This window comes from Dermacentor andersoni, chromosome 7 (assembly GCF_023375885.2).
Source record: "Dermacentor andersoni chromosome 7, qqDerAnde1_hic_scaffold, whole genome shotgun sequence".
Taxonomy (NCBI): domain Eukaryota; kingdom Metazoa; phylum Arthropoda; class Arachnida; order Ixodida; family Ixodidae; genus Dermacentor; species Dermacentor andersoni.
This window is the reverse complement of record NC_092820.1, coordinates 104,415,241-104,487,329: the sequence shown is the minus strand read 5'-3', so window position 1 is coordinate 104,487,329 and position 72,089 is coordinate 104,415,241. Positions and strand designations below refer to the sequence as shown.

The 72,089-nt window shown below is 46.6% G+C and overlaps 1 protein-coding gene and 1 pseudogene across 1 annotated transcript; one reads left to right on the top strand and one right to left on the bottom strand.

Moving 5' to 3' along the window:
• Window positions 1–24,277: 24,277 nt before the first annotated feature.
• On the bottom strand, window positions 24,278–26,098 carry LOC140219590 (uncharacterized; annotated as a pseudogene).
• Window positions 26,099–32,088: 5,990 nt separating this feature from the next.
• On the top strand, window positions 32,089–36,830 carry LOC126534734 (tigger transposable element-derived protein 6-like). The gene has a single exon (XM_072289088.1). The coding sequence runs from the start codon at window positions 35,269–35,271 to the stop codon at window positions 36,526–36,528; it is 1,260 nt and encodes a 419-aa protein (XP_072145189.1). The 5' UTR covers window positions 32,089–35,268; the 3' UTR covers window positions 36,529–36,830.
• Window positions 36,831–72,089: the final 35,259 nt, after the last annotated feature.

Sequence of the window (72,089 nt, the reverse complement as noted above, 5' to 3'; positions counted from 1 at the left end):
ATAGAGCACGGAATTCGCCTCGGCGCGCGCACTACTTGTCTGCTTCTTGCCCTCTCCAACCACCGCACCGTGTCGTGCACTACACACATCACAACATTCTAGTAACCATCAAACTACGCAAGTCTTTAGGCTCTGTAGTAACCTTGTGGCAAAATTTTATTTGCATGTGTTTATGTACTTCCTACCAACGTTTTACTAGCCCCCTAATAACATTTGTCCTACATACGCCTTAGTAGCTTAGTGCAAACATTTATCATTATGTGTGAATATATTGGTAGAAGGCAATTTGCAACCTAGTAGACGCGTGAACATGGAAAACAGATGCAAGTGTGCACCAAAAAAAGTTTATTTGTACAAAACTAACAAAAACTATTACGAATGAAATTAATTGAGAAATGAATAAAGCTAGCAAATTAAAATGAGTTACTGCATGGCAGGTGCAGCGTAATTTTGCCAGCATAGATGACAGTGTGTCTTTGATGTTCAAAGCTGAGGTGTTTGTGAAAGTTTGCAGAGTGAACCCTGCAGAGAAGCAAGATGGTTATTCTTAATTAACATCATCGTCAGGTTAGCACATCACATATATAGAACACTTTTAACGAGGTTCACATGCAAGTTCACATAAATAATTCTAGCCATCATCCCTGTATGCTTGAAGAGAAAATGACAAGGATGGGGCACCTTTTACAATGCATATGCGTTGCTGTGTTGTTTTTACTACACATTATTAAAGTTATGAAATGGTGCAAATAGTTTCCACAAAATGAGGCACAGCCTAAAGCTCCTAAATTTAAACCCCCCAAATCTTTTCTTAACCAATTTACTGCATATAATTTACTCACTCAAAAATTCACTTACATGATTTAGCCCTAATACTTAATGCAAACATATGCCAAGAACAAGTGTTGCCTAAAGTACAATAATATTCTCTGTACTCATGGCAGCAAATAGAATGGCAAGCTACAAATTGATATGCTCGAGTACTTGAGCTGACATGCATGACTCATTACTACTAGTAAAGGAGAAAGCAGCATGGACAAGCGGAATTAATTGTTGGCAAAATCGGTACAAACAGGCAAGACCGATATAGCTCGAGCTTGTGAATAAAACGTATGTCCATCGAAGCACAGAAAGGTTTTGTATATATACCCAATGCCTTCCTAGTGTGGCATTGGCGACCATAACGCCTCTACCAATATTTCGGTGCTATAATAAGAAAGAACACGATATGCAAGTTCACAAAATATGACTGCATAGTTGAAGTACAGAAAAACCATGAAATCTAACAGCAAACTGCCTTAAGAAGATCCTGAAATGACTTATTTCAGTTTCAGGACAGTGATGGCAGGAAGTATTGGGGTAAAGTAACATTTCTGCAATACAATTTTCTTAATGCATTGAATATTAAGGTAGCCACACATGAGTAGACATTGCCCTCTTGCTCAGCCGTGTCAGGCTGTGTTGTTCCTCTTCAACTCGTGTGCCGCTCAGCTTGCGACTAAGCCCGAGCTTCTGGAGGCATGCATCATCCTGCGACGTTATTCTCGTCTACTTCTGGTTGTGAGGGCAAAGAGTTTCAGTTGTGTGGTCAAGCTGGTTGAGCCATCAAGCACCTAGTATTTTTTTTTTTTTTGCTTTTTCACCGAGCAGAAATGGACCCTGAACTGAGGGCCAGCTGAGATTAAATGGAGAAATGAGATTTGATCCTTGCAGCAACAGGCTGCTAACATAAAAAATTTTTCCAGAAATGTTTTTCTGTTCACGTGTTCATTTTATATCTGCTTTTTTTTTTATCTCTGTTGAACATTTCTTTTTGCAAAGCAAACATAATAACCGACATCTTTTCAACTTTAGATAAATTCTGCCAAGTTTAATATGTACAAACACACTTTAGTAGTAAAATACAGAAATTTTAGTCAATCAAAACAGCACTCCAGCTATCGTACAAATAATAATTTGGAGGGGTTGCCTTTGAAAAATGCTTGTGTATGACTAGCAGAATATATAGTTGCCCACTTGAAGCCTCTTATCTATCAACCTAGAGCCAGTGCACTCAAACTATCCCTCATGAGAAACTCGCAACCTCCAAACATGTCACTGAGACTTATACTGCCATGTAGGTTCGGATGTATCATTCAAAATAGGAAGTAATGTACTGTGTTCAGATTTGCATATAGTTATATAATCGCTTGCTAAGAGCGGAGAATTCTTATTCCATTTCACTTTGAATTCTCGATCACTATTGCAGCCAAACAGGTCTGATAAAACTGTCACAGCTGCATTCCTGTAGGGTGTTATATTTGAAAGAAACATTCCATAATTGAACAAGACTATTTGATGTACACTTAATTCTCCACCATCTTCTTGGCTCTGCCAGAAAGGATGGCCTGGTTTCTCTGCAGAACCTGGAAGAAGCAGACAAGTAACAATTAAATTCCATTTCAAGCATTTGACAAAGCTTTAAGCTTTGTCAAATGTTTACTCAAAGAAAACAATTGCACATACGCTTTTAGTCCTTCTTTGCAGTAGCTGTACCTTTCTTTGGCTCTGTGCAGCCACTTCTTTACTTGGTAGACCACATCAACTATCATGCACTCTTCGCAATGGTGTGTCCACCAAGAGAGCGAAATATAAGGAACGCAGGGATATTAACCCTTTGATTCCCAAAAGTTGATTTCAATATGGAGCATCACAGAAACTTTAGCATGCATAAAGGATAGACAAAATATGCCAATTATGCTGTCAGAAAAAAAAAAATTACCTTTATTCATGGCTGCATAATGAGGTGTTGCTACAGAGCAACATTGGGCATCTGTGGTCCTACTTCACACGGAATGCCTTGAAGCTGTTGCGGCTTGGAAGGAGACATAGGTGCATGTTACACTTTGCACAGTATAGAAAAGTGTAGCCGGATTTGCAGTACTTACACCGGTTCTTTTCACAGTACTGAAGCCAGTGATTCACGTCATCAAACCTCACATCCACTGTGGGCCTTGGTGTCACCGGACAATGGATCATCTGTTTTGCAGGCAGAATTCCAAGCTTGGTGGCGGCACATGGCCTTTTCAATGGGTTCGACTTCACGAGTGTGAGGGCCTGGGCAATTTGAGCTCGAAAGGTCAGGAGTGACAACTTTCTTTTGATGGGCAGCTGATCACAGCAACATTTGTAGAGCAGCCACCCATTGACAACTGAAACATCAATCATCCAAAAAGATATCTGCCTGTGCCATCTTTTGGACTTGTGGTCCGTGCGATACAGCTCGATGAGCATATCAGCGAGATCAACACCTCCCATGAAGGCATTATACTCCCTTACGGCAAAAGGGCGTGGAACACCGACAATGTGCTTTTCCGTGCTGTTCCAACGCTTACATATGTTGGTTGATCGGATGCCAGCGTAGCTAGACACAAAGTGGACGGAGCTGTTATCAGACCATCTGATGATTTCAATATTAGACTCCTCATCCAAGCAAAAATCCACAGAGCCTCTTCCTTGCGCCTTGAGAGCTGCATCAACAGCCAGTGGGCACTTCTGTGTCCTGTTGACCCTGACGGTGCCAACACACAGGAATCCTTTGCACCTCAGCTCCTCCACAAGGCGCAGGCAAGCTGGTAAACCAGTTATCAAAAAATAACTTGTGCCTTTTGTGCTCCGGAACATCTGCTCTAGATCGATGACTATACCGCCGGAGATGCCGAACTCATGGTCGTGCGCAGTGCCTTTACCTTCATAGATGATGGAGTCGTGCATAATGCCGGAAGAATCTGCCCTCGTGAAAGCTTTATAACCCCACTTGTGAGTCCTCGATTTCATGTGCTGCTTTAGGGGTGACCTCTCCTTCAATGGAATAAATTGTTTGTCAATGCTTTGCCACTCCCCTGGGGCCACAGCCTTCATGTTCTTCTTCAGTCGGTCCACAAGTGGGTGCACCTTGAAAAAGCGGTCGTGGCCCTCAGAGTATCATGGTACTGCCTGCAAATTGTCATTCATGTGCAGGCATTGATGTATGGCCTCGAAGTGATTCCTCGACATGAGGTCCGCCACAGGCGCAAATCTTGTGCCGCACTGCCAAAACAACTGGAAATGAGGTACTCTGACTGGCAAGCTGTAAAACAGAATCAAATTTTCAAACTCTTTCGCTTTCCACCATATTTTCTTTAATTGGCCTTGGCAACCGCCGGACTTCCCTTGGTGGCGCAAGTGCTGCTAGCCTTGCATCGAGCACCTCTCGTTGCTTTCGGATGTAGAAATCGCAGTGTGTGTCACCCAGCCACATTTCTAAAAACTGTCTGGCCACTCCCAACAAAATACAATGCATATAGCAAGGGACAAAACCCCAAACTATATGAAATTGTGGTAGGTTAAGGAGCGGAGAGACAGTTTTTATGCCTCTTTCAGAATTACCTTGAGTTACTGCAATTTCTGCATTCTCCAAAATTTCGTTTTCTGTGCGTTCTGGTGGCTTATTCTTTTCAACTGGATACCCCCTAGTAGCCTCTGCAAGTCTTTCACCTTCCTGCAGACACCAGTTGCAGCCATAGTATGTGTTGAATTGCATGACGCCTTGCATTGCGGCTCTTGCAACTGAATCGATTGCACAACAAATGCAGTATGCTCTGAATAGGTTTGCTTGCCCTTCATGCTTCAGCATAAATCCATTCTCAGACAAATCATCAATTGCTTCCACAAATGCATCAAGGAATAGGTCCATATCAGGTTTCTTCTTTCTGAACCATAGGGCAGCCAACACAAGTTTGTCTGCTCTCTGCATGACCGGCACCTCATTAACCAATAATTGTATGGGCCAAATTGAGGTATTGCTGGAAGAGAAGAGTGGTGTGCCATCTGTGTTTAATGTGAGGCTAATTCTATGCCCATAGTCTGCTGTAGCAGAAATGAAGCCGCGATACAATTCACCATCACAAATGTCGGAAAAATTACTGCTTGTGCTTAGAGGCCTTGTTAAATCATGAATTGTGCAATTCTTTAAAACCTTTCTCAGCTGAGAGGGTACATTTAATTGCACAAAAAATTATGCACTATTTACTGAGGTAGCCACAGTGCACTCACATTTTGTACACTGCAAGGAATGATTTGACTCAGTGTAACAGGACACTTTCTGACAGTTTTCACAAATCTAATTAAAACTCAAGCTGGTGCCAGACTCTGCAAAGAGCTTACCAAGCTTATACTTACACTGAGGCAGAACAGGTCTTTCAAAGAACAAGTTGATCATCTCTATAAGGCTTGTCGGTGCTGTCAATGTGAAATTGTTCTTTAAGGCATGCTTTAGAATCATTAAGAGCATGTCTCCTTTAGAAACAAGTTTTTCATTTAGTGCCTCCCAAAACAATTCACCAAGCTGTGTTCCATTTGTGTCAGTATTGCTGAACTAGTGTTGGTCAGCTTCCAATTCCTCGTGGTTGTCAATCACGTGTTCCGGTTCACTGTGACTTAAGTCTTGCACAGTGTTGCCAAGTTCATGTTGAGTGCCCTGCAGATGAGACTTCTTTTGTTAGGTCCATGCACTTAAATATGTATTGGCTAAGTTCATGCATACCGATGTAATCAAGGTAAAGCCAATTGTCTCATCATCACTGTCGAGATCTGTTGGATAACAGCACCCTTCACCATCACTTCATGTGATAGATTGATGTCATGCACATCTTCGACAGTGGCTGCATGGTCTTGATCGCAACCACCTCCTAGTGGCCCACTTTCTTTCTCGTACAGATTTCTCGCGCGTCCAATTGGACTGGGCCGTGGAGATGTCTGCATAACAAATATTTCATTTTATATGCATTGCAGCACATGTGAATGCATTATTTAGCAAACGTTTTTGCATGTGAATGAAGAATTTCTCTTTATATACTACATGTACACGTATTGACACGTGTACTTGTCTTTATCGGGCGACACATTTCACCGCCTAACAAATGTTATCGCACGGTGCAGGACGCGCCTGCATGTATTGGAAGTTTCTGGAATGTTACCGATGGTTCCATCCGCTGTCTGTGACCGAACCTTGTGAAAACTGATTGCATGAGTGCGCGACGCGAATAATGTAGAACTTTGTGGAAGACACGCGGGTCCCAGTGATTAGTCTGGAACATTTGACGATTTATGTATAAAAGCCGACGCGCTTGACCCGTTGATAAGATTTTCGACGATCGCCGACCATGTTCGCCGCTATCGTTGTGCTATAAGTGTAGCCTATTTTTGTGGGCACAGGTTCGCCCAATAAAAGTAAGTTTTGCCTTTCACAGTATTGCTACTGTGTTCTTCAACGTCACCACCACGTGACATCTGGTGGAGTTGCTTTTCGTTCATGTACCGGGCGCCCCCGACAAGCCGTGATCCAAGCCCGGACCGCAAAGAGAACACCAACGTAGTCCTGGACCATCGAGCAAGCCGTCGTCTTCAACAGCTGTCCCCGGAACACAGTCTTCTACCAGATACGACCAATAAGACAGTTCAAGAAGATCGTCCAGAAACGACCATCTCCAATGGCAGCCGCAGCGGCCCCAATAATTCTTCAGCAGCCCAGGGAACCACTGACGTTCCACGGTTCCACATTTGAGGACCCGGAAAGCTGGCTGGAGACATGTGAGAGGATCGCTATGTTTAACAGCTGGGAGAGCGACGACAAGCTTCGACATGTCTATTTCACATTGGAGGACGCCGCCAAGACGTGGTTCGAGAATCGAGAAGCCACCTTGACGACGTGGGACCTGTTCCGAAGCGGCTTCCTACAAACATTTACAAGCGTCCTGCAAAAAGAGCGAGCCCAAGCTCTACTGGAGACCAGAGCGCAGCTGCCGAATGAGACGATCGCGATCTTCACTGAGGAAATGAGCCGTCTGTTCCGTCACGCCGACCCGGAAATGTCCAAGGAGAAGAAAGTCTGCCTACTGATGCGTGGTGTAAAGGAGGAACTTTTCGCCGGAAAGGTAAGAAGCCCACCGAAGACCGTGGACAAATTTCTTCGTGAGGCGACAACATTGAGAAGACACTGGAAATGCGGAACCGGCAATTCGACCACCGCACCAAGCCAACAAGCTACGCCGTAGTTCAGTCACTGGCCACCGTCGACCTGCGCGAGACCATCAGGGCAGTCGTACGAGAGGAGCTTCAGAAGATCTTCCCTTTATCGCAACCTCAAGTGGCCTCAATCGCCAAAATTGTCAAAGTCCAGCGATCGCTCGGAGTCCCCGAGGTGCAACCACAATCATCGTAGCCCCAGCCAGAAGCGATGACCTACGCCGCCGTCGCCCGCCATCAAGGTTCCCCTCCACAACCGCGCCAGGGCCCTGTAACGCCGCAATTCCGTCGACCACCGCCGCCGCCAGCACGTCCACCCGTCGCCCAGCGCAGCTACCCGAGGAAAACAGACGTTTGGCGTGCTCCTGACCACCGCCCACTCTGCTACCACTGCGGAGAAGTGGGTCACGTCTACCAACAATGCCCACACCGGGAGATGGGACTGCGAGGGTTCGCTGTCAACGCTCCGCGCCTGCAGCAAGGTGAACGCCCTCGCGATATCGCCGACTACCTCGCCGCTATTCAGAGAATCTTGACGTTGCTACCTATCTCCAGCGCGCCGAAGAAGCCCGACAGCTCACCCACCTATGGATCAAGGACCAGCAGCTTACCGACAGCCGACGCTACAACCTCCGACGACGCTTCGTCGAGTATCAGCGTGGTGACCGTGTTTGGACCCCAATATGTCGACGAGGACTCAGTGAGAAACTATTGCGATGCTATTTCGGACCCTACAAGATCATTCGATGTGTTGGCGAACTGGACTGTGAGGTCGTGCCAGACGGCATTTCGCAGTCACAGCGGTGCCGGACACGATCTGAAGTGGTCCACGTAGTGCGTCTGAAGCCCTTTTACGCACGCTGATGAACTTCCTTATTTTGTTGTTTTCTTTGCTACGAGCGCTTTTTTTTATTACATTCGTTTGTTTGCAACATCGGGTCGATGCTTCTTAAGACGGGGGTTATGACACGTGTACTTGTCTTTATCCGGCGACACGTATCACCGCCTAACAAATATTATCGCACGGCACAGGACGCGCCTGCAGGTATCGAAAGTTTCTGGAATGTTATTGATGGTTCCATCTGCTGTCTGTGACCGAACCTTGTGAAAACTGATTGCATGAGTGCGCGACGCGAATAATGTAGTACTTTGTGGAAGGCACGCGGGTCCCAGTGATTAGTCTGGATCATTCGACGATTGATGTATAAAAGCTGACGCGCTTGACCCGTTGATCAGATTTTCGACGATCGCCGACCGTGTTCGCCGCTATCATTGTGCTATAAGTGTAGCCTGTTTTTGTGGGCACAGGTTCGCCCAATAAAAGTAAGTTTTGTCTTTCACAGTATTGCTACTGTGTTCTTCAATGTGACAATATATATATATATATATATACAGATACATATACAGGGTGTCCCAGCTAACTTTAGAGTTTAAAAATATGCAAATATCACGTAGCTGGACAGAACAAAGGTAATGTTTGCATTTGCTTGATGATACTCAAACTATTTTTCCAGTCCGGCTAATTAGATAATTAGTCTTAATTAATTAACTTCTCAAACATATTTGAATGAAAAATGTCGATGAGAAAATTGCAGAGCGACATGAAAAACTCTCGACACAGCTTCCTGTTCCTCAATAAGTGCTATATAAGAGTGTTTTTCTGAGCGTGAACGAGGCCCGCAAATACGCGCAAAGTGCCTTGAGCGCGGCCAGTCGCGCGGCAATTTTGCGTACATTTGGGGCTTCTTTCACACTCGGAAAAACACTTATGTGGCACCTATTTAGCGCGTGCGATTCATTAACAATCATTAATTCATTCTGACAATGGCTTTCCAGCAATGTACTCTGCTAAATGTGGGCATATATATGCGGCAGTAGTCTCGTAACAAAATTTCCTCTGTTGATGCATAATGTACAGGCATGAAATACATGCTGGTAGGCTTAATCACGTACTAGTGCTGTGGAACATAAGCTGCTTGGACCCGCCGTGGTTGCTCAGTGGCTATGGTGTTGGGCTGCTGAGCACGAGGTCGCAGGATCGAATCCCGGCCACGGCGGCCGTATTTCGATGGGGGCGAAATGCGAAAACACCCGTGTACTTAGATTTAGGTGCACATTAAAGAACTCCAGGTGGTCGAAATTTCTGGAGTCCTCCACTACGGCGTGCCTCATAATCAGAAAGAGTGTTTTGGCACGTAGAACCCCATAATTTAATTATTTTTCTTAATAAGCTGCTTGTGCCATTAGAATCACTGTTGGGAGTTGTCGGATCGTCTCTCTCTCCTGTTGACACAACCTTTACCTCTTCGGCACTTCGTAGGGCTGTGTACTCGTCCTCGATAGCTGGCCGCGGTTCCACGGTACTTCACTTGAGCTTGGATGGTATGAACCATTACTTTTTAAGGATTCCTGCATAACAATTACGCTTCCATTGTTACGCGAAACATGCATATTCTGCCAAAGCAAAAAGTTGATCGAACAAGCAAAATTTACTTACAGCTTTAGCGAGCCGCAACCGGGCTGATGAATCTGTTGATCTGGGCACATGGAAGACACTGCTTGGATTTAGGTACCTTTTGTATCTTTCCGCGCTTCCTTCGTTTTCTCTGCGGTTCCATTTAGCCAATTCACAAGTGAACACTAAGCTATAGTGCCTAGAATATACTCGCTAGTGTGCCGAAGGCACGTGCTCGCGTGGTCACCGCGGTGATGCCTTCCCCCAGCCGCAGCGCGGCGGCGCTGCCCATCGCAAAAGTGCAACCACGAGCGTTCTTGGCGTAGACCTGCGTTGGTAGTACAGGTGCGCTGCGCTTTTTGCCACGAAAACGGTCTTTCTCCATGCCTTGACAGCCCTTCGCCTAAAAGCTTTACTGATGAGAAGGATAAACTTACCTTCCTAGCATGATCCGAAAAAAAAAAAAAAAAAAGCCTCAACCCAATAGTGCGACGAGGCCGACAAAATTTGAACACCTACCACCACCGGGCTAGCAGGCCGATTTTTATTATGTTGTAAATCAGACTGAATTTGGAGCATCCAATGAAGGACACCACTTGAAACAAATACTGAAGGTTAGTTTACACGTTGATCACAAAAAGTCATTGTGGATTAATTTGCCTCGCGGGATTTCGGATCGCGATCCAGTGGACTGCAATCGCGCTCCTCTATCGCGGATGTAGCATGCAGAGTCCTGTTGAGTGAGCTGAATAAACTATGCTGGCAACCATACTTAACGGCCAGTAAAGAAAAATTATCTAGGTCAGCTCTATTGCAGTAGCCATTGGGCGAGTGACACTGGTATAGAAAAGCAGGTTAATTATTTTTTATTTTGCTAAGTCATGACATCAGCCTCGCGTTTTGTTTGTTTTCTTATTAAACCTCAATGGATCTCAGCGTTGCAGTCCAGGGATGAAGATATCAATACGGGTCCCATATTTTGGATAAGGTATATCGACGTTTTTTATAGATATCACTGTGCTTGCTGAAATGTTCATATGTCAGTTAGTGGATGTTAACTATACGGTACTGTCTGCAGTAAAACATATAAAGAAACTGAAACTTGACAGAGCAATCATATTCACAGATTTGTTAAGTCTTGTAAAAGCACTCATTTCTTTACAAAAGCATACAAATCCTGTCTTCAATGAACTCTACTCACTCTTATGTAACATCTTATCACATAGACATGTACTAATATGCTGGGTTCCTGGCCATACAGGAATCTAGGGAAATGTGCTTGCCGACGAGATGGCCAAATCAATAGCGTCGCAGGGTATTCGTTCTGCTGTAGTCCCTGTCACGGACATGAATCCTTTCCTAAGAAACAAACTGCGAAGCCACTGGCAACGCTTGTGGGGCGCACAAACGAGTAATAAGCTTCACCTAATTAAGCCTAAGTTACGTCTCTGGCACCCAACTACAATAACACGAAGAACAGACGTCCTATTCACTAGACTAAGAATAGGACACACATTCGGCACTCATAACTTTCTCCTTACTGGTAACGTGCCTTCAATCTGTGGTAGCTGTGACAACAGGCTAACTGTCCTCCATGTCTTGCTGGAGTGTCGGGAAGCTGAAAGAGACAGAAGGAAATATTTTCCTTTTGCATACCGCCATTGCATTCCCCTGCATCCGGTTATGTTTCTTGGTGAAGAACCGCTTTTCAAGACCAAAGCAGTCCTTGCTTTCTTCTTGAAAGATGTTGTTCTACATGTTACAAGCCCATTAATTTTGTAGTGCGTCCTCTTTCCAGAGGATATTGCTAGGATAGTTTTCTTTGTATAGCACATGCCTCTGGGCCCTTGGGTTTCAAGGGCTCTAGTGAAGCAGTAGTGCTCTAGACAACTTCGGCATCTCACGTATTTTATATATTGCATCATTCTTTCTCAATGCATTCTAATGTTCATAGTACACGTCAATAGTCATTCCCATAATTTTATTACTCGTACATTTTATGGAATTCGCATCAACTCTTTTAGGCCCCTTCACAGCCACGGCACATTAAGATCACAGAACCCATCAGTCCACTACCAACTCATTAACACTAGCATGGTGCTCTTTGGCCACACCTGGCCCTTGCGCCAATAAACATCAATTATTCATTCATAGTGGATGTTAAATATATTCGCATATATGCAAAAAGAAAGCAGGGGACATCTTTACGCTTTCCCATCATGTCGCTTTTTGAGGATCGTATGTGGTAATCAATACAAGCAGTCAGAATAAAACTCACTATTCATGCATCTTATTTAGAAGACAACTCACTTTTGCACAGTGCACAAAATCCAAATCCAAACATGACAGATGCATACACAACAAACTATACAGACAAATAGCAAGAACACAGATTCTAAGGTAGTAGAAATTCACAAAGTGTTTGCACTTATGTACAACACGAATTCTAAGTAATTGAATATTCCTGATGTATCCAGGCTGTCAAACGGTTCATAACCGTAAATAAACCAATATTCACACAGACATGTTAAAACAAACACCACTGGTTTCTTTGGAAAAAATGGGAAAAGACATTGAAAGTGCATATGTGTACAGTGACAGTAAGAACAGTACTGGATACAAACTGGCAAAACTGTGCGCCCAGCCTCACCATTTTAGCAAAACCTCTTAATGTGTAACAATGTCTCAAATTCTGTTTTGCAGACATAAGTTCTTGCAAAAATAAGTGTTTTGCAGAAATTAACGCTAGCAACCTAGTTGCAGTGTCTCAACTTCAACAACTTTTTTCGTTTGCTTTGTGCATCTCTGTCATTGTTGAGCTCTTTAACATACAACCTAAGCTTTAACAAAACATAAAACTTCACAACTGAGAGCCTTGTTGCTGATTCATGTTCTGGACAACCAAGTTTTGGCAAAGTGACTGAACGAAGCTCACGGCCAAAGTCAGCTAAGCTCTCTTCATGCAAGGTACACTTACTGAAAAAAAAAAGGGAATGCATCCTCCATGCACATTACCGCTTGTGAAAGGGCATGGCTAGGGTACACTAGACCACCATTGTCGAAATGCGCCGTGAACCAATAGTTGATATCCACGGTCGCCTCATCTTGTGTTGTACAGAGACAAGCCGAACAGCTAGGGCAACAATTCTTGGTCACAGTCTTGCTATTGACATAGCCAGCAACGTAGTATGTCAAAGCACTGCGACTTTTTTGTGTAGCTAGACTGGTCCCCTTGAGCCACAACAGAATCGATCACTTTCTCGGCTTCATCGACCTTTCCCTTATCAAAAAGATAATCAATAGATGCCAAGAGAGTTTTTTGAGTCATGCTCTTAGATGAGGTTGGGCTCAGCAGTGCTTGTAGAACATCTGGTGCACGGTTTCTGCCCCTCGGGGATTTGGCTAGTGTTGTATTTCCGTGGAAGCCGTAGAGGAACCACAAAGACAGTCACGGTCGCAACAGAACTAGCCCCTCTTTATTTCAGAGGCATGTATATATACAGGTGACGACACTGGTGCCCCTGGTGGCGTGTAAGGGCAAATAGAAACTGATATACTACATATTCCCCTCCTAATCTACTAATAATTAGTAGATTAGTATTGTTATACAGTATATACAGAAAATTACAAATATCTTCAACCATACATGGCATGTGCTCATCACCATAATTATACAGCATGGCCCAGGACAAGCAATGCAAAAAAAAAATAACAACAAATAAATGTCCGCAGAGACACGCAACCGCCTGGACACAGCTCATGCAGCACTCAAGTTCTCTGGCACTGCACCCATCTGCACGTAGCGCACAAGCAACATGTGGCCCCGGTATCGATCTGGAGGCCTTCTGTTCCTCGGTCGTTGGACCCGACGTTGAAGCACACGGTCATCCGACACAACTGGTGCTGGTGCTCGTAGCGTGGGCGTAGCTGGTGAAGCTTCGGGTTGAGCTGTTAAGGCGTAATCGTTGGGCTGCTGAGATGCCAACGACAGAGTCACGGGTTCGGAAACATTATGCTGCAGATTCCATGTGGTCGAAGCTGTAGGTACCCTCGATAGCTTCGACGCGTTCCAGGTTCGTCCATCATTAAGCCGAAACTTTGATGTACCTTGCTGACGGATTACCTTCCTCAGGTGGCTAAACACGAAGTCTCCCTTAACCGATATTCCTGGTTTTTTTAATTCTTACATAATCACCACCAGACACTGTTGTCTTCTTCGCGGCCCTGCAATGGTCTGTGTACTCTTTGCTGTAGTCTTGCTTGCTCTTAACTCGTTGGAGCAGACGATGAAGTTTGGAAACAGGATTGCTGATGAAAGCTGATGACGGGTGACCCACAACGTCAAGGCGTGTTCTCGGTCGCCGTCCATGTGGGAGAACAGACAGTGTAACTCCCGTAGTGGCATGTGGCATGCAGCGATATATGCCCAAATATTTGGTTACTGCTTGGCGAAGCGGACGCTGTTCCAGCATGGTGACCTGCACAAAATTCTTGAAGACCCAGTTAAACCGCTCGACAAGTCCGTTCGCTTGGGGGTAGCAAACGGAAGAGCCCACAAGGCGGATGGCGCGATCTTTGAGGAACTCGATGAACTCCATAGATGAGAACTGGGGCCCATTGTCGCAGACCACCACGTCCGGATAGCCTTCACGGTAGAACACGTGAAACAAAAAGTTTGTGACGGTGCAAGATGAAACTTCACTGCAGAATTGAACATCTGGCTATTTGGAAAAATAGTCGATGAGCGTAATGGCGTATCTGCAGTCATGTGGGGCTCTCTCTATAGGGCCGACGATGTCAACAGCAAGCTTCTTCCACGGATGCTCTGGCAGGGGTACTGGCTGCAAGGGGGTAGCAGCAGTCTTGGTACTTTTGTCAGCCATCTGGCTTATGCTGCAGTTCTGGATGGAAAGCTCCACTTGCTTGTCCATGCCTGGCCACCAGAACCGTTCTCGTAGCCGAGCTTTTGTTCGAACTGTACCAGGGTGAGCTTCATGGGCAGCAACGATTATTTGCGGTGTGAGAGACAAGGGAACGACGATACATTCGCCGCACAGGAGCAGGTTGTCAACGACTGACAATTCTTCACGTACAAAGAAGAAAGGCTGAAAGTCGCCCGAGAGCATCTTATGTGCAGGTGAAAATGTGGCAACATAGATCTTGACTTGTTCTAACATGCAGTCTTCACGAAAGGCCTGTTGAAACTGCTCTTTGGTGGGGCACGGTAACTTAACAAAGGACACAACCTCATCAAATGAGACATTTTCTTGCGGAGACGGAACTGGAAGGCGAAAATGGGCATCCGCCACCTGGTTTTCAGACCGCTTCCGATACTCTACTCAGGCACGTACCCAAGGGGGGGGCCCGGGGGGGCCCGCCTTCCCCCCCCTGAAATTAAGATGCATGCCCCCCCCTCCCCGCCCATGCCACCATTTCTCACACACATTCTCAAAGCGCCACCAAATCAAACTTGAGGTTTGACAGCTATTCGGCGGTCAACATTTTGCTGTCTCTCACTCCTTTTGGATGGCGACAGTTATCGGCGTCTCCTGGGATGTGATGGCCAGTTTCCTTATCAATTCGGTGCCCGCGCGATTAACTCGAGATGCATTTAGTTGTCACCATCTATTCAAAGGTCGCGCCCGTCGTTGTTGCTTCATAAGTTCAACCTTCTTCGTTCAGACTGATCCAGGGGCCAGGAAAGGGATACAGTTCATGGTCAGCTAGTCTGTATGCACGTGGAACGGGTTGTGGCCAGAGAAAATGCCAATTGCCTTTAACTTTTCTTTTTGTTTTATTTCCTCTAGTGACGGCTCGCCGCGACGCTGACAGATCCTCGGAAACATATACCCGTGATATGGGTTAGGTAAGGTGGAAAATAAAATGATGCGAGACAGCATCCATCAGTAATCCTTGCAATAATGCTTAAACTCATAGGCAATATGACTGTCACCCGTTAACTCGTCTGGTTTCTCCCTAATTCTACAGCTCTTTTCATGCAAAATTGCCAACTGGAAACAATAGTCACAAGGATTTGAGAAATTAAGCGATCTACTAAGGGAGAGAGCCAAGGCAACAGCCAAACAGGAAGGAAAAGCAAAAATTAACAAATGTAACTGTTGTTTATGAAAATATTTATGGATCGACATCTTTTTATTTAAAAAGGAAGTTGTGAAAACGCCGCCGGAAGTGGAGGACAATTCCGTGTGTTCTGAATGACTCTTCTACAGTTATCATTCGAGCCGCTTAACGTTTCCACTTCTCTGCTGTGCTTATGTAGATGTTTTTCTAACCTTCCGCGGTGGGCGCAGTACGTGTAGATTCGCAGCTTCCTGCGCCATACGCGGTTGTACGCGACTGGCGGGCACGCTTCGTTACGTAGCTTCCCAAATAACAATACGAGTCGGTTGTGGCACTTGCTAGAGCAGTAAACGAGGGATCCAAAACAACTGTGATTGTTCCGCAAATATATACTTCTGTATATTTCTTCCAGAGCTAATTAAAAAGAAACGCTACTATAGTCTGGTACAACTTAAGAGGAAGCTTTAGCTCTATCGGGCCCAAATCCGACGCAGCCTTTTCAAATACATGTAAAACGCAAGAATGTTCTTCTGAGGTAAGCCCTGGATCAATTTTAATGAAGTTTGTTGCATTTGAGAGAGACCGTTAAATTACAGTGACTGTTGAAAGCGGAATTTTGATTAAGGGCCTGAATTTTGTTAAAAGGATTTTCAAATATTCGACAGTCTGAAAAAAATAGCACGAAGTTTACAAATTCATAGCTGTGCACCAAGAACAGATATCGCAGTTCTGTAAACGGCATCGATTAGACCGTTCAAAGCGGACAAATTTTATATGTCATTTTACATTTTATGTGAATTCGTTACGTTGTTTACAAGGGTTCTGCAAAAGCTGTATTTCCATATTACTAAATTTTTTTTTTTAGATTCATGTGTAACATATCAATTTTGTGCACTTTAGATGTACTATTAGGTGCAATTCACAGAATTGTGATATCATTTCTCGTTGCCGAAAGACAGAGTTCCAAACTTGATAGTCTCGTTTTCTGAAAATTTTCGATTTCTGCCAATTTTTAATAATACATTGACAATCTAAAGGAAAAATTCGAAGCCAACGGTCACTAGAGCTTAAGTTTTTCTTTTAAATGCAACAAACCTTGACAAATTTGGTGCAGTGGTTGCTGAGAAAAACGAATTCTCCTTTTACATTACATGTATTTAGATAGCAGCACCAGAGCTAAAGCTTCCACTTAAGTCTGCAATGAAGCCCCGCCCACGCCTTCATGACCGCCACTGCTCCTCAGCGAGGCTGCAAATAATTCGTACTTCAACCTTTTTCTGTTACCCGAATAAGGCGGTAACCACAAAAATAAAATTATTAGCGCGTAATTTTATACCGCTCCCCTCGCCTATTGGAATCGCGAATGCCTAATTCATTATTGAACTGAAATAACATGTGCGCTTCGCTAAAACTATTCGTTGTGGAGTTTCACTTCAGTTGGCAGTGAAGTTTCATGAGTAAAACAGGTTCAGCAGTGAAATTAACTGCGCAGCAGATTTTGAAGAGTGAAATGCTCAGGCTCCATACATTTTGTCCATGTCTGTTGCACACCCCATTGCTTCCACCGATGAAAAGACTCTTGAAGAACAGCAGATGCTCCGGAGCTATCAAGTACGACGCCATTTTGGAAAGGCCGCATGACGACGATTTTGTTTGCTTCTGTGATTGGCTGGCGGAGTAACACAACTCCGCGCGGTCCGTGTGCCTTTGTTGTCAACTGCTGTTTTTTAAAGTTCTATTCTACTAAAGTACTCTTTATGTTACACGTTCGCTTCTGTACTTGTTCTTGGCAGTGTTATTCCTGCGCTTCTTTCCTGTGCGAGTCCATTTGACGTGGTTCTTTGTTTGCCAAGGGAGAGGTGTATCGCACAGACGCACGTGTAAAATACACCTTATTTCATTTCTCTTTTGTGGGTTTACGCGTTTTTATGGCGAATGGTGGGCATTATTCACATTTGTACTAGTAAAGGTACCCCCCCCCTCATTTGCACAGAAATGTTACCTTGGGTTGCCCCCCCCCCCCCCCCCCCCCCCCTGAAAGAAAATCTTCGGTACGTGCCTGACTCTACTGTATATTTGTAGCAAAGCAGCCGTTCCGACGAAGGGGGCAGTGCCCAGTGTCTTGAGAAGAGAGCAGCGTGACCAAAGCTTGGTGGTCTGTGCGCAATGTGAAATGCTGTCCCCACAAGTATGTATGCCAATGCTCACAGGCCCAAACACATGCCAGCTTCAAGCTCTTCAACTCCGTATTTCTTCTCTGCCGGTAAAAGTGTGCGTGAAGCAAAGGCAACAGTCCGGCTCAGTCGCATACCCGGGTGCCAGCTTCGATATATTCTTGCAGCCTGCCGTCTCTGTCCGCTTGCAGCTCCCATAAAACAAGCATCATGTCTGCCTTTTCATCGTTGGAAAAAGGCATCACGAAATTGCTCGCGCTCTAACAGCCGATGCACGATAGTCTGTTTATCGCTGTCTGGAACTACCACCGCCACGACGTCTGTCAGTCGCTTTATGCAGCGGAAGCGATTAAGGTTGCTAGATTAAATTGAATAGCCAACGCTTGTGTCACCGCCCTGTTGCTTTTTAGGCGGCAGCGCACCTATGGCTGTTTTGTGCGCAGAACGCTTGGGAGAAGTGCAATCATGACGCGCAAGCGGGCATGTCACGTTCTGTTTTTTTTTGTTTTTTTTTCGCGGGCATCTGCAGCAAGCTGAAAAACACTAATACCTAATAGATAGAAAGACACAAAGTGTTTATTCGAACATTTTGCAAACCGCTCTCCAACTGTCTAATTGGAATTTTTTTCCTAGCTTCGTTGCTTCAGAAATTGGTCAACTAATCTTGACTAATTATCTAATAAACAAAATACAAAAATAGCATGACACACTGCATACAAAAGGTAGAAACATGCATTTGGTCGCGTCGTCTTAAAGTGCATCGGCATATCTTTAAATTCTTGCTAAAATTCGCTGAAACACCCTGTATGGTGTGTCAAACGAGGCAAATAAACACGTTGCACAATCACAGATCCACAGATCACAGAATCCTAAGGCCCGCAGTGATGGCGGCAAGCGACCATTGCTTCTTTTTCTCATCAGCTAGCCAGAAAGCGTCCAAAACTCTGAGGCCAAAATTCACTCGGCCAGAGAAAAACGAACGTGCCCCAGAGTGTGCCACGCAATTGTCAGGGCAACATGTGAAAAACGCATGACCTTTCGTTGGCTGTGGCAGCCCGCGGCTAGTGAGAACAAGAAAATTGAAGAGGCTCATTGTGGTCCTACCAAATAAAAGTCAAAGTAGAAAAAATAAGAACGAAGATACCTTTGCTGGCTTTATATAGTGCCTCGATGTGGATACTTTGGCGCAGGTGAAAAAAAAATTTCTTTCTGTGACATGACGGCACAAATGAACCATCACAACGCTTAGTCTCATCGGACCTTGCTGCATGCTTTGTCAACTTGACTGAGCTGTTGATTCGGCTTGTCTCGTTGTAGGGGTCGACTTTAGAAAAGTCAATGCACCTTTGGCGTCAAGTGTTTATGAGAACATTATAGCCACAAAGATTCGGAATTGAAAATCTAAAGCATGACTTTGAAAATGTCAATGCACCTTTCGCATCAAAAGTTTATGTGATCTTTATACCCATAAATTTTCAGGATTGAAATCCATGCTCCGTAGATTCTGATGCATCCGCGAGATGCCGCGATGAGCCCGCTCGCCATCAAAACGGCCTTGGAGCTTTGTGCTCGGATGGGGCTCTTTGCGTTACGTGACTCCAGGTGCATGGGCATTACCATGAAATCCAGCCCGAGTTCACAGTCTTCGCACCGAAAGGACTTTTCGAGGGGGAAAAATACATTCTAGACAAAATCCAGAATGATTTCCGGCGCCGGGGGTTGTTTTGGTCGGCGGTGCATGACAGCACGAAAAAATGTTGGGGGGGGGGGGAATGGGGGCTGAAGCCCCATAGCCCCCCCCCCCCCCCCCGCACCCCTCTGGCTACGCCCCTGTGAAGGACCTCCTCGTGGCGGTCTGGGACCCAGCACAGTTGCAAGGCCAATCTTTGCTGGGTAGCTATAACTTACTTTTCACAGCCTTAAATGTCATCATCATCAGCCTGGTTACGCCCACTGCAGGGCAAAGGCCTCTCCCATACTTCTCCAACAACCCCGGTCATGTACTAATTGTGGCCATGCCGTCCCTGCAAACTTCTTGATCTCATCCACCCACCTAACTTTCTGCCGTCCCCTGCTACGCTTCCTTTCCCTTGGGATCCAGTCCGTAACCCTTAATGACCATCGGTTATCTTCCCTCCTCATTACATGTCCTGCCCATGCCCATTTCTTTTTCTTGATTTCAACTAAGATGTCATTAACTTGCGTTTGTTCCCTCACCCAATCTGCTCTTTTCTTATCCTTTAACGTTACGCCTATCATTCTTCTTTCCATAGCTCGTTGTGTCGTCCTCAATTTGAGTAGAACCCTTTTCGTAAGCCTCTAGGTTTCTGCCCCGTAGGAGAGTACTGGTAAGACACAGCTATTATATACTTTTCTCTTAACGGATAATGGCAACCTGGTGTTCATGATCTGAGAATGCCTGCCAAACGCACCCCAGCCCATTCTTATTCTTCTGATTATTTCTGTCTCATGATCCGGATTCGCCGTCACTACCTGCCCTACCTGCCTTAAATGTACTGTTGGAATTTTCTCAATCCATGCTACTTTCTACAGGAAAGCATTGCCCTCGTTTCCCAGACCGGCCAAGGAAGGTGCCCTTGACACCGTGGAAGGTGTCTGTCATGCAAGGTGACTACACATTTTTTAACATATACCCCATTTCTTCAGTGCCTGCATGTGTGGTGCTCTGATAGCAGCAATTTTAACCACCCTATGTAATGCCCGGAATGGGCCTTTAGGCTATGGTAATAAAACAAATAACCAAGTTGCCACACTTATCAGTCTACAAGGTGCACTCCCTCTTTTCTACATGTTGCCCCGTTCCTGAAAAATTTAAGTAGACCAGTCGCACTTATACAGTTGGCGAGGCAAAATTCCTTTCATAAATGGTAAATTTTGGAACTTTGTAGCAGATGTGTTTAATTATGCATTGACAGAACAGCGAACAGGTATACTGATTAGAACAATTTTCTTGCATTTGCTGCTTGAACCTTAGCTACATAAACTGCAAATTTAATTGTGACTCTCTTAAGCCTGGGAACATGTAACGATGTGGTTCCTTATTGCTGTGCTAATTTGCCAGATTTGCACAGTGCAGGCTGTGCACAGTCAAAACCATTTGGGCCATTTGGTTCCATGCCAATTAGCCCAATTGGTTATATGCCAACTGCACCATGTGACCGAATTGGCAACAACCAATTGGCCCAATTGGTTCTATGCCAACTGCACCATTTGATCTGAATGGTATACAACAAATCGTTCCAAGTGGCCCAATTGTGTACTAATACACAAATGGGACCAATTGAAAACAAGTGGAAATTTTCCAATTGGGTCCAATTGTTTTTTTCAACTGGGAAGCGCAAGTATTTTGCTTGAGTATTTTTCTCATTGGCATTTTCCTGGCCACATACCAGCTAACATAGTAGGTTATGCGAGAGTCTGTATTTGATCCCACCATTTCATGATGATCTGGCATGGCATCACATGCCTTTACCATCTCGTGAACTTCATTTAGGTGGCCCACATCCAGGAGATCATCCAGCTTACTCTGCATATAGACAAAATTTTTGCAGTGGCGTGGGTCAACAAGGCTACTCCGTGCAACGTATTGCCGCTGGTAGGTGACCGGGCCAAGCTATAAAAACTTGGGCAGTTAACAGAAATGAAGAATTGCACTGGGGTGGGGTGGTCATTGCAGCCTGACGTTTGCCTTAATATACCAAATAGGTTTTCAAGTGCGTCCTGGCACAAGTGTGAGGTCATCATATAATTGAAGCCTAATGTCTCTGTGACGTAAGTCAACAAGGAGAGTGTGCTGGAAAGAGTGACACAGGGGCTTTCAGCTGTTCCTTGACTCAGGAACCAACCCTGCTTTCCTATTGCTTGCTCCCACACATCAAGAACACCGAAAAACTTTTTGATATGTTTTGCTTGTTCACTGCCTCGTCTCAAACCCTTCCAGCTGTACCTATACGTCATAGCGTCAATGAGGTCCCTCGTCATAGATACAATGAGGTTGCCATTGTACTGCCAGGAGCATAGCGGGTCTCCACTTCATTCTTGTATATAAAGGCGCCTCAATACCTCATCGTTGAAGAACCTAAACGCCAGGTTCACTCACATCTTTTCAAATCCATTTGGCTGGCAAACAGCCATGGTTACATGTGACATTGCTCTCAGCCGTACTGTATTCGCAGAGTCAAGCATCCAGGCTTCTTTCATGTACTCGTTGCCCACTCTTCTATTAGGTGTCAAGACCCCTTTCGATGCTATGGAATTACGCACACATTTGACAAGATGAGGGAAGTCCGAAATGAAATATAGGTATTGGCTTGTATCCACTGGGTGCTGGACTTCAGACACCATAATTTTTAGATTTCCGTTAATGCCAAAAATTTTCTACATGCTTTTATTCCAAGAAGCGCCATCGCGTGTGACAAAATCAACAAAGAGTCCAGATTTCTCAGAGCAGATCACAGTATAGACTACTCTGGACAGTAGATCTACTTTCACATTACCTCGCGAGCCAATAACCCCGAGAATTTGTTGCCACTTGCCGGTGAATGACTGAAACAAAATCACCAGCCCATGGTCACAATGGACCCTTGCTTGCTCTCCAGAGCTGTAGCTGCCGAGGTCAACGAATCCTTCAATCAGTCCATTTCTGTTGACGCTCAAGTTTTCTGAGAGCTTTATCTCATCAGTGAGGATGCCTCCATGTCTGTCGAACATCAATGCCCTTTGCCTTCTTGACCACTGCCGCGAGCACCTTTTCATTTATTCCAAACCCACTTTTGTACCTGCGGACGTAAGACTGCAGACATGAAGGACTCGAAACGACCATTACTTTGTGCTTTCGAATGTGTTCGTAAAGTCCTGGGCTCTTCATAGGCATAACAATGCATTCCAAGATCCACTCTTGGTCAAATTTCATACCATTTGTGCCTTTCCTCATTGAAGCTTTGCAGCATGTTCTAACCTGCATTTGCTGCTTTCTTGACAGGCTTGCGAATTTTGTTTCACAATGAGCAGTAAACGTAGGTTCATTGTCCTGTTTCATTTTTTTGACCGTGTCACTCAGCTTGCCAATGCTCAGCCTCTGTCGACGAAGCTGCTCATTTTTTCTTACTAGCTTGCGTGACAAGTTAGCCTGTTTTCCTCGTGTGCATTTGTAGGAGGCTTGATTCAGCAGCAACTTCTGAAGCTACTTGCATTGCAAGCACCTCGTCTCATTTTGGGATATTCCGCAGCATCTGATGCTGTAACACTTCCCTCCATAAACTTTGTGTTTTGTTTTCGTATTCTCAGTTCTTAGCATTTCTAACCCTTCACAAGGACTCGTAGCATCCATCTCAAACAGCAGCTCCTTCACAGCAATAACACTGCTAACATTAATGCTTTTCACCAATGATCCCTGCACATACGCACTGCGGTGGAAATTTACATCAGTACTAGAGCACAGAAGTAACTGCTGAAAGCATAATGTTTCGCCGCTCGACGCACACACAGAAAATGCCACAACTTTTGGAGCACTTTAGATGAGGTGCCTTGCCCACAACTTACTTGGGAGGCCTACTTCTATAACACTGTCCAAGCCTCCGTTGCTGCTGTCACGATGCGAAGTTAATGGGGCGTCGCTGACTACGCTGTATGACGCTCATCAGAATGGTCGTCCTTTCGCTTGTGCGGCACACATCCAGTCGAAATAGCTGTCTTTCTTTTCGATAGCAGTTTCTTGAAAAGGTACGCAGGTGTTCTGCACAGGAGCTGAGGGACGAGGCAGACTACCGGCAAGGCAGAAACCAACACAATCTTTATTCACACTCCCTGATGCCTTTCGTGTAATAGGGCAAGAATGTCCTGGTGCAAGGATGAAGGAATGACAAGTCGTCGGTCCAGCAGAAGGATGCCGTCGTATATGCTCAATCTGCCCCTGTCCTTCCAAAATGGAGCGATCTGCAGCAGCACCTTGTTTTTGTCTGGCCATCCTTTCGTGCAATACATCGCGACCGCAGAGCAGACTCCATCTTAGGCTTGGGGTAAGGGACATCTTCTAGCCGTCTTGCTACAAGAGGCGGTAATTCCTTGAACACTTCACTGACAAACAACTCCAGGGTGTCTACCATGTGAGTAACTGGCAAATTAGAGGGAGCTTGTGACAAAGTGTCCGCTGTGGCTAAGTGCTTTCCAGGCACATATTTCACCTTGTACTGATATCGCATCAGTTTTATCCACATTCGTTGTGTGCGAGGCGGCATGAGTTCTAGGCAGGGTTCGTACAGGCTTTGAAGGCACAACTTCGAGGGCTTTTAAGGACTTTCAAGGCCCCCAAAAGTTTTTTTCAAGGACTCATTTCAATACTCAATTTAGTACCCTTTATAGTAAAACAACTTTTTTAAAACACGTTGCAACAAACTTATTGAACGCTAAGAAAAAGACGCGCTTACAGACTAGACTAGTTTAATACTAAACTAAGACAGGTCGTAACAAGCGTTCATGAAAGCTCCTAAAGCTTTGTGATTATTTATTGCTTGATGTTTAGAAGTTCTTCCGTCTTGCTTATTGCCGTTTTCCTAAGGCAGTTTGACTTCACAATGTGTGCGATGTCGCCTGTCTCTTCTGCTTTCTCAGCCAAGTTGTCTGCTGAACCTGTCAGATCAGCAACAGTTGCTTCAAGTCTTGCTTTCTTTTGCTTTGAGGTACCAATTTCTTCCTCAACAAGGCGCCTCTTTGACTCCTTTGCTTCTTCAAGTTGCTCCTTCTTCTGCGCCTCCAGATATGCATGTTAACGATGCCTTGCAGCTGAAACGGAGGTCCTCAACTCCTTTGTTATAGGAATGTTAAGGATGCCACCTGCCTTATCAACGGCGTCACATATAACACGTTGTGAGACATACGACAGACTTTTCAGGTTTTCCACACAGACCTGCCGGTTGACACTAAATCCTCTTTCCACAGTCGCCTGGCCATGGCTGAGCACAAGAAAAAGTTGGACTACTGTGCAGAGCTCAGCGTAGGATGAATTGAACTTTAGGAGTTCTAAGAAAAACATATCTAGCCTGTCAGAGCTCTTTTCAAACAATCGCAGCTTGTGCTTCTCCATGTGCATCACTTCAGCGTACTCCAAAAGAACACAATCCCGTTGGTGATTGCTCAACCTTTTTGCAGCGATGAGGGCATTCAAAACCTTCTTGAGGCCTGCTAGGCACTGGTCTGGCTTGGTGCACATTTGATGGGGATCCAGTGAGGAAAGGCCTCTAACCAAAGGGAATCCTAAAGGACTCTTCTCAAGAACCTTTTTACACACACTAACAAGGAACTGCTTCCATTCCATTTTAAATGCAAACTCATCTTTTGCACTGGCCTTGGAATTCTTCAAAATTTGTTCAGCTGCATAACCAATGTCCACTTTCTCAAGTGCTATGTGATTGTTCACGTGTTCAATGTAGATTTTCAATAGGCCTGTAGTCCCAACTGATGCAAGAGAGAACTGAACACTTCACAAACTTTGTGAGAAGCTTCCTGATAATTGTTTCGAGGTCCCTTGCCAGAAAAAACTCAAGTGGTTGGTCTGCTTGATAGTCCGTCAGGAAGGTTTCAGAATTAGTGCAATCCCAAGGGCAAAGTTAAGTTTTGCTGGGACTAGTGGGTCACTGGAGAAACTGAGCAAGTTTTGAAAGGAGGCACATTTCGGCTGGTTCACTTCTTTCTTTCTTGCAGACTCGATGTAAATTCTTACACCAGGCCACAGTGAAAGGGAATTACCGGAATGTTTTCAACCCAGCGATGGGCGACATACTTAAGAAGAAATGTAGCCTGACCAATCACCACTACAAAGCCTTCTTGCCTCTCCGGGGAATCTTGAAACAATGCACTTAGACTAGACAACAGAATGTCCACTCCCCACTTTCTGGTAGTTACACCCGCCCTGTAGGCGTTGTGCACAATGTGCAGACCGCAAGTGCCTAAATCTAGGCATTGTACTTGTTAGTTTTTTTGCAGGTGCTCCTGAAAGCTTCTGAAAAATTTCAAGCTGACATTCGGTCCGTCCATAGACACTTGTAGGATCTTAACAAGTGGTAATGGCTCCAGTGCTTACAACAATTTATCCTCGATGTGATCTGCCGTCGCGTGGCCCATAAAAACGGAGGTGAAGTACCTTGTTGTTATTTTTTGAGATGCATCCCAATACCTGACGTGTATATTCATCTGCTTCTGATGGAGGTAATCATTTGCGGATTCATCAAACAGAATGACCTAATAGTCGCACTTATCTATCGCCCGATGAATGGATGATAGAAAGAATGGTCCGACCACGACACGCCAGGTCCGCGCACTTTTTTTCTCCACATGTGAAGACCTTCGCCACTTCACTATCGGGAAACATTCTCTTGAACAGATCGCTTGTGTGGGCGGATGAGCTGTACGAGTAATGACATGTGACAACTTTCAAAGCCCACAATATTTCTGCTTCTGTCACTAAATCGTGAGCCTTGCTTGCGGCATTCAAATTCGAGGACTGCGTTTCGACTACACGAACGGATTCGCCACACTCGCGTGATGTCACGTAGTTCAACATGGAGCTACCTGCTGCGTTCTTCATGCTCGCGCTGTTTCAAACTCCTCTTGTGGCTCTTCATTGCAGACTCTCCCATCGATGCATGTCAAACACTTTTCCGCACGGTCTGCATCTAGCACGATGCGAACTCGTGGTGTCCAGCGCAATCCAGTCTCTGTACTCATCATGGCTAAGCCATGATCGCTGGAAATTGCACTTCCTGGGCATTGCGTGCACACGCAATTACGTCCACGTCCAGTGTGTGCCGCAATACACGTGCTCTGAATAAGCCAACGGGAGATGATTAACAATCAGTATGAGGATGGCAACTATAAAAAGTGCGCGACCGCAGCGAACAAAAAAAAACACAACCCGACAATATGACAACATGGAGGACAAACGCCCGAACCGGACTGGATTTTCTTGGCTTGAATGGGGAGGCAACCCTCGCTTTCAATGTGGCCAGTTGATCAACGGGCAATCGCTGACTATCATCACGGAATTCAAGGGTTTTTCAGGCACCACTAAATATTTCAAGGTTTTCAAGGCCTTGAAAATCACATTTTCAAATTCAAGAATTTTCAAGGTTTCCAAGGACCCGTGCGAACCCGGACTAGGCTTCATGCGTAATCATGCAATGATGGTATGACATTCTTTGTAGCCGTGTAATTACCTGGATGTAAACATGAGAACCACTAGCTCCGACGCCGTATTGGAGCTGGTGCATCAAAATAAAGTCGACGCAGTAGTTGGGCGCTGCGGTATGTATACTAACTCACAGCCCCCTTTAAATACACAAGCACACGTTTGGCTCAATACACTTTTGTTTGAACATGCCGATATTCATGGGCACTGGAATCCTTTTATTCGCCCTCAAAGCCAAGAGCGCGGCTTAGAAGTCTAATTTTTTTCTGCGTGTTTCGCTTCTCTTGTCGAATACATCCCTTGTATTGCCTTTTTTGGTGGCGCGCTTCTCTCTTTCCTATTCCCGTGCACCTCGTTTTCTTTTTCTTGTTGATTTTTGTTCATTTCATCAAAGAAAACCTTCATCTCTAGCATTCTGGAACCTGAGGGCTTAGGCTTTTTGGGCCCAGGCTCCTTTATCAACACTTGGCTCGGCGCTAGGCTTGCAGACTTCTGGCTGTCTGATGCCTGGCTGGCTGGCCTCTTGACAGCAACAGCGCCAGAGCTGTCCCTCAGCTCTTCGAGCTCGAGGCTGTCATCTAGCCAGCGTATTCTGGCTATTTCGTCTTCAAAAGGCACTTCACACGGGAAATTCCCGGATTTGTTATTGTGTGCTGTAGCGCTTCTTTTTCTTCGCATGACAGTTTTATAGCGGCTGCAGCACTGCTCACTGGTTTTGGAAATTCCGAGTGCCTCTGATATATTGGCTGCAATTCGGGCAAACATTAGCTTTTTATTTTTTAATTCTTTCATTGGTCCAATCTCAGCAAAGTACTGCTCGTAATAATCTAATAGCAGCTTAGTTTCCCCGGCTGTCCACTCAGAGCCTGTACCTGCAAACAAAAAGTACATGAGGTAGTTGTAGAGGTGTTACAGCTGCATGTCATCATAAATGGACTCGCTGCATTGCTCATTCTTTCGGCTGTGTTGCGGCACTGTTGATGGAAAAACCAAATGCGCTGGATTCATTGCACTGGATTCGTAAAGGTGGCACATATGAAGCGACATAACCACAAACAAGTTGTGTTCTGTGACATGTTGCAGTACGTTGAACCACCACATGCATTTCATGCAACTACATAAGCAATTTATTAAGGCATGTCAGACTTCCTAACACAGCTGAACAAAACAACCCGATGTTTGCTGCGCTACCTCATCGCTACACGAAATTTCGGATAATTTAATATAAACATGCACGGTGGCGTGCAAGTTCTATAGAGAGTTTCAGTAGGGCCCCAAAGAAAAGGCATCGAAGCCACTGTGCATGTGCGAGACGCAAATTGCGTCTCACGCATGGCGGCACCCAATAGAGTCGTCCACTGTATACAATACAGTCGACACAATGGTACGCCAAGTACACAGAGGTGGCTACAACACAGGCTCTCAGCCAGACCATGTTACATGCTCGCAGAATGCCTTCTAGTCGCACTCAAGACAGATTCGTGGGTGCCAATCCTGTTTTCAATCGCTCAGAAGACAGAAATGAGCTCCTCGGTGTTATCTTTTACGCGTCCTGCCGGTGCAAGCAATACACTCCTGTGTTATCACTCTTGACAATCGCTCATCGTGTTTTCGACAAGCGTGAGTACCGAAATAAGGTACATGTTGTTGCAGGGCCATAAAAAGCGTCACAAGCTTGCCCCACTAAAAGAGTGTTTTAGTTGAGCCTCCTTGCAGTACGCTCCATTCCGGGTAGCCCCGCTAAGCCAAAGCGGAGCGGCGGGCGATTTTCATGTTTTAGTTATATGTTTAGCGTAGCTTTAGTGGCTGATTTCTTCAGCCACTAATGCTGGGCTTGCACACATTGAGAGCATGTTCAGCCACCTTCTGCGAGATGTGAACAGTCATTTCTTGCTCGACCTTGCTCAACTGGAAGCTTTTGCCCAGGTATGCAATCAGCTACTTGCCAGGGTGTGCTTGTACTCGGCTGTATCACATTTACTCGCAGGCCATGAATTCCAAAGGGGCGCCGCTCCACAATTGCTGGGGCTTCATCGACGGGACAGCGCGGGCCATTTGCCGTCCATCAAATGATCAGGTCTTCTTTTCGGGGCACAAACGTTTTCATGCCCTTAAATACCAGTCCATCACGTGCCCCAATGGGATTATCTGCCAATTGAACGGCCCATACGTGGGCAGTCGACATGATGCAGGCAAGTTAAGCATTTTGATTATTTGTATTATGCACAGCTACATGCTGTGACTCAAACACATGCATAATGCAGTCACACCCGTGCGAGACAAGGCACAGACTTGCTGACTAGTTCCTTTGTTGAAACTGCTTCAGCGGCACTTGTTCAACTGCTACTCATCTTACGAGTGACTTCCAGCAGAGCTGGGAATTTTATGCTGAAGCTTTGTGGACGTTCATGCTTTGGTAGGTCAGTGAGTCCACTGTCATCATCACATACTTGTGCGCCTAGCAGAAGTTAATTTCTACTAAGCGCACAAGTATTCTTCTGCACTCAAAAGAGCGATTTAGCACACATTGAAGAAAGTATTCTGTACAAAACCCACAAGATGGGTGAAGTAAGAAATGGAAAATGTGGCATCCATACATTTGCAGCAAATTCCTACAATGAAAACCCGTACATTCTTGACCAAACAGGTTTCCTTCGTAGCAATCTGTTGCGATTGGGTGGATGCTGCATTTTCCACTTCCTAATTACAGCAACTTTATTTGGAACTTCTTTCTGAATATTTTGACATTGAATTAAAAACCTTTTCTTGCATTTGCATGTGTCTCTCTCTTTGCTCGTACTCTCTCTGACGGCTCGCCACCAGCTGCTCCCTCAGCAGTATGTGTTCAGCCAGTATCTGCTGCTTGAAGTCATCACCCGTCTTCCTCTTTGGACCCCGGCTTGTTGTAGCCACACTAGCAGGGGTGACACTGCTGATGGCAGGGCTGGAGAAGGCCGGGCTGGAGGAGGCCGGACTGGGAGAGGCCGGACTGGGAGAGGCCGGACTGGGAGAGGCCGGGCCGCTGGAGGCCGGGCTGCACGTGGACGGGGAGTTCTGTCCTGGGCTGTCCAGAGGTCTGATGGGCGCACTCTCCTCCCATTGCAGCCTGTTCTCATTGTCAACGACAGCATTTTCGCTGCCGTTTATCATCTCCATGATGACCTGCACAATGATTTAATGTTACTTGCATCTTTAATAACTTCACAATGTTTTGAAAGATGACATTCCGTCATGGGTCTCAACACTCTGATGCAATAATACGCACACCAATGCATACTCTACTGTAAGTTCTGTAGTTGAACAGAGAACGCCAACAAAATGGGAACGCACCTGGTCTCTCTTTTACGTGATTGCAATGACTGGGTGCCAGTAAACAGCTGTTATTTTTATGCGCTTATACAATCCTGAGGACTGTACATGCATGGAAAAGTAGTACCTGCAACCAGCAGTATGAGCCACAATTTACGACAATGCTGCACTTTCATCCTACAAAGTAGCATGTAATAGAACGATTTGTGCACATTCAGTTACGTCATTGAGCAAGTGAATGGCTTCACAGATTATTCTGCACTTACTGGAGGTTTTTAAAAAATGCTGTACCTCTTCAACAGTACCTTGGCTCTCTTGAGCCCTTGATGGGTCGTTGGCCGGGAGTGTCCCTAAAAAACTATGTATTCGCCAGAAATGCGTCCAAGGTATGGCGCCAGCACCGGTCTTTTGATTTTTCAGCCAAAAACTGAAATGTTATAAAAGAGAAGGTTTGGTTAACTATAAAGATGCATGTGCGGGCACAGATACAAAAATGTACTGATCAAATTCGCCTAACCGAGGTATCGATAAGTGGAACAGGAACACCAGAGAGTCTTATTACATTTTATTCTGACGTAACCAAATTGTTTTTTGAAATCCTCGTCACGTGACTATAATTTTCGCACAGTATGCTGCGGTGTAATTTTCCGCATCGGACCTCTGAAGTCACATTAGTCAATTACCTTGAGTTTAGACACTAACCAACTGCGTCATGCACAAGCAATATTCTTGAAAACTTATGCTCGTTCGAGGCTGAGTTTACGGCTCATTAAAAGTGTCATGGGGTGGCGGAACAAAAATTCCACAACAAATGAAATTCTGCAAAGATCCACCTGTTCATTTTTTTTCTCAATAAGCACCTTTCTCTCTCACGGCCAAACCCCTGCAAACGGTTAATCGTAAGGTCATCGGACAAATTTATGAAAGCCACTTACCGATAAGTCTGCGCAAGATTTTCCATCTTGTGGTGAACTTGCAGCCGAGTTCTTTCAAAGCCCACCTGTCGCAGGGCCGCGGCGATATCGTCGTAAACACCGCTAATTCTCTTCTGACGGCGTAGGTCCATAAGGCGGTCCTCCCACAAATCTATGAGGAGCTCCGTTTCGCGCTCTCCCCACAGCTGCCGCGCTTGCGATGGCGCTACTTTTTTTTTTCTTCTGCGGCTGGGCACGCTCCATTTCAAACTCACACACACACACACAAAAAATTCACTCGCCCGAAAAAACACTTCTGTGAGGTGAGGAAAAAAAGAGTTATACACTAGTTATTACGTTAATGATTAAAAAAAACTGCAAAATAAACTAAGCACGCGGAACTGGAAAAGCAAGCAAGAAAGTACGCAGACAAAAACAAACAATGCAGAGAGCAATATGGCGGCGATATGGCGGTAGCTGGAGTAGAGGGAGAGTGTACTAGACAACATGGAAGAAGGAACACAAGCACGTCGCTGTTGTCGAGAGTATGTGCAGTTCGCACGTATCAAGTGGCAAAAAATACTTTATTGAATAATTAAAAACACTCATATATGGTATATTTAGAGCATTTTGGTTTTATTTGTTCTTTTTAACCGTGAGTACCCCCGCAGGGGCGTCTGCATCAGCAGGCGTTTGGTGTGTTGCGACACCACGTACCCGAGCACACGAGGGTTGGACCCTCCCGCGTGTAGCCGTGCGCGGCTTAGCCATGTCTGGGGAAAGGGGTATCCTGGAGGTTGAGCCGATGCTGGGTGTTTGGACCGTTAAGGCCACCCGGCGGAGGCAACACACCTCTTCGGCCTCGGCTTCACATAGATGGCACCTCCAGACTGACCCACCTGGAGGAAATCGGCAGTCGCCTTTTCCTGTCCTCCTCTCCAATCTTCGTCTTTCTCTCCCACTTTTCCATCTTTCCTGTCTTCTGCTCATTTCTTTTAACTTCCTATTTCCTGGCGGCAAGGGTTAACCTTGTGTAATATATCCAGTCTTGGGTATATATGTATATATTAGGTTATAGTGGGAATGTACTGCTGGCGTACGCAGAATAGAATTTTTCTAATCCTGTGACGTCCCCAGGTTGGGCTCCAAGGTGGGCGGCGGGCATTCCTGCCGAACACAGTAATCCTATATATGGCTTCAAATTTCCCCACACTCCCTGATCGCTCCCTGAAGAGGGGGCGCACCGATGAAACCAACTTTCTGATGAAACCAAAAGAAATATTTCCCAAATACCACGTAATACATAGCCAACATGAAACCAAGACAGTCCGTACAATATCCCCATTTGGGGTTGCAAAATGTCTGACAGAAGCAATCGGCTCTGGTTACAAAGTAACTAAGGTGGGAAGCGGCGACCTTCTTCTGGAAGTGCGTGACAAGCTTCAATACAGCAAACTGACTAAACTTGTTGCGTTTGGTGACATTCCTGTCTCTGTGGGCCCCCACCGGTCAATGAACACTGTGCGTGGTGTTATTTCTGATGACGACCTCCTTGAACTCAGTGAAAGCAAGCTGTTGGATGGATGACAAGACCAAAACGTTGTAAAGGTGCAGCGAATTAAGTTAAGACGCGATGACAAAGAAATCCCAACAAAGCATGTAATGATAACGTTCGGAACAAGTGAACTGCCTGATTCAATAGAGACCGGATATTGTAAACTTCGCCTACGACCATACATCCCCAATCCGCGCCGATGCTTCAAGTGTCAGCGTTTTGGGCATGGATCTCAGAGCTGCGCATTTTGCTACTTCTGCAAAATGTGCATCTAAAGACCACACATCAGATAACTGTTCTTCCGCAACCCACTGCACTAACTGTGACGGAGACCACCCCGCCTATTCGCGATCGTGCCCGTCATGGAAGAAAGAAAAAGAAATAATCGAACTGAAGCTCAAACTAAACATTTCTTTTCCAGAAGCGCGCAAGCGTTTTTCTCTCCGCCACCAATCGAATCCGTCGTACAGTGATGTGACGCGCCTGGGGGCAGCGGCACATTTTGCGGCGGCCGCGCAAGTCACAAGGAGTGTGACGGCGGTTACGCCATCAGCCCCCCTAGCGGGAGCAGCCACTGCTCTTCCGCCCCCTCCCACGAAGGGCCAGCAGACCTCCGAGCCTGCCGGTCCCAGGGCCACTGCTCATGCAGACAGGCCCGAAAAACTCCCGAGAGTGCCCGCTGAGCGGGCGTCATCCAGCGCCTCTGAAGAGGCGATGGATGTAACAAAAACTTCTCCGGCGTCTCAGACGCCGAAGGAACGGCGTCGCTCCCTGGAGCGCGCCAGCAAAAAGGAAATACCCCGCATCAAGGGGCCTTCAAAGGTCTCTTGAGCCAACCGAATTGATCTCTTGACACGCACCATAAAACACTTCCAATATGGACACACAGATAATGCATTGGAATGTGAGAGGTTTATTACACAATCTTGATGATATTAAGGAACTCCTGCGCAGGTTTAATCCAAGGGTGCTGTGTGTGCAAGAGACACACCTTAACCCTTCACATACTAACTTTCTCAAACAATATGCCATTTACCGCAAAGATCGCAGTGACGCTCTCGCCTCGTCAGGCGGTGTTGCTATTGTAGTTGATAAAGGTATCGCCTGCCAACATTTACATCTGCAAACACCCCTTGAGGCAGTGGCAATCAGAGCCGTGCTATTTGATAAGTTAATAACAGTTAGCTCTCTCTACATCCCTCCATGCCATAAACTTTCCACAACAGAATACCATAGCTTTATCGCAGAACTCCCCGAACCTTACATTGTAGTAGGTGATTTAAACGCACATAACAGCCTCTGGGGAGATTCTCGTTGTGATACGAGAGGGCGCTTATTAGAAAAGTTCCTTTTATCCTCCAATGCATGCTTACTAAACAAGAAAGAACCCACATTCTACAGCGTGGCGAACAAAACGTTCTCATCCGTTGACTTAAGTATAACATCAAGTACACTAGTTCCATACCTGGAGTGGGACGTGATCAAAAATTCATATGGGAGTGACCATTTCCCAATTATCTTAAGATTAACAAAAGGCGATAAGTGTTCTCCACATCTGCCACGTTGGAAGGTCGACTGTGCTGACTGGAAACGATATAGAGAGCTGACACATTTGACCTGGGATGACATCTGTAGTCTCTCAATCGATGATAGAGTATCTTATTTGACGGCATTTATAACTGATGCTGCATCAATATGTATCCCTCAAACGAATGGATCACCCTCTAAACGGCGTATTCCTTGGTGGAATGAGCAGTGTAAGGAAGCCTGCAAAAATCAAAATAAGGCTTGGAGTCGCCTTCGTGACTGCCCAACTACCGAGAACTTGATCAGCTTCAAGAAAATAATATCAGAAGGTAGAAGAACGCGCCGCCTTGCCAAAAGGGAAAGCTGGCAAAAATACATCTCTAGTATTAATTCTCATACAGGCGAAAGAAAAGCCTGGAACAGGGTAAACAAAATAAAAAGTCGCGAAACTCATCCTCTGCCATTGGTAAATACACAAGGAGACACAGTCATTGACCAAGCCGACTCTCTAGGGGTACATTTTGAAAGGATTTCTAGCTCATCCCACTATTCAGATACATTTCTGAGATACCGGCAACAAGCGGAACGACTGCCTCTGGGTCGGAAAGGAAGTAGCAACCAACCTTACAACCGCCCATTTAGCATGACGGAATTTCAGGCTGCGCTCAGTGGCTGCAACAAATCCGCTCCAGGAAGTGACAGGATATTATATATACAGTCGAACATTTTGCACATAAAAAAGCGTCTGCAAAGTTATCATCGCGCGTTGGCACCGCAAGAAACTGCCGCTGATGACCGAGCATGGGGGCCGCCATTGCTCGATGGCGACGGCGATGAGACTGGCCTACCTTTGAGATTGGCTTGAAACTTTTTAGCCGCAGACAATCCAAAGCCGACGCTCAGTCGTCTCGTCAGTCCATGCTGCGTCTCGGCGCCGTCGGTGCGTAGTTAGTGCTGTTCGTGTTGTGCACGTGTTGCGGTGTTCGATTTTTAGCGTGCTTTCCGACATGGCGCCGCCATGTCGAAAGTTTTTATCCCTGGAGGATAAAGCTAGGATCCTGGCCGAAGTCGAAAGTGGAGAGAAGAAAGGTGACGTTGCGAAGAAGTTTGGGATTTCTCCCAGTTCGCTGTCCACCATCTTGAAGTCAAAAGAAGCAATAGCGCAAGCTCTTGCTTCAGGCACATCAGCCAAGCGGAAGAAGCTGACGCCGTCGGCGCACGAAGACCTCGACAAGGCCATGTACACGTGGTTTGTCGAGACGAGGGCGAAAAACATACCCATCAGTGGAAACGCCGTGCAGCAGAAGGCCCTGAATTACGCTTGCCTGCTGGGGATTGACGATTTCAAGGCGAGCACAGGCTGGCTCAGCAGATTCAAGGCCCGCCATGACATTGTCGGCAAGACGCTCTCTGGCGAGTCGGCATCGGCAGACACAGGCAGCGCATCCGCCTGGATCTCCACAAACGTTTCGGCGTTGTTGAAAGACTATGCGAAGTGTGACATCTACAACGCTGACGAGACAGGCCTGTTTTACGAGATGCTGCCGTCTAAAACCCTCGAAATGAAAGGTCAGCGTTGCCACGGTGGGAAACACAGTAAGAAGCGCGTGACCGTGCTGCTGTGCGCCAACGCGGACGGATCCGACAAGCGCCCACCGCTAGTCATTGGGAAGAGTGCAAAGCCCCGTTGCTTTAAAGGTAATAGGAGCCTTCCCGTAAAATATGTCGCCAACAGCCGCTCCTGGATGACGCGGGCCATTTTCTCCGAGTGGGTCGCGTCATTTGACTGCGACATGAGGAGGCAGGGCCGGCGGGTGTGCTTATTGCTGGACAATTGCTCCGCCCATCATATTCTGGATGTGGAGCTCACAAATGTGGAGCTGAAGTACTTTCCGCCGAACTGCACTTCGATCATACAGCCGCTTGACCAAGGTGTCATTAGAAGTTTGAAGTGCGCCTACCGCCAGCGAGTGATGCAGCGTCTCCTATTGAATGTGGAGACCGGTCGCGACACGAAGTTAGACCTGTACATGGCGCTGCAGATGATGGCTGCTGCGTGGGCTGCAACTGGACGGCCAGTTATCGCAAACTGTTTCACACACGCTGGCTTCAAGCTCGGAGATCCAGACACCGACTCCGCTGAGGATGCTGCTGACTGCAACGGAGCAGTGCATCCGCCAGCAGACGTAACTGCGTCCTGGGCGGCCCTTCAAAGGTGCCGGAAGTGTGCCATCCAGTGTCGAGCTGGACGACTTCATCGACGCTGACATCAATGTGATCGCCCGGGAGGAATTGAGCGATGAGGACATCATAAAAAGTGTCCGCGACGACGGGGGGCAGTCGGATGACGACGAAGTGCCAGATATGCACCCACCGGCCACATCTCGCGTACTGGATGCGTTCGATGTCATCAGAAACAGCGTAGCTGTGCATGATGACGACGTCGCGATGCAGCTACTCGCCGAATGCGAAAATCGAGTCATGATGCTCCTAGGAAAAAAAAGGAAGCAGTCGACACTGCTTGACTTCTGGAAATAAAAGTTTGTTTGTGGTTTACCAGTTCAGGTTAGCCATATTTTTGTGAATTTCACAACAACGAAATTTTCGCTTCTACGAATTTTTTTTCGTGCACCGTCAATTTCGTTGTAGCGGGACTCGACTGTAATGATCAAATACCTACACCCTGAAACCCACAAAACACTACTGTCACTCTTCATCTCTGTGTTCTCTGCCGGCTACATTCCATCCGCCTGGAAGGAAGCAATAATTATTCCAATACTAAAAAACGGCCAGGACCCAACTTCAGTCAACAGCTATAGGCCTATAGCATTGACAAGTTGCCTATGTAAACTCTTTGAAATAATGGTTAACCGGCGTCTCCTTCATTTTCTTGAAAGTAACAAACTATTAGATCCCCTACAGTGTGGTTTCAGGGAAGGTAAATCCACAACTGATCACCTTGTCCGCATCGAGACGAATATTCGCGATGCTTTTGTACATAAGCAGTTCTTTTTGTCAGTATTTATTGACATGGAGAAGGCTTACGACACGACTTGGCGGTTCGGAATTCTCCGCGATCTGGCCGAAATGGGAGTCCGAGGTAATTTGCTGAATGTCATCCAAAGTTACTGTGGTATCCGTAACTTCTGGTTTCGGTTTTGGTTCTTTACATCAGGGCGCCACCCAGCGCCAAACAATAAGTGCCTCCTGTAAGTTGCCTCCTCAGCAGCGTTGCCATCTGGTGAAATTGGCCACCAGATCTCGGAAATCTGGTGAAAATGAAGAGCTCCTGGTGGCCAGGCCAGCAAACTGCTACACCAGACAAAATCTGGAGATATCTGGGGAAAACCAGTCTACCGAAACTACCGTCTACCGGCCTTGCTCATCCAAACATTTAGCGCTAGGTAGCGCCTGTGCCCGCCCGATTCTAAGGCCTATATTTGTATTTGTGTATTCCTCATGAAATCCCTGTGTTGCTGTGCTAATGCTAGGGTACAGTGAACTAAAGCTTATTGTATCTAAGGTTTATGCTAGTGTGTGATGCTAGCACTAGGTTTCAACGCACGTATAGATATAAGAAGTTTCAATAGGCGGCACCGTCTGTTCTTGCGGAGGAATGAAATTACCGTGGAAAGCACGGGAAGAGCAACGCCGGGCCACCGGCAACGAGTCAAGTGGCCAGCCAATACACGTGCGGACGCTCCGTTCGTTTCGCTTTCACAAAACGCTGTTGCGCAGTATAAAGGCATTTAGCTTCCATGAAATTGGTGGCCTAAGATCCACCCGGGACTTCGCAGGCAAAGCACATCTCAATTTGGTAAGTTTGGCGGTAATTGTTTACTTATGTTGCTTTTTCGTAGCGTTTGCCACAAATGCACTGATTCTTTTTCTAGACTCAACCGCTTCACACTGTCGTAATGAGCAGTGAAAGCAAGTCGACTCCGAAGGGAGATGGTGATGCAGACTGTGCCTAGACAGTAAAAAGAGCCCACAAGTCCTATGAATACAACAGGAAGTACCTCGAATCCTGGGAAAAAGAATTCCCATGGCTTACAAGTGCGACATCACAAGGTAGCAAGCTTCCATTCTGCAAGTTATGTCGAAAATTTCTTCGACCACACCACGGCACACTAAGCAAACATGCACAGGGAGCTCAGCATAAAGGAGCTGTCAAGTCTGCATCAGTTTCTGAGACGCTCAATTTCCCAAAGGAGCCGAACCTATCGGATGACCTGAAACGTGCTGAGTTGGAGTTAGCGCTTGCAACCTGCTGCCACTGCCCCACCTTGGCTATTGACCATTTAGGGGAAGTGATAAAAAAATGGCAAAGGAAGCTTTCTTGAGCACCTACGTCTTCACCGTACCAAGTGCACTGCTTTAATCAACTCTGTCTTGTCCCCCTCTCTTCGAGACGAAGTTATGGCTGATATCAAAGGCAAGAAGTTCTCTCTGATGCTGGTGAGACCACGGATGTCACGGTGGAAAAGTTGCTCGCAATCTGCACCCGTTACTTTAGCGAAAGATCCGGCGAAGTTGTGACTGCATTCCTGGGGCTTTATCCAGTGATTCATGCGACTGGTGAGGCGCTTTTTCAGATTGTCAGAGATTGCCTTTATGAGTATGGGATGTGCCTTTGCGATTGTGGTGGCATTGCCTGTGATGGAGCTGCTGTAATGGTTGGTGAACACAACAGTGTTTGGTCACGAATCAAAGAAGAGTCGCCTAATTGCATCCTGAACAAGTGTGTATGCTATTCACTGGCCCTCTGCGTGCAAAAGGCTTTTGAAACGTTGCCTTCTAGTCTAGGCTACCTCCTAACTGAAATCCCAGCATGGTTTTCAAACAATACACTCCGACGCCATGCTTACAAGGAACTTTTTGAAAGCATGAAATAACAAGAAGTAGAAGCACAAAGTGACAAGAAGCCTTGCCACATGCCATTTTTGAAGCTATCTCGCACACGATGGCTTGTTCGGGGGCGTGTCATCAAGAGATTTATCGAACATTGGAATGAGCTGAAGGCTTACTTTACGTTAGCCATGCAAGAAGGTACTCTAGAAGTAAGGTACAAAGCTCGATTGATCCATGACATGCTCCATGATGATGTAAACTACATTTATGTCATATTCTTGTCTCCCATCGTTCAAGAATTTGAAAAGGTCAATGCCTTCTTCCAGTCAGTGAACATTGATCCAGACAAGATGTACAAAGAGCTTGATCTGCTTCACCGAATGCTGAAGTCAAGAATTTTTAACAAGCAAGGGCACAGACTTTCATTGGGAATGACAGACTTTGGGTCTCAATTTGTCAGTGAACTCCTCCGTTGCAAGCACCAGGAGACCAACCTCAATGAAGCTGCTGTGTAAGGGGTGAAGCAACGCTGCCAAGATTTTCTCACTGACTTGCTGAAGGAAGTGGAAAAGCGTCTTCCCTCCAATCAAGCTATTTTTCAAGGCATGAGTGGACTTCACCCTTCACGAGTCTTGTCTCAAACTGCACGACTTCCTCTTTTGCAACTTCCCCTTCAACATCTGGTTCAAAAAAACATGGGCGTTATTGAAATGGAATACAGGAGAATTGTTATGCCTCTTTGGAGTGAGGAGGCCGTCTTCGACGGGAAACTTCCTGAGGATTCTGCAACGTTTTGGGCTGGAATTTTCAAGTTTAAAAATGCCATGGGGGAAAAGCCCTACCAGGAACTTGCATTGTATGCACTGGCATGTCTTCCTTGCCCAGTGTCGAATGCAGTGGTGGAGCGTGTCTTCAGTCAGGTCACGTGTGTGAAGACGAAGTACAGTAACAAGATGTCGCTGAAAACTTTGGATTCCATTGTACGAATTCGCACAACGTTGGCCTCCAGAGAGGGGTGATGCGTGAAGTTCACTATCACTGACGATATGCTACGCAGGTTTCGTTCAGACATCTACGATGCTCCAAGCGATGATTAAAGGCTCCTCATCATCCCAGACGATATGCTACGCTGGTTTCATTCAGACAATTACGATGCTCCAAGTGATGATTAAAGGCTTCTCATCATGATTTTATATAAATAATAAAATGAGTGTTTGACGAATGGTAATTCTTGGTCATTTTTGTGCATTTTAAGGCAATTTTAGTTTCTGGTGAAATCTGGGGAAATTTTAGCGAGTTTCTGGTGTCGTGCCGACTTTCCAATCTGGCAACGCTGCTCCTCAGAAATAAAGAGTCAGTCTTTGTCTGCTCCCCGACTGGAGCAGTCCGGCTCTTGCGGCGCTGCGCGCCGCGGCCGTTTAGGCCTCATGCCGTAACCCTTCCGTCCGGCCGCCCCGTCGAAGCCACAACAAACTGGCGACGAGGTAAACCGCTCACTTCACTTTTACGGCCCCTTGCCTTTCTACTTCTGCTGCTCGCCTCCTTCCGGCATGCAAGACGCTACGTCCACTTCGACGTCGTCCACCGCAACTTCCCCGCCTTTGTTCTCCGTGCCCAGCATGGCGTTCGCACCACCCATGCCGCCTTTCCTTGCATTACCCGGTACTCCTTCGGTACCGTGGCTCACATGGAAACGTTCTTTTTGCACGTTTCTTCAGGCGACCGGATGCGAAGCATTACAAGACGAGAGGAAGAAGGCCATTTTACTGAGCAACTTAGGCTTCGAGGGGCAGCGTCTCTACTATGACCTCGCGTCGCAAACGGACCAGACGGCCGCTACGTTCGAAGACATTCTTCGCATCTACGACCAACACTACGAAGAAAGCTCAAATCCCCTGGTGCACCGCATTATCTTCCGGGACAGGAAGCAACTACCTGGGGAAACCTTCCAGGACTTCGTCACCGCGCTACAAAGGCTAGCACCTGCTTGTGCGTTCGGCGCTTGGCACGACGAGTCTCTTCGCGACCAAATTCTCCAAGGCGTCGCATCAAAAAGAGTTCGTGAACGGCTACTGTACGAAGGATCGTCTCTCACGCTCAAGAAAGCCGAGGAAATCGGACGAAGCGTGGAGCAAGTTGACAAGGAACTTGAAGTCTTCAGCAACTCGTCTATTCAGCGCGTCTCGACGCAACGCCAAGATAGCGTCGCCAGCCATTTCCTTCCTCGCCCGGGCGCGCAAGATGGCGGTCACCGCCCCCCTTCTCCCTCGACCCGGCGCCTTCAAGACGGCGATCAACGGCGTGGCGGGCAGTCGCATCGAGCGGCCGGCCAACGTGACGTCCGTCCCGAACTCTGCGAAGCCACTGGAGAACTCGCACCCCATTGTTACCGATGTGGTTCACCTCGCCACATCGCATCCGATCCAGCCTGTCCGGCAAAGCACGGTACCTGCCGTGCGTGCGGAAAAGTGGGACATCACGCTTCGGTTTGCCGTTCGAGGAACCGAACGCAGCCACAGCCTCCTGCTCGAACGCAGCTTGTTTCCGTTACCGCTGATACAGAATCAGCTTCTACAGTCCCGTTTGTGCTTACAATTCAAGCACCAAATTTCCGTCCGGCAACAATTCGCGCCGAAGTCCTCATTGCGAATACTACACTCAAGTTGCTCATGGACACAGAAGCTACAGTGTCGCTGATGAACAGCTCCCTATACGAAGAACATTTCAAGGTTTTTCGATTATCTCCTTCGAGTCTTCGACTCAAGAATTATTCGCAGCAAGAAATTCTGCATTCAGGACGTTTCTCCGTGCTCGTCAAGTATCGCAACAATGCTGCAGTAGTGACATTTCACGTCACGAACCAAGGCACTTCTCTTCTGGGCTTAGATGCCATTCAAGCTTTGGGCATTGACATTCAAGGGTCATCGCTCACATGTCAAGTATCAGGACTTCCAGCTGACCCGAGCGTTCAGCCTCCGTCTCTTCCGCACAACGCTCCAACAGAGTTCGCCCGTCTGTTCTCGGGACAATTGGGACTTGTAAAGGGCTTCGTCCACGACGTTCGTCTCCGACCTTCAATGCAACCAGTCTCAGCGAAACTGCGTCCTCTACCTCTGGTTCTCCGAGAGCAAGTCTCCGCCGAGCTGCAACGCCTGGAATCAGCTGATGTCATCGAACGAGTCACTGCGTCCGAGTGGATTTCTCCGCTCGTCGTCGTTCGAAAGAAGGACAATTCCATTCGACTTTGCGTCGATCTTCGAGACCCCAACAAGGCTATCATCATTGACGCCTTTCCACTACCGAGGGCTGACGAACTGTTGCATCGACTCGCTGGTGCTACTGTCTTTATTCCTACCGATACTCATTAGAGAGTTTTAGAATAGGGGCCCCAATATTTTGGGGCCCCAAAGAGCTTTGCGGGTGATAGCGTTGGGGCACGCAGGAGTGAAGAGTTTTAGAATAGGGCTTTGCGTTTGCAGATAGCGTCTTGCGCTGACAGCGCCACTACGGCGTCTAAGAAAAACGATTAAAAATAATTAAATAAAATATACCATCTTATAATATGAATAGTAATTTTGACTTGCGTGTATTCGCGTTTAATTACAATTTAGAGGTTATTCTTCAAGCAGCAAACAATTAGTTGTGCTTAGTTTGGAGCAACAAAACCAACTTTACGTGCCTTCACCAGCCAAGCTTAGCCGTGTTAGGCCTACGAGCCTTAAAATCCACACTCGAATTCGGAATCAGCGGCGTCTAATGAATCAATCTTCATAACACACGCTAGTTGAGAGAAAGCGATAACTGCAGTCACTTCTCCTAGCTTGCGAACTTCACGCATTACCGCGAATCGAACCCAGTTTGGTGCTTGGTTAGAGCCGTCGCTTAGATGGGTGCCGCCATGTTTGTTGACGCAAAGCTTTTGGGAACGCTATTTGAGCTCCCGCTAAATCGGTGAAATAGCGTTCCCAACACAAAACCCAAACGCAGTTTGCGTCTCGCGCATGCGCAGTGGCTTCGACGCTATTTCTTTGGGGCCCCAAAACGTTTGGGGCCCCTATTCTAAAACTCTCTATTTTCCTGCTGCAACCCCTTCTTTGCAACCACCTGTCTCACCACCACCACCTCCGGGTTCACCCCGTGCAGAACAGTCTCCTGAACGTCCGTGCGACACTCCTCCTCAAGACACTGCCCCTGCAGGCACTCGGGTCTCTGACACACCTTCTAGCCCCAGTACGAGTAACACTTCTGCTGTTCCTCCTCTACAACTTGAGCCAGTCCTCCGTAGGTCTACACGCCATAGACAACCTCCGGAACGATTTAAGGATTATGTTTCCAAGTAGCTTGTTGCCTTGGGTTACTGTCTACAGAGGTTTCAACCTTCCCATGCGAATTCGGCTCTTAACGCCAAAAGTATTTCCTTTCATGTTTGTTAGCTGAATAAGACATAAGCAGTATCCTTCAAATGGGGGGAGGGGGATTTCTGGCAGCATAAACGGTGCTATACGCACGCTGTACTTACTGCTATACTGCAGATTTATCAGTGGATCCTAGTTGTAGGAACACTTTTCTTCATTTCTTAGCATCCCCGCAGAAGGGATACCATACATTTCTTGTATGTTACGTTTCTTGCAGCATAGACATGTATGCATTTTCACTACGGTAGTAGCCGCCATACTAATTTGTCTTTCATGCCAAAAAGAAAGAAGTTTTAACATTGAAAGTCGTTAGCATTCTTAAGGGGGGGGGGGGCACTATGGAGAGTAAAGTGCTTTTATGCACAATGCCAATCCACGACAGCCACAGAGACTGTCTCCAGTCAGGCTCAGGGCGAATGAGCCACCCATCAGTGCTGTCCCAGGGGGCACACAGATGTTTGTTACTGTATACTTATGTACTTTGTGAATTTTCTGTGTTACCTGTGTGTGCAAGGCTGCATCTCATCGTCCTCCCAAGACGGGTACTGGAACTGCAGATCTGGAGTGCAATAACTCATTTCAGTGTTCATGTGCGTTTCTTTTTTTTTTTTTAATGGGGAAGCCGGAGATATCATATTCTATTGTGTAAAGATGTATCACTAGTCATGTGTGTTACAGTACTAACATGTGTTCTTTGACTCGTGACTTACTTTTGTTGCGAGGAGAGCTAGTAGATCATTTTTCCTTTCAAGGGAGAGGTGATGTGGTATCCGTAACTTCTGGTTTCGGTTTTGGTTCTTTACATCAGGGCGCCACCCAGCGCCAAACACTGTAAGTGCCTCCTGTAAGTTGCCTCCTCAGAAATAAAGAGTCAGTCTTTGTCTGGTCCCCGACTGGAGCAGTCCGGCTCTTTTCTTGCGGCGCTGTGCGCCCCGGCCGTTTAGGCCTCATGCCGTAACCCTTCCGTCCGGCCGCCCCGTCGAAGCCACAACAGTTACCTGTCTAACCGCACGTTCCGCGTCAGAGTTGGTAATGTGCTTTCTCGTCTATTTACACAGGAAACAGGTGTACCACAGGGTGGCGTGCTTAGCTGCACTCTATTCGTTATAAAAATGAACTCACTTTATACTATCATACCACGTACAATGTTTTATTCTGCATATGTAGATGACGTACAAATAGGTTTTAAATCATGTAGTCTTTCCATCTGTGAGCGACATGTACAGCTTGGGCTAAACAAGTTGTCAATGTGGGCTGATGAGAATGGATTTAAATTAAACCCGCAAAAAAGCACGTGTGTTCTCTTCTCGAACAAGAGAGGTATATTACCTGAACCCGCTATTTATCTTAATCGACAACAGCTCCCAGTGAGCCATGAACATAAATTTTTGGGCCACATATTAGACACTAAATTAACATTTATCCCCCACTTGAAATATCTGAAAGCGAAGTGCATGAAGACAATGAATCTTCTGAAGCTCTTATCCCGTACATCCTGGGGAAGTGACAGAAGATGCCTTTTGGACCTGTATAAATGTCTGATAAGGTCACGCCTTGACTATGGTGCTATAGTGCATAGTTCTGCTACGCCTAGTGCCTTGAAGATGTTAGATTCGATTCACCGCTTGGGTATCCGTCTTGCTACAGGTGCCTTCAGGACTAGTCCTGTAGAGAGCCTGTACGTTGAATCCAACGAATGGTCCCTTCATCTACAAAGAGCATATTTATCTTTCTCTTACGCCTTGAAAGTTAAATAAGATATTCAGCATCCATGTCATTTTGCAATTAGCGACTTGTCCACTGCCAGGCTATTCCGTAACCGCCCACCCATCAGGCTGCCTCTGTCCCTCCGAGTGGAAGCACTGTCAGAAGAAACAGGCGTCCCTTTTCTAGAAAATATCCCAATGGCTCCTATTCGGTTCCCACCGCCTTGGGAGTGGCAAACTATCCATTGTGACATATCTTTCCTAGAAATATCGAAACGAGCGCCTGAGGCTCACATAAAATCACATTTTCTTGAACTAAAAGAGAAGTATTCCTGTGCTGAATTTTACACGGATGCTTCGAAGTCTGCTGATGGTGTTGCTTACGCAGCTCTTGGACCATCATTTTCAATATCTGGGACACTAAACCCACACACAAGCATCTTTACAGCGGAAGCATACGCTATACTCTCGGCTATTAAACACATCAGGCTCACAAACGTCGCTAAGGCTGTTCTCTTCACAGACTCGTTAAGTGTCGTGAGAGCACTAATTAGTTTACAAAAACAAGAATTCCCTTTTGAATGAGCTGTATAACTTATTGTGCGCCCTGTATATGTGCAATCAAGTGATTGTCATATGCTGGGTACCCGGTCACAAAGGTATAAAAGGGAATAAAGCAGCTGACGAAAGCGCTACATCCGTAACTTTTAGCGACAGAGATGGAAATATTCCCATCCCTGCCACAGACCTAAAGCCTTTTCTACGCCGTAAATTAAGAAATCATTGGCAAGGAAAGTGAGATACACAAGTAATGAATAAGATTCACATAATAAAACCAAAACTGGGGAACTGGATCAGTGGGAAAACCGCACGTTACAAGGAAGTAATTCTTTGCCGATTAAGGATAGGCCACACATACGGTACTCACTCTTATCTCTTGACTGGAGGCGATCCCCCGACTTGTGGTAAGTGCGGCAATAGTCTGACAGTACTCCATGTTCTTATTCAGTGCCCTGCAATAGAAACAGAGAGGAAAAAGTATTTTCCTTCTGCATATCGTGAAAATACACCTCTTCACCCTGCATTTTTTCTTAGTGATGAACCGCTTTTTAACATGAAATTAGTCTTACAGTTTTTATTGGAAACAGATACTCTCAAAATCATTTGGACGGGAAATTTTTAGCACACGACTAACAGCCCTTCCAATAAAAGGGCTGTCTTGAGGTTCTACTATCGCTGTTGTGTTGTCTTGTTCCATCATGTTTTTTAACGAAACCCAATTGCCATAGTTCATGCCCTAATCAGTATCATCATTTTAGTACATATTTATTTTACGACATTTACAGCGACAGTTTTTAGGCCTTTTTACAGCCATGTCACATTTACCATGATAAATCCACTATCCACTGCATTGACACTACATTGTTAAAATTACCTTTTGGCATGGCGCTCTTTGGCCATACTTGGCCCTTGCGCCATTAAATACAACATATTATTATCAACCGTGAGTACGGGCACACTGTGAACGAGAGGGCCACGTTAGCGCTATTTCCGTTTCTGTTGCTCAAAGGCCATCGAGATTTCGATAGAGTTGTAAGGTGCTCCGTTGACTCGATAGACTATTGACTCGGCGGCCTTCGACACCGCCCGTGTAGCAGTTCGAACTTGACTTTTGAGTCAAATGACTATCGGTTGGAAGGCCTTCCAAACGCCCGTGTGACAGGGGTCTTAGAGTTTTTAGCCGAAACGGACACCCTGAAAATCATTTGGCCAGGCAACTTTTAGCACACGACTAACAGCCCTGCATTCAAGGGCTCTCTTGAAACTCGGATGTCAGTGTTATGTTTTATTGCATCATGTTTTAACGAAAGCCCATTTCCATAGCCCACATCACATCCTAGTCACCGTCATTATTTTAGCACCTATATATTCTACGCCACATACAGCGGAAGTTTTTAGGCCCTTTTACAGCCATATCACATCTACCATGATGAGTTCATTGTGCACGTCATCCACAATACATCGTCAACATTACCACTTGTTATGGCGCTCTTTGGCCAAACCTGGCCCTTGCGCCATAAAACACCACACATCATCATCATGGTACAATTACTATTTGTCATTTACTACTTCACAGGCTGGTTCATGCCATTTTTCTTGGCGCTCTTTTTCCACCACTGGCCTTTGCCCCAGTAAAACCTGTGTATCATCGTCATTATCTGGCGTCTCCTATGCGGAAGTCGGTCCATGATTTTTTTTAATGCGCTGAACTGCACCAAAACAGGTATATTTACGGCTGAGGCCAATGCCCCATTGTCTGCAGCGTAATATATCTTCGAAAGACTTATATTTACTGACTAGTTAAGCGTATAAAAGCATTATTGTCGCCCTTTAACACAAACATCATCTGATTGACGAGCTCTATTTTGTGCTCTGCACCTCATATACGTCTGAACAGCGTGTTACAATATACTGGGTACCTGGCCACGCAGCTATTGAGGGCAACCTGCTTTCACATGAAACTGCCACTTCCCTAGCAAGAAAGGGGAGCACCTTCCCTAAGTTGTCCCTGCAATAGATTTGGAGCCTTTCCTGCGGAAGAGACTTGGGCCGTGTTGAAAGCGCCTATGGGACAATGAAACAACAAACTCCGCGTCATTAGGCTAGAGTTAGGGAATTGGCCACCCATTACGAAAATGCAGAGAATTGTGGTCACTTTTTGCCGTCTTAGAATTCGTCACTGGTACGGGACACACGCTTACCTTTTCACTGGCAATGAACCTCTTCTCTGCAGTAAATGTGGCGAGACGCTGACTGTACTTCGCGTCTTAATAGAGTGCAAAGAATTAGAACCTCAAAGAAAAAGGCACTTTCCTTTAGCGTATAAAGGGCACGTTCTCCGGCAGCCAGCAATGCTTCTTGACATGGAAGCAATTTTTTTTGACAAGTTAGTTTTTAGGTTTATTCAAGAAAGCGGTACATTGCCAGTTACGGACAATAAAGCACCTTAGATCTGCAGCCCGTCCTCTCTCCGGAAGCTCCTGCTGCGATAGTATTTTTGCAGACCACGTGCATCTGTACCCTTCCGTTCAAGGGCCGTGTTGAGGCACCAGTGATACCTTCACGTGCGCGTTTTACTACATCATTCCTTCGTTACAAAAATATATGGTCATAGCACACATCTCCAGCCATTGTTATGTTTTTATTACTGATGTACTTGACGCAAGTTACACTGACTAATCTTAGGCCTGTTCACAGTCATGCTACATGCGCCATTCGCAGTTCATTTTTGTATTTTATAAACGATCCATCGCTAACTCATCAGCACGTGCTTAACGCTCTTTGGCCATCTGGCCCTTGCACCATAAAACCCAATTCATCATCATTACAGCGGGCGCGCCATTGATATTTCCAATCTTCGAAAGCGTGCCGACGTGATTTATTCTCTACGATGAAAGCACTCACATTCTTCGAAATGAATGCACCATTTAGTTGTCACTGCAGAAATAGCATCTCAGTATGTCGTAAGTCGCCCTCTATCGTACTGCAGATGAATAGCAGTATCGCCGCAGCTGCGCTCTGCATACAAAAGTGCATTTCTTCTGAAACAGACGAGGCATGACAGACGTACGGAAGCGCGCCTGTGCAGAAACTCGCAGTGGTAATGAAGAGACTTCCAATCACACGAATCAGTGTTCTTGCGGCAATGGTCCACTGTAAATGAAAACAACGGAACTGGAAACACGCCAGGTAAAGGGAGCTGGCAATGTTCTTGTTGAGGTGTAGCCACAAGTTGTTTCGACGTCCTGCAACAAAGAATAATTGAATTTTTTTAACGGGCGGACGGCCACAAGGACTCGAGCGCCAATTTGCGAACGAACCCAAGCGTCAAGACTTCTGAGTTTTTGTGATAGCGTAATCAAAACTGTGAGAGCAGATCCGTCTTCACCTTCAACGTCTCGAAGACTAGAAATTCGCTCGAACTGCACGAAAAGATGGGAAAGGAAAATGGCCACGACTCGGAACGAGAGCGTTGTCGTTACCCGGAGGCGCGACGCAGCCGGGAAAGAAGCCCGCGGTCCTCGCGCGGCCGAGGAAGAGACCACGTTCCATGCTCATCAAAGAGGGAGACGAGTTCGGTCGAATCTGATCGCGGCCGAGCCTGGCGCAAGAGGCATGCTCTCGATAGTAGTCCCAAGACGTCATCGGGGTCACCGGTGCCAGCACGTTCGAGGCAACGGGAAGAGGTACCCGCGAAAAAGGAGGCACGCTCGCAAACCCGTTCAAACTCTTCCGAAAGAGTCAGCGACGGCGAGCAGCCTAAGTGTCGACTGTTATCTGGTGAGAAGGAACCGGAGGCGGAAGAAGAAAGGGAACAGTATAGCCGGAAGGTGAGAGAGTGGAGGATGCGGGAGAAGATGACTGCTTACGAGGAAAGACTGCAGGTTTGGAGGAGGAGGGAGCGGTTCATGTCCAAGCAGCGCAAGCGCAAGCAAATTGGGCAACAAATAAAGCAGATCGAAGCCGCGAAGATAGGGCGACTATTGAAGGCGTTTATGGAACATTACAACGATGAAAGGGATGACGTCAAATATTATTCGGGTACTGCTCTGTGGATTCGAAGGCGGTTCCGTGAGAAAGAGATTTTGGTGGACATGCGAGACCGTGTGCGAGAACGCCGAGAGCTCGAAGAATTCCGTTCAAAGGAGACGGCGAAGGACCCCTTATGCAGCAATGCTGAAGAGAAGCGCACCGACATAAAGGAACTGCCAGACGAGCTAGAGAGTCAAGTTCCTCCTAGCATGTCGAGTGATACGGGCGAGGATGCTACGCCAAAGATTGAAGCGTCTGACTGCATAGAGAAGCCGTCATCGCCATTCACTTTGCATTCAGGTCAAGGCGACCCTAAGAATGAGGTAACCATGGATATAGCGCCCTCATACACTCCATACCCGTCAGTACCGACTGACACTTTCGTTCAGACAGTGTACCCGTATGCACCAGTAAACGACAACAACGCCACTGGAGGTTGCGACACTGACAACTTTGTTTTACCAACGGGCACAGAGTGCGTTGCGATGACAGGAGTGTCGTCCGACGCGCATTATGTGAATTGGTTGAACAACAGTTCCTGCTTTGGGTACCAAGGTGTGCTGCCGCTCTGAGGTTAATTACGCGGCCGCCTACACTTCCACCACCTTACGTTCAAGGGACCGTAAACATCATCTGACATTTTTGCACGTTTTAAATAAATGCACGCGTCGCGCACAATATGCCTTGACGTTCATCTTTTGCGAACATCGTAGCGCTACGCGTCGCGGGGAACCTAGAAATAAAAAAAAAAGTCGCAATTAAGCCCGAAAGGCGGATCAACGATTGCGTTCGCAAATTGGTAGACAACCATGTGAAGTAAGGATAGTAGCTTCAGCGGTCATATAAGCTTGGAAACATTCGCTTAATAACTGAATTAACGAGGATGGTGTCAGCGCGCACAAGCAAACATGAGGACATCACACTCGTTGAGCGCAAACACTCGCTGTCACAACGCTTGTGTGAGCAAGCGGGGCAGTAGCAACGAGTGAAGTGGCTTTTGTCTATCGCTTCAACGCAACAGCGGCGAGAGCACAGTGGGCACCAAGGTATGAGCCGTCGGCAGATCCCTTTCAAGATACGGCGCGTGCGGCCATGCAAAGTACGCACTTGGCGGAGTCGAAGCCGCTCCCTCCCTCCGACGCTGCCTCCCTGTTTTCGTCCCTTCCGCGTGTGAGACTGAGCCGCGATCGTCAGTTCCACTTGCGTACGGTCGCGAAATATGCAGTTGCCGCCGGAGCACAACGCCGCCTCCCCCTCTCTCCCTTCCATCCCCGCACGGCCTTTTATGCGCTCTCCGCCTTCCTCCGTCGAGCGCGCCAGATTAAGCCGCGATCGTCGGCTCCCCTCGCGTGCTTTCACTCGCACATACAGCATACAGAGCGCGGCGACAGTGTTATCGCCCTTGGACTTTATACGGAACCTCACGGCGACGCCGGCGGTAGAAACGCCCCTGCAGAGTCCATATGCGTGCTGTCGCAATGAAATCTAGGCGAGAACTTAGCAACGCTAGCTCCCGAAGTATGCGACAGCACACTTACAAAGTGCGGTGATTGTCATGTCTTCACGGCTCCAGTGCACACGAGGTGCAGCGGGGAGAATAAAGCTAGAACCAGGGCGGTTCATACGTTGGGTAAAGGAGGGGGGGGGGGGGGAGCGCCGCCTTAGTCTGCCGGTGGTGTTGGTATACAAAATCGGCTCCAACCCAAGGAAGAGACTCGTGTACGCATGAATGAGATGTAATTATACTTATTTGTAATGAAATGCAATTTGTGATGGTCTTGTAGTTAATTTGTTACTTACACCACTCCGTAGCGCTTGCTACGTTTAAACCACTTTTTTCAACAACCAATGACTTCTAGCCAGTTACTTTATTGACGGCCTGGCTGTAAGAGGTGGCGCAACTATGAACACATTGTTTTGACGGGAACTACAGTGAAATACCCGGTGTCGAGTCAAGCAGCCGCCTGACGACTGCGCATGCTCAGACAAGCGAACCCAGGCTTAAGTATCTGTTTCGTCATCGTAAAGCTCGACCAGGTGCTAGCCTACGATTTGAGCTGGTGTTGCACTGGCACGATAACGATGGCCATTTCGGGCGTTGATGCGAGGAAATCACATACGGATGAATCTTTTTTCCAACTGGTCACTGATCCTAAGGGAGCACCAGCAACAATGAAGCTCTGCGCTTTATAGAGGCTGTGAGCATCGCGGCAATGAGTAGCCAGAACATCGTACGCAAGGAGTTCGTACTCCACCGCTCTTCCCTCTGGCCCACATATCAGGCGTGCTTTCGGTCTCGCTGCTGATGTCGTTACAGAAAAGCTAAAGGGGAAATAGACAAGGAAAGACGACTGAGGAAAATTTTGAAAAGCAATCGTTAGTGAAGATAAGCATGTGAGGTCCTGCAGCGGACGCACTGAATGAGTCCGACCAGCTTGTTGTAGGGTCATTGCACGCCAACTGTCGCAACTGTGGTGCTAGAGCAATATAAATTTCTTTAAGAAATAAATATAATGCACGTATATATGCATTACTTGCATAGTATTTACTCCCCCACCCCCAAACAAAAAAATTTGGATTACGCTTAAGCCTCGCCTTTAAGAGTGGGACGCGGTAGTGTAGTGCCTAGAGTATATTCTAGGCACTATAGCGGTAGCATTCAAAAATTCGTGACATCTTGTTAGGGTGGCCTAATCTTGTCACGCTTCCCGGCAACCGCAGCTTTCTTGCGCATGCGCGGAGGCGAGCGCCATCTGGATGTTGTTGTTGCAAGGAACCCAGTGGGCCGCGCCGATCCGTAGTGGTAGAGGCGCTGGAAAAGGGGTTTGGAGTTGAGTTTCCGCGTAACAGAATTATGTTTTCTGGCATATTCAAATTACAGTTCGACGTTCTAATGTACGTAGGTTGTGTTTAGGTCGTACATTACGATTTTTCTGACGCATTTTAATTCACTTAGTTTAGCAACGCCTCTTCGCCGCGCGGAGGGCCTGCGTGGTGGCGGTTCGGATTGATTTTTTGCGAAACGACGTCCGAGGCCGATACCGGATTTCTTGTCTCACCGGGCCCTAATATTTTGCGCGGAAAAATCTTTCGTTTTTTTCTTTTTTTTTTTGCGCCCGTGAGGCCATTTGAATTTCGCGATATGGTGGAAAACAAGGTAGAAAAGAAGAATTTGCCAAAAGTCCACTGTTTCGCGTAATATGTTAAGATATTAAGAGGTATGTTTTCGCGTTGTCTAAACATGGAACTTTCATTATAAGACAGTTTTACAAAACGCTTTTATGTTCTTACCCCTTAACACCGAGGTAAAAATGCGTAAACTGTAGCGTTTTGTGGAAAAGTTCCACAATAGCCGGTCACGGAAGGAAACGCGGGTATATTTTTATATTGCTCTCCTGAACATATGCTATCTGCTAAAATTTTATTTTCGCCAATGTGATGCGCACAGGCTTTAACATAACAACCTGACTTTGGTTAAAATGCTATTTAGGCCTCTGTTGAGACGTTGATAGCACACTAAGCTGGTCAATGGAAAGATAGGCAGAAAACCCGATATAATTGAGAAGCCTAAGAACGTTAGCCACGGAAATTTTAATCGAAGTAAATTACTTTATCACAGAGAAAAATGTTTTTGAATTCGATTTCCACCATTGCAATATTTCCGTTTGCGCTTTGACTTCACCTCATAGCATGTTGGCGGGACACACAAACGAACTGAAATTCTTGCGTAAGAAGAAGTGGTGTGTCCGCAGCATATCGTTTTCGATTCTTTTTTTTTTTTTGCCATATATGTGTGCATTATATGGGGTGACATCTTTTTATGTTTTAGGTCACCTGGAAAAATCGTCTTTGGCATAATTATTGTTCTTGAGCTCGATTATTTTAAGAAGCGGGCAATATCAGCAGGAGAAACTGAAACAAATAATCTAATAAACAAAAATTCACTATTTAGTTTCCTAATTATTTAGTCTGCAGCACATATTGCAATTTACTAATCGTATCGGGCGGTCCTGCAAGGCATATCCGCTTGAAATGAACTTGCAGGATTACACCAGGGTCGAGATATTATTTCCCGAAATAGTATGAAATACGTGGGCGTTCCAGTTACTTTTGTGCTTCAGTGTGTAGCATCTACTTTTCTGTGCATCGGCTCCAAGAGAAAAGATTATGATAAAGTTGCGCGCGCTTGGTGTGCTGCTTGCTCCCCGATCATCATATGTTCGCCAGTGGAAGTGTTAAAATACATATTACAATTTAGCGTGACTGAATGAGTCACTCCATTACCCATAAGTGGCGACATCGGACGCTTTCAAACTGCAAGCTTTCTTACATCCGCACCACGCGCTTCGGTTCGTCTGCACCGCTCTACATTCATAGAGACAAGTTATGTTGCATCCACAAGACGCCACCGCTTCCTCCACTAGTTGTGATGTTGCAACCGTCAAGCTTCCGCACTTTTGGCCGGCAGACCCAGCTCTTTGGTTCGACACCATCGTATGTCTTTTCCGTCGACATTGTATCACCTCCCAACAGTCCAAATTCAAGTGTGTTATCGGCGTTCTAACAACTTCGAACGCGTCTGTCGTTCATGACGTCACTCTTACTCCAACTGCCGAAAATCCGTGCGACGCCTTGGAGGCTGCGCTTCCTCTCCGCTCGACAGAATCTGATCAACGTCGGAAGCAACCTCTGCCTACCCCGGAAGTTGGCGATAAAAACCCAACTCAATTGCTCTGTCGCATGCGGCGCCTTCTTGGCAACGACTCCGCGTCAGCAGATACTAATACCATTTTCAGAGAGCTGGTTCTTTAGCGTCTGCCTCGCGAAGTACGCATGATTCTGTCTCTCGTCCACCGACTCGCTGGAAGCCTTAGCTCAAAAAGCAGAGAAAATTATGGAAGTTGACGTCCCAGGCATCGCTGCAGCCCACCGTGGTCATGCTGTTGCCACCGGCGCACACCACCTCTTGATGACCATCTTGAGCACATCAATGAGTCGAATGCAAACCTCTCACGACAAGTCAACAAGCTTGCGACTCAGCTGGCTGGATTTTGTCCACAACTTCATCGTTCATTACGCGAGACGCCATTTCATGGGCGCAATCGCCGAGTTTCTCCTTCATCGCCTCGGTCGTCTTCAATCTGCTGGTGCCACGCTCTTTACCGTACCCGCGCTAGACAGTGCCGTCCGCCTTGCAGTTTCGCGGAAACTTCCAGGCCTTCCACTGACGACGGCCAGTGTTGTCTGCCCCGGCACCGGCCGTCTCTTCCACGTGGCCGATCGCGTGACCAACGTCCGCTACCTCGTAGACACTGGCGCCGAAATTTGCGTTATTCCGCCTACGTTGAGAGACGGTCGACAACGTGACCAGTCTACGCCTTCGCTCACTGCCGTCAATGGCTCCACCATTAAAACTTACGGTCAACAATTAGTCTCTCTGGACTACCGTAGCAGAAATTTGGCTGGTGTTTTTTTTTTTTTGTAGCTGATGTGTGAGTTCCCATCATAGGAGCTGACATTTCGTTGCATTTGAAGCTACCCGCTGACGTCAGACAACATCGTCTCATCAACGCAGACAGCCACTCGAGTGTGCAAGACATCTTATTGCATGTTCCACCTCTATAGCTTCTCCACACCCACTGCAGTATTCCATCTCCCTGGTCAGCAGTTCTTGGGGAATTTCCGGATCTTTTCCTTCCGCGCTTCACTGACACACCTGTCGCACATAAAGTAACACACCACCTCGTCACGAAAGGCCCACCGGTCTCCACACGACCTCGTCGTCTCGCACCAGACCGCCTGAAGATTGCTCGCCAAGAATTTGAGCACATACTTGAACTAGACTTCGTGCCCCTTCATCCAGCCCGTAGTCCTCAGAGCTCCACATGATGCCCAAAAAGAGTGGTGATTGGAGACCTTGCAGTGATTATAGCGCTTTGAATAATGTAACCCGATTCCGCATATACAGGCTTTCACTGCCGCATTTTACGGCTGTACAATTGTCAATAAAATTGATTTGGTAAAAGTGCATCACCACGTCCCTGCCGATCCATCCGACATACCGAAGACTGCTATTATCATTCCTTTTGTCCCCCGCAGGGGCGTCTGCGTCAGCAGGCGTTTGGTGTGTTGCGACACCACGGACCCGAGCACACGAGGGTTGGACCCTCCCGCGTGTAGCCGTGCGCGGCTTAGCCGTGTCCGGGGAAAGGGGGATCCTGGAGGTTGAGCCGATGCCAGGTGTTCGGACCTTTAAGGCCCCCCGGCGGAGGCAACACACCTCTTTGGCCTCTGCTTCACGTAGACGGCACCCCCGGACTGACCCACCCGGGGGAAATCGGCAGTCGCCTTTTCCTGTCTCTCTATCCTGAAACCTTCGTCTTTCCCTTCCACTTTTAGTACTTTCCTGTCTCCTTCTCTCTTCTATTTACTTCCTTCTTCTTGGTGGCAAGGGTTAACCCTGTGTGGCTATCCAACCTTGGGTACACCATATTTGGTTATAGTGGCGGCGTACGACTGGCGTCGTGCAGACTTGTATGCAAGCTCTGCCGCGTCCCCGCGTTGGGCTCCGTGGTGGGCGGTCGGCGCTGTTGCCGAATTTTTATAAATCTTCATGGAAACTGATTTCCCCAAACTTCCTGATCGCCCTCAGAAACGAGGGCGCACCGAAGATGTCTTTAAGTTTTTTGGCAATCGTACACAGAACTTTCCCCGCTTTCATGTCATCCACTCTGATAAGCCTGAGAAGACTGTAAGAATGATCTCACCTTTCGTTGTCTCGAAATCTCTGACAGAAGTTTTTGGTCCCGGATACAAAGCATCAAAAATGGCTAGCGGTGATCTTCTCCTAGAGCTCCGCGATCAGAAACAATATGAAAAACTGTCCAAACTTGTATCTTTTGGGGGTGTTCCAGTCACAGTGACCCCCCACCGTACCATGAATACTACCCGTGGCGTTGTATCGGATGCTGATCTGCTTGAATTGTCTGAAGCTGAACTTCTAGAGGGTTGGAATGATCAGAACGTGATCAATGTCAAGAGAATTAAAATAAGACGTGACGGAAAAGAAATCAATACCATGCACCTAATACTTACATTTGGCTCAAGCAACCTACCAGACACTATCGAGACAGGCTATGTGAAAATCCGAGTGAGACCGTACGTTCCAAATCCCCTACGATGCTTTAAGTGCCAGCGATTCGGCCACAGCTCACAGAACTGCCGAGGCCGCCAGACATGTGCAAAATGTAGTTCCCGTGACCATGCCTCTGAAACGTGCGAAAACGCTCCACACTGCGTGAACTGTGATGGCGCGCATGCCGCATACTCGCGGTCATGCCCGTCTTGGAAAAAAGAGAAAGAAATAGTCACTATCAAAGTAAAAGAAAACATATCATTCAAAGAGGCACGCAGGCGGGTTGCATACCTTCCTAAGGCCAGCTTTGCCGAAGTGGCGCGTCAGGGGGCAGCGTCACAACGGCCTCCGGCGGCTGTCCGACCCACAAGCAGTGAGTCGGCAGTCACGCCATCTGCCCCCGCGACGGTTGCAGCTAGCGCTGCTCCGTCAACCGAGGAGAAGAAACCATCGACCCCGAAGGTGGGCGCAGCCGAGGCTGTCCCAACCTCCCCGGCCCCTTCCAGCGCTGGCAACAGCCGGCGCAGCCAGATCCCTCAGGGAGCCCCATCGACCTCCGGGCTGGTGGGCGCAGGGGTCTTGCCCTCCAAGGCGGGACTCTCCCGGGAAACATCTCGCTCGCAAGAGCACGTGTCCGGCGCCTCACAAGAGGCAATGGACACTACACCCATCCTCAAGGCGCACCCAGCGCCTAAGGAGCGGCGAGGCTCCCTCGAACGCTCCAGAAAGAACAAAACCCCTATTACAGGGCCTCGAAAGGGCTCTGTAATCTAAGGCATCCCATCCGTTTCCGTAAACACAGCACCAATTTTATTTTAAATATGGATACCCAAATCATTCAATGGAACATCAGAGGTCTCCTTAAAAACCTTGATGATTTACAAGAACTCATCCACCAACACAATCCAAAAGTGCTGTGTTTACAGGAAACACACTTAAAACCAAAACACACAAACTCTGTACGACCGTATGTCACGTTTCGGAAAGATCGCGATGATGCTATCGCATCATCGGGCGGTGTTGCCATTTCTATCCATAAGAGCATAGCATGTCAACTTTTACAGCTACAAACGCCTCTCGAAGCAGTGGCGGTTCGAGCTGTACTCCTAAACAAACTCATCACCATTAGCTCTCTTTACATACCGCCACATTACAAATTAACGAAGCATGAATTCCAATCCTTTATTGATCAGTTGCCAGAACCTTACATTGTTCTTGGCGATTTCAATGCGCACAGCTCCCTGTGGGGCGACTCTCGTATAGATGCGCGAGGTCGACTTGTTGAACAGTTCCTTTTTTCCTCTGGTGCGTGCCTTCTGAATAAGAAGAAACCCACATATTACTGTCTTGCAAACAATACCTTTTCTTCAATTGATCTGAGCATAGTTTCTCCGTCCATACTGCCTGAACTAGAATGGGAAGTTACGAATGATCCTTACGGAAGCGACCACTTCCCCGTACTACTAAGAACACTTAAAGAAAACGAACATCCACCACAGGCTCCTAGGTGGAAGATTGACACAGCAGAGTGGGATAAATTCCGAAACTTAACTAGTATATCATGGGATGACATGTCCTCGTTAGGAATTGATGCTGCCGTGGAATATTTTACAGCCTTCATAATAGATGCCGCAACTAAATGTATATCACAAGTAAATGGCTTGGCATGCAAACGGCGTGTCCCGTGGTGGAACGAGGACTGTAGGATCGCTCGTAAGAAACGGAACAAAGCGTGGGGGTTGCTACGCGCCTCTCCTACTGCGGAAAATCTGTTTAACTATAAGAAAGTGAAATCGCAAGGCAGGCGAACACGCCGACAGGCTAGAAGAGAGAGTTGGCAGAACTTTTTATCCGGTATCAATTCGTATACAGATGAGTCCAAAGTTTGGAACAGGGTTAATAGGATAAAAGGGCGACAAACATATTCCCTTCCTTTGGTAAACACACAAGGTCAAACACTGAAAGATCAGGCAGACTCGCTTGGGGAACACTTTGAGAGCGTGTCGAGTTCAAACCATTATTCGCAATCCTTTTTGAAATACAAACAAATAGAAGAATGTAAGCCAATAATACGAAAATCCAGACAGAATGAACCCTATAACCGGCCTTTCAATATTGCTGAGTTGACAGCTGCCTTGAACACATGCAAAAGCACTGCACCGGGACCTGATAGAGTCATGTATGACATGATCATAAATTTACATACTGACACCAAACTTACACTACTCACACTTTTCAACGCTATTTGGGCTACGGGATACCTCCCATCCACATGGAAAGAAGCGATTGTGGTTCCTGTTCTTAAACAGGGCAAGGACCCTTCCTTGGCGGCAAGTTACCGTCCGATAGCCCTTACAAACTGTATTTGTAAGCTTTTTGAAAAAATGGTTAACCGCAGACTTGTACATTTCCTTGAACTCAGCAATATGCTCGATCCCTTTCAGTGTGGCTTTAGACAGGGGCGGTCCACAACCGATCACCTTGTGCGCATTGAGGGAAACATTCGCGACGCCTTTCTACATAAACAATATTTCCTATCCGTATTCCTCGATATGGAGAAGGCGTACGACACTGCGTGGCGTTATGGAATCTTGAGAGACTTGTCGGGAATTGGCATTCGTGGCAATATGCTCGTCCTAATAGAAAGCTATTTGTCCAACCGTACATTCCGTGTGAAAGTCGGCAATGTATTGTCGCGACCTTTTATACAGGAAACTGGTGTACCCCAAGGAGGTGTACTTAACTGCACGCTCTTCATCTTAAAAATGAACACGCTTCGTGCTTCATTACCGCCAGCCATTTTTTATTCTGTTTACGTAGACGACATACAGATAGGTTTCAAATCCTGCAACCTTACAGTATGCGAGAGGCAAGTACAACAGGGCTTGAACAAAGTGTCCAAATGGGCAGATGAAAACGGATTCAAAGTGAACCCCAACAAAAGTTCTTGTGTGCTTTTCACTAGAAAGAGAGGGCTCATTGCAGAACCCAGTATTGAAATGTATGGTCAGCGAATCCCTGTGAACAAAGAGCACAAGTTCTTGGGCATCATACTTGATTCTAAATTAACTTTTATTCCGCACATAAAGAATCTCAAGGTCAAATGCTTAAAAACAATGAACTTACTGAAAGTGTTATCCCACACAACATGGGGCAGCGACAGGAAATGTTTAATGAATTTATACAAGAGTCTCATTCGATCTCGGTTGGACTACGGTGCCGTGATCTACCATTCTGCAGCCCCGAGCGCGCTAAAGATGCTAGATCCGGTCCACCATCTAGGAATCCGACTGGCCACTGGAGCTTTCAGAACGAGTCCCATTGAAAGTCTATACGTAGAATCAAATGAGTGGTCACTTGAGCTGCAGAGAGCATATATCAGCCAAACATATTTCCTGAAAGCCCACTCTAATCCCCAACATCCATGTTTTAATACCATCAACGATATGACATATGCTACGCTCTTTCATAATCGTCCTTCCGTAAGACAGCCTTTCTCGATGCGTGTGAGGGAGCTTAGTGATGAAATGCATGTCCCACTACTCGAGCTCCGCCTAATGCATCCAGCCAAGCTGCTACCTCCTTGGGATTGGCAGCTCATAGAATGCGATATATCTTTCGTGCAAGTCACAAAGCATGCTCCAGAGATTGAAATACAAATGCATTTCCGGGAACTCCAGTACAAGTACTCCTGCACGGAGTTCTACACAGATGCATCGACGCAGCCGTCGGTCCATCGGCCGTCGGCCGTCGGTACGCAGCCGTCGGTCCATCCTACTCGGAAACCGATGTACTGCATCCGGAAACTAGTATCTTTACGGCTGAGGCCTACGCACTATTGTCAGCTGTGAAGCATATCAGGAAATCAAAACTCCAGAAATCAGTCATATATACGGACTCCCTTAGTGTTGTGAAGGCCTTGATGTCATTCTGTAACCACAAAAATCCGGTAATTAATGAACTCTATTCCGTTCTGTGTAAAGCGTATATAGGTAACCAGCATGTCATCATATGCTGGGTGCCAGGTCACAGGGGCATCGAAGGTAATGATCTGGCGGACCAGATGGCCACGTCAGTTGCATCGCATTCTGCTAATCCCACCGCTGCAGTTCCTATCACAGACCTGAAGCCCTTCTTACGGAGGAAACTACGGAACCACTGGCAGCGCCTGTGGGACGCGGAAACAAATAATAAGCTCCATGTGATAAAGCCACAGTTAGGATTCTGGCCCTCTGTAACAAAATCACGCCGAACAGATGTCCTATTCTGTCGTCTCAGAATAGGACACACATTCGGCACCCATAATTTTCTACTCACCGGAAATGACCCTCCAACCTGCGGTAGATGCGAGGAGAGGCTTACCGTCCTCCACGTCCTCCTGGAGTGCCGGAAAGCCGAATCTGAAAGAAAGAAACATTTTCCCTTAGCATACCGGCAGCACATTCCCCTTCACCCATTAATGTTACTCGGCCCAGAACCGCTATTTGACACCAATGCAGTCCTAAGTTATCTGAAAGATGTTGTATTGCATGTTGTTAGCCCCACATGTTCGTAGCGTCTCCTCTCTTCAGAGGATGGCGCTGCGATAGTTCTTTCGTATAGCACGTGCCTCTAGGCCCTTGTGTTTCAAGGGCTCCGGCGAGGCAACAGTGCTCCAGCTATTTTTACCATCTCATATATTTTCAGTTCTATGTCATTCTTTTACGATGGATTTTAATGTTCATAGTATTCGTCATTAGTCATCGCCATAATTTTATATCACGTAGATTTTATGCACTTTACAGCAACTATTTTTAGGCCACTTTACAGCCAAGTCACATCTCCATAATACATCGTCAACATCACCACTTGTCATGGCGCTCTTTGGCCACACCTGGCCCTTGCGCCATTAAACACCACATATCATCATCATCATTCCTTTTGTCATGTCAAAGGTCAGACGTTCAGACCTCAACAGAGGATGACAAATTGGAGAATCAAGAAGGCTAGGCAAGACCTCATCGCTACTAATACCATTTACTGGAATTCACAAGGTACACAGCGAAATCCGCTTGTTCGGAGGACTACACCCGTGTTAGCCTGAGCGTGCCAAAATAGAAGCCTGCTTTAACTGCCGACGGGCCGACACAGAGCCGATGTCCATCCGAAAGAAAAGACCAACTTATGAAACCGCTGCGGGACGCAACACACGGCCAAGGGGAGACCGGACTGCACCTGGAAATGCATCCTGTGCAACCGAGAGCACTTCATGGGCACCAGATAATAGAAGTTCCGCTTCGAAAGATCCAACCACAAGGGATGAAAACCCACTGAAAGCCAGTGTCAACGCGGACAACAACAAGGCAGCGGAGGATCCCATATCAGGAGCCGGGCAAGGTCCAACTCCAACCGGAGATACTGGAAAAGCCGGAGCCCATTCACCTCCTTCCATTCCTTGCCGAAAGCCCGCAGTCAAGATTGCCCAAAACAGGTGAGCTGGAAACGGCAGACCCCCCGAGAAAGAGGTGGCAACGCAGAGCTCAGGGCTATAACTGAAAAGCAAAACGAAACAGTCAACGAGCTAAAGGAAATGATTGTAAACATACAGGGTAGAATCACCCCTCTCCCCCCAGAACGAGAGACCAAGCTTTCAATAACACACCCCTCTTATGAGAACCAACAGTTCAGTAGCCCTTGCGCAGCATACTCGCGGGCCTCATCGCCACAACGAAGGCCCCCCGCTAAACATAGAACGATCGAAACGGGCAAAGTCGCAGAAAGCCCCACCCTAAACGATGTAATTCACATAATCCAAGGCATGAACAACCGACTTGATCGCATGGAGAAGATAGTAGCAACCGAAGATAGAATCAGGGCAAACATGAAGGAACAAATTGGTGCGTTAGCTACGCAGCTAAACAGGCGCATGGACGCTCTAGAGACCATACTAAGCCAAACAGAGGCTACTGCAGCCAATATACAAACTCAACTCAAAGATCATGCCGAGCAACTCGCAGCGATCGCACTATGCAAACCCGGTGTCATAAGCGCTCAGGTACGAAGAGCACACCATATATGCAGGAAAATCTCAAAGAAATCAAAATATGGCAGTGTAACTGCAGGGGCTTCCGCCCAAGGGAGAACGTTCAACTCCACATCCAACACTTAGACAAGCCGGATATTCCGGATCTCACAGCACTGTAAGAAATGCTAACTAATGTTGAACTCAGAAATTATAAAACATACGAAAAAACGGGAACGCAAAACCCGCGTGCTGCCGTCTTGGCCCACAGAAACTTAACCGCCATCGAACGCAGAATAGACATAAAGGTAGCGGACTGCCTCCTCGGGGAAATAATTCCTCAAAAGAGAGGACAAGCCAGCCTTCTTGTTCTCAACGTATATGCACCCCCAGGTTAAATAATCTCCCCTATAATAGAGGCAGTTAACAAAACACTTATGCTCTGCGGAAACAAGACGCTAGTAATAGTAGGCGACTTGAGCGCGAAGAGCACGGCCTGGGGCTACAAAATAAAGAACAAGAAGGGCATGGCAATATGGAATTACATCCAAGATGAAGGCCTAACATTGCTGAACGATGCGATACAGCCCAGACGAATAGGGCACAGCGTGTGAACACAAGCCCCGACCTCACGCTCAGTAAGAGCGTGGGTGAAGGGAAGTGTAATAACAACGCCTGCAGCCTAGGCAGCGATCATTAGATAATCGGAACCACTATTCCGTCCACGTCGCTGAAAAACAAAGGAGGAAAGAAATCGCGATCGCCGACTGGGACAAATTTAGACTCATCAGAGCACAATACGAGCCCACCACCATGGACGACCTCGACAAATGCGTTGAGCAGCTAAGCAAGGACGTCAAAATCGCAACCGAAACCATACCAGTCACAGCGGAAACATGCAATAGAAACAATCGACTGCACATTTGGGAAGCACACGAAAGCCTCCAAAAAAGATCGCCCAAAGAAAACACAACAAAAAACTGAAGGTCGAAATTACTTGCATAGTTAAAGAAATAGAACAATACGCCAAGAGCTGGTCGAAGAAAAATTGGGGCAGACGTTCCACCACATGAAGGGATAACGGGACCTAGGAGGCATGTGGCACCTACTCAGGTACCTCCTAGACACTGAAAATTGTAAGAAGGCATGCAACAAGAACATTGACCGCATCATACACGAGCACCCCTTTAATGACGACGATGTCCTTGAAGAACTAAGGAGCAGATATCTAGATACCTCCGACAAGGAAACGCTTCCCGAGTACAAAGGGGCCTCCAAATCCAGAAATGAACGAGGAAGTAATGACGGCACAGCACAGGTGAGGGCGGCGCTACACATACTGCGCACATCCTGTGTCCCGGAGCGAACGGAATCACAAACAAAACATTGAGAAACCACGACGAGTAATCAATCGGAGCTATCACAAAACTCATTAAGCAATGCTAGGTCAAAGGCAAGCTGCCAGCAGCGTGGAAACACACAAAGATAACCTTCATACCGAAGCCAGAGAAGAGTCTACATATACAAAATTTGAGACCCATCTCTCTCACGTCATGCCTGGACATATGGCTAGAACACGTAATTCTAGGTCGCTTGTAAGAACAAATGGACAAGCACGAACTCTTCCCCAGCACAATGGTGGGTTTCAAACAACACCTCTACAGGCAAGACCTCATGCTCAGTATATCGGAAGCGGTCATCAACCCTATGCACAGCAAACGACCGAAAGGAATCCTAGCTGTGGACTTAACCAAAGCATTCGACAAAGTCAAGCACGAGACTATCATGGAAGCCGTTTCAAATCGAGGAGTAGACGAGCGAACCCACTGCTACGTCAAAGCCTTCCTATCGTCGAGTACCCCAGAGAAACGCTTCGGGTCACTCAAATCTGACCCCTTCAGACTGGGAAGCAGGGGAACGCCGCAAGGATCGGTGCACTCCCCTCTCCTTTCCAACATCACGCTCGTGGCCATGGCACAGCTGCTAGAAGGAATACCAAACTTATGGCACTCGCTATACGCAGAGATTACGCTCTGGGTAACCAAGAGAAACGGCGGAGAGATCGACCACTTACTGCGAATTAGAACGGACGTAGTGTCGGAAAACGCCTCAACGCTAGTTATCGTGCTGCCCGCAAAAATCGGAATTTGCTGTCATGAGGCACCATCCACGACGCCACGCAGAAACGTCAGGCCCAATAGAAATATACGTGGACGACACCCTAGTTCCCGAGCTCCAAACGATCAGGATACTCGGCATTCACCTGCAAAGCAACGGCAAAAACGCAGCGACTATCAACAAACTTACGGCATGTGTGAACCAAACCAACCGTACCAGTGTTAGGCTACATCTGTAGCTTTTTGTGAAGCAAACATTGATATACCTGTACTGTGCACAGACCTTAAGCCATTTTTACGATCTAAACTACGGAGATATTCGCAGAGGCAATAGGACACTCAGGTATCCAACAAATTGCACCTAATCAAACCAACAATATGGAACTGGATCTCTGAGAAAACAAGACACCAGGAAGTACTGCTCTGTAGATTAAGAATTGGGCACACCTACAGCACTCACTCGTATATTCTAACGGGAAGTAACCCTCCAACGTGCACTATGTGTGGCAGTAGACTTACAGTCCCTCATGTTCTCATTCAGTGCCCATTATTAGAAGAGGAGAGAAAAAAGTTCTTCTCTTCCTTATACCTTCATAATATACCTTTGCACCCAGTCTTCTTTTTAAGCAATGACCCTCTCTTTAATTCTAAATCAGTACTCAAGTTCTTAGAAGAAACGAATAGCATAGAAATCATTTGGCCAGGCAAATTGTAGGACAGCCTCTGCTTAGAGGCTGTAGCTGCAATGCAGTCACTTACAGAGCACATGCCTCGCAGCCCTTGCGCTGAAGGGCTCTGCAGAGGCACTAGTGCTGCTATAAATTAGCGTGTTTTAGCATCTAATCCTTCACAACGTGCTTTTATAACCATAGGACTCACTTTTCATTCACATTATATTAATATACACATATATTACACAATTTACAGCGAATGTTTTAGGCCAATATACAGCCACTCGATTTCCACCATATTCTACTATTCTCATTGCCATTCACCTCCAAGTGTCATATAGCTCTTTGGCTATTTCTGACCCTTGCGCCAGAAACAATATGCATCAGTCAATGCATCCTAACGTTGTACAAGCTATTTACATATGTGAGCACTACCGATAGCCGCTGGCAAAGCAAACTGATAGTCTAAAAAGCGCTCATCACGATCTGTACTCCTGGCTGCACAATCTTATCGGTTGATAAATAAACTTTTGAAAGACAACTGGAACCCAAACGATGCAGTGGCTGGCTCCCCCGGACTGACCCACCCGGGGGAAATCGGCAGTCGCCTTTTCCTATCCACCTCTTCAACCTTTTTCTTTCCTATCTTCTTTCTTTTACTGTTCTATCATCTCTTCTCTTCCGTCACTTCCTAATTTTTCTAGGCGGCTAGGGTTAACCTTGTGTAGTAGTAGTAGTAGTATAAAACTTTTATTAAAAAAAAATACATTCAGGTCCAGTGGGTGGGTCCCTCAGTCCAGGGCCCCACTGGCGATCGCGGCACGCCGCGCTTGGTCGAGAAGGGCCAATTGGTCCTCCCGCACCGTGCTGGCTAGCCACACCTCCCACTGCCTACTGTTGGAGTTATAAGGGGTGATTGGATTTCTTGTGGCCGACTCTGGCACGACCATGTGATATGGTCAAGAGATGGCCGCCCTCCGCACCGAGGGCAAGTGTTGGGATACCGGGTGGGGTGTATGTGGTGTAGTAGGAGTAGGTGTGGGTATGTACGGGTTTGTAGTCGGCACCAGTCCCGCATTTGCGCTGAGTCCAAGGATGTGTCTGGAAAGCTATACCGTTGCCTTCCTCGTCTCTGTGCCTCCAAGATATCTTTTGCTGTGATCGGAGATTCTACGAGAGTGCGTTCCGTCGCTCGGATGCTATATTCTCGAGCGAGGCGGTTCGCTCTCTCGTTACCCCTCACTCCGGCGTGCGCCGGACACCACGTAATAGCGTGGTGTTCCGTGAGATTTCTTCCTAGGATTTTGATGGTGAGTTTGGGCAGGATGCCTGCCATGAAAAGGCGACATGCCGACTGCGAGTCGGTTAGTATTAACGCAGAACGTGCTCTATTATCAGCGTCACGTATACCCAGAGCCACCGCAGTAGCCTCTGCTGTGGCCACCGACCCTGTTCTGACTGTTGCGGAAATAGTAGTTTGTGCGTTTGTGGCTACCACAGTGAAAGTTTTGCTATCCTGTTTGCACGCGTCCGTGTAATAAACCTCCGGATTTCTACCGAACCTGCGTTCGAGTGCCCTGGCCCGTGCAAGGCGCCGTTGTCTGTGGTATTTCTCGCTCATGTTTTTAGGGATTGGGGACACAGAGATCTGAGCTCGTATGTTCGGTGGGAGGAGTTCTGTTTGGTCGTTACAATGTGCCGGTCTGAGTGGATACCCTAATCGACGGAAAAGTGTTCGACCTTGCTCCGTGGAATTGAGCCCTTCTCCTTGTGCAATCAGTGTTGCAGCCACGAGTTCTTCAAATGTGTTGCTAATACCCATTGCATTAAAAAGGGTCGTGCTAGTGCAAATCGGTAGACCAAGCGCCGCCTTATAAGCTGTGCGTATAAGGGCGTTTATTTTAGTTTCCTCTGAGTTTGATACTTTTTGGAAAGGAAGGCCAAAGGTTAGACGGCTTATGATAAATGCCTGTACGAGTCTTATCGTCTCTTCCTCCTTGAAGCCTTTTCTGTTTCTTGCTACTCTGTTTATCATCCTAGACACGCTGTTAACCGTTTTCCGGAGATTTGCGATCGTGTGCCCTACTGCTCCATTTTCCTGTATGTGCCCTCCCTTGGGTATGTTATATTAGGTTATAGCAGCAATGCACGGCTGGCGTCTGTAGCCTTACGCGTTAAGTCCTGCAGCGTCTCCATGTTGGGCTCCGTGGTGGGTGGCCGCCATCGCTGCCGAAAACAAACTAACATACTATGGGAACACCCGCATTTCCCCGCCTACTTGATCGTCACCCTCAGAAGAGGGGGCGCACCGATGACTTAAGTACATATTTGACCCGAACAAAAGAGAACTACCTGAAATACCATGTTGTACATAGTGAGAACGCTGCAAAACAAGCCAGACTCATTTCACGATTCATAGTTTCAAAATCTTTGACCGAAGCCTTAGGGTCAAGTTATAAGGTGACGAAAATGGCAAGCGGAGATCTTCTTGAGATCCCACAGAAAAATCAATACGAAAAGCTAGGCAGTCTGGTGACCTTTGATAACATACCAGTTTCTGTTACACCACACCGATCAATGAACAGCTCACGCGTAGTCGTGTCAGAGGCAGACCTTCAGGATCTGACAGAAGCTGAACTCCTGGAAGCGTGGAAAAATCGAAATGTGACCTATGTAAAGCGTATTGTCATTAGACGGGACAATAAGGAAATTCCAACCAAGCATCTTATCTTAACATTTGCATTTGCAAATTCGTGCAGCGAGATTTTGACACTGGGCCACGTGCATCCTACACAGCTCTAGATCCTCCAAATGCAAATACATTCTTTTTGGAAGCAACAGTAGAACATGAAGTTAGCGCTGTTTTCTTGGCGTTAAAAAACAGCCGAAGTTGCGATGCTGATGGGCTGCAAGTAAGGCCAGTAAAATACGTAATAAATAAAATTGCTCCTGTGCTGACATATATATATAACTTATGTATTTCAACCGGTGTTTTTCCATCCAAAATGCAAGTGGCTCGTGTAGTGGCTTTATATAAGAAAGGAGACAAAAAAGACGTCTCGAATTATAGACCAGTGTCGATACTGCCTGTATTTTCTAAAGGTTTCGAGAAAATAATTTATAATCGACTATATCCTTTCTGTAACAAGCACGTGATAACGAAATGCCAGTACGGATTTATAAAAAATCGATCAACAGAACTAGCTCTTCTCGACCAGAAAGAATATATATTGGAGAAATTTGAACAAAAACAATTTGTTCTTGGTGTTTTTGTTGATTTTACACAAGCCTTTGATTACATAAATCATAAAATTTTATTTGACAAATTAAGTCACTATGGCATTCGTGGGCCTCCCCTGATGCTTCTGAAAAGTTATCTTTCGGAAAGACGTCAGTTTGTGTCAATGAATGAAATGGTATCTGAAAGAAAGCTAATAATCTCAGGAGTACCGCAGGGTAGCATTCTCGGGCCTTTGATTTTTAATTTATATATAAACGACATAGTCCGTATATCTTCAGAAGTTAAATTTATAATTTATGCTGACGACACTAGCATATTTGTTTCGTCTTCATCAGATGCCGAACTTTTTCATAAAGGTAATGCCATTTTAGAGGAAATAAGCACGTGGGCAGATAATAACCAATTAAAGATAAATGCAAAGAAAACAAAGGCTGTGATGTTTCATTCTATAGGCAGGAAGGTTTCAGTAGTACGTAACCTAATTTATCGCTGCTCAGAGATAAAGCTAGTTAGGTCTATTAAAGTACTTGGTGTACATTTTTCAGAATCACTGCAGTGGGATGAGCATATCAATGCGATATTACAAAAGTTAGGTGCAATAACGGGAATTCTGAACAGAAACCGCTACTTAATTCCGAAGTCAATAAAATTCTTAATCTATAAGGCGCTCTTCGCTTCCTATCTAAACTATTGTCATTTGGTCTGGGGGACTACAACACAATCGAATTTCTCGCGGCTATCAGTCATGCAAAAAAGAATTTTGAGAATAATTGAGAATGTGCCACTCCGGCATTCTACTGTGGAGCTCTTTAAAAAATTTAAAATAATTAGAGTACAAGACACATATGAGCATAAATTGTTGCGTGAATATCGCCTTAACTATGATTGTCATAATTCTATCTTCATGGGTTTGGTGAATCTCCATTTGAAGGAAGCATCATATGCCACTAGAACAACTGAAATATGGAATATTCCATATTGTCACACTGGCTATGGTCGGCAAATGCTCCAAAACAAACTTCCACGTCTACTAAATGAGTTTAATAAAAAACAAATCGATATTCGCGAAGCAACATTATCTGACTTGTACACATTCTTTCTAGCCTAACATTGACCACTAGAGCTGTTTACGATTGCTATTTAATTATATTGTTTCAATGTCACTATTACTAACCGTACATTGTTATGAAATGTGCTGTCATTCGATGCTGAGGTGAAGTAAAGTATGTTAACGCATGTTGCCCTACGTAGGACAGTAACTAATGTGTTTAATTTTATGGTTTTGTCAAGGTTTATGGCAATGTTGTGCTTAATATGATGGTTTTGCAAAAGTGTACGACCATGTGAACAGGACGTGTGTGCCTCTGCTGTTGTCTTTGCCAGCGTGGGGGCGAAGGACTCCCTCAAGCCATCCTTGAATGGCTTTTCCCTTCGCCTCCCATCACATGTATATGTGATAAACCAATAAAGAATCAATCAATCAATCATCCAGCGTACTACCAGAAGCCATCGAAACAGGATATATCAGGTTAACCGTGCGACCATATATCCCCAACCCTAGACGGTGTTTCAAATGTCAGAGGTTTGGCCATGGCTCGCAGAGCTGCCGTGGTCAAATAACCTGTGGAAAGTGTGGAGTCCAGGGCCATCCTTCCGACAATAGCAGTGGCACACCTCACTGTGTGAACTGCAGTGGAGACCATCCGGCCTACTCACGCTCCTGTCCGAACTGGAAATAAGAAAAGGACATTATTACCCTCAAAGTCAAAGAAAATATTTCGTTTAAGGAAGCCCGTAAGAGGTGTTCACCTTTCCACAGCACACCTTATGCTGATGCGGTGCGTCGGGGGGCAGCGTCGCGGCGGCCAATACCAAGTACCCAGCCCGCGTGCAGCGAGCATGTACCTTTGGCTCCTGCCCCCAGGGTGGAAGTAGGTAAGCCTACTCCATCCAACCAGCAACCAGGCCAGGCTACCCTTCGGTTGCCGGCCCCGCAAGAGTTATCTGCGGCATCCTGCGCTACACGCAGCGATCTCACAGGACCGATAGCAGCCACGAAGGTAGGCGCAGCCGAGGCTGCCTCAACCTCCCCGGCCCCTTCCAGCGCTGGCTACAGCCGGCGCAGCCAAATCCCCCAGGGAGCCCCATCGACCTCCGGGCTGGTGGGCGCAGGGGTCTTGCCCTCCAAGGCGGGACCCTCGCTGGTAACTTCCCGCTCGCAAGAGCACGTGTCCGGCGCCTCACAAGAGGCAATGGACACAACGCCTATCCCCACGGTGCACCAAGCGCCTAAGGAGCGGCGAGGCTCCCTCGAACGCTCCAAGAAAGGCAAAACCCCAGTTAGAGGGCCTCGCAAGAGCTCTGTAATCTAATTCAACATTTCTGTTTCCTTATACACAGCACCAATTTACATTAAATATGGATACACAAATAATAAAATGGAATGTCAGAGGTCTTCTGAGAAACCTTGATGATGTACAAGAACTGATCCACCAACACAATCCAAAAGTGCTGTGTTTACAGGAAACACGTAAAATCAAAACACACACACTTTCTCCGACAGTATATAACCTTTCGTAAAGATCGCGATGATGGTGTCGCATCATCGGGCGGTGTTGCCATTGTCATCCATAAAAGCATTGCGTGTGAACATTTACATCTACAAACGCCTCTTGAAGCAGTGGCGGTTCGAGCTGTTCTCCTAAACAAACTCATCACTAATAGCTCTCTTTACATACCCCCACATTACAAATTAACTAAACATGAATTCCAATCCTTTATAGATCAAGTGCCAGAACCTTATGTTGTTCTGGGTGATTTCAATGCACACAGCAGCTTCTGGGGAGACTCTCGTATCGATGCGCGAGGTCGTCTCGTTGAACAATTCCTTTTTGCATCCGGTACGTGTCTGCTGAATAAGAAGGAACCCACTTATTATTGTCTCGCAAACAGAACCTTTTCTTCAGTTGATCTTAGCCTAGTTTCCCCGTCAATACTGTCTGAACTCGAATGGGAAGTTAACAACAATCCTTACGGAAGCGACCACTTCCCCGTACTGCTAAGAACACCTAAAGAAAAGGAATATCTACCACAGGCTA

Excerpts from the sequence above, each read along its gene's own strand:
- LOC126534734 (XM_072289088.1), top strand. The coding sequence starts at position 35,269 with ATGGCGCCGCCATGTCGAAAGTTTTTATCCCTGGAGGATAAAGCTAGG.